This window comes from Rhinoraja longicauda, chromosome 13, assembly GCF_053455715.1.
Source record: "Rhinoraja longicauda isolate Sanriku21f chromosome 13, sRhiLon1.1, whole genome shotgun sequence".
NCBI classification, from domain to species: Eukaryota; Metazoa; Chordata; class Chondrichthyes; order Rajiformes; family Arhynchobatidae; genus Rhinoraja; species Rhinoraja longicauda.
In genome coordinates this window covers 21,977,356-22,049,444 of record NC_135965.1, presented here as the reverse complement: position 1 = coordinate 22,049,444, position 72,089 = coordinate 21,977,356, and the positions used below count along the sequence as shown (strand labels likewise).

General features: G+C 48.0%; 2 protein-coding genes across 3 annotated transcripts in view; one reads left to right on the top strand and one right to left on the bottom strand.

Annotated features, from left to right (window-relative positions):
* The window catches only part of LOC144599169 (interleukin-1 receptor accessory protein-like), a 20,308-nt gene extending 8,207 nt beyond the window's left edge, over positions 1-12,101 (top strand). For both annotated transcript variants that reach the window (XM_078409906.1, XM_078409905.1), the window contains 7 exons: positions 1,073-1,241; positions 2,336-2,407; positions 3,198-3,324; positions 4,281-4,429; positions 5,843-5,986; positions 7,324-7,467; positions 9,652-12,101. In XM_078409906.1, coding sequence (XP_078266032.1) covers positions 1,073-1,241; positions 2,336-2,407; positions 3,198-3,324; positions 4,281-4,429; positions 5,843-5,986; positions 7,324-7,467; positions 9,652-10,130 — 1,284 coding nt within the window. In that variant the 3' untranslated portion in view covers positions 10,131-12,101. The remainder of the gene's footprint in view (positions 1-1,072; positions 1,242-2,335; positions 2,408-3,197; positions 3,325-4,280; positions 4,430-5,842; positions 5,987-7,323; positions 7,468-9,651) is intronic.
* A 45,222-nt stretch (positions 12,102-57,323) lies between these two features.
* On the bottom strand, positions 57,324-66,516 carry gmnc (geminin coiled-coil domain containing). The gene is made up of 5 exons (XM_078410543.1): positions 66,443-66,516; positions 63,454-63,619; positions 62,171-62,256; positions 60,823-60,939; positions 57,324-60,188 (listed from the first exon to the last, which is right to left on the bottom strand). Exons 1-5 carry the CDS (start codon positions 66,446-66,448, stop codon positions 59,598-59,600), a joined length of 966 nt encoding a protein of 321 aa, XP_078266669.1. The 5' UTR covers positions 66,449-66,516; the 3' UTR covers positions 57,324-59,597.
* Positions 66,517-72,089: the final 5,573 nt, after the last annotated feature.

Genomic DNA, 72,089 nt, shown 5'->3' with positions numbered 1-72,089 from the left:
ATATCTGCACATTGGGAAAAATAGGTTCTGACAGTCTACTGTATCTATTTCTCCTAATTCTATATGCTTCTATCAGGTCTCCTCCCCTCAATCTCTGGCATTGCAGACAAAACAATACAATTCTGTCCAAGATAGACACAAAATGCTGGGGCAACTCATCGGATCAGGCAGCATCTCTGGAGAAAAAGAATAGGTGACGTTTCGGGTCGGAGCCCTTCTTCAGACTGAAACCTGAAACTGAAGTTTGAAGTGTGAAGAAGGGTCTCGACCCGGAACATCACCCGTTCCTTCTCTCCAGAGATGCTGCCTGTCCCGCTGAGTTACTCCAGCATTTTGTGTCTACCTTCGATTTAAACCAGCAACTGCAGTTCTTTTCTATGAAACCTGAAACTTTCAGCCTGAAGAAGGGTTCCGACCTGAAATGTCACCTATCCATGTTCTTCAGAGATGCTGTCTGACCCCCTGAATTACTCCAGCATTTGGTGTCTATGTTTGGTATAAGCCAGCAACTGCAGTTCCTTCCTACACACCAAGTCTGTCAAACCCCTCCTTACAGCTAATACCCTCCAATCCTGGCAGCAAACGAGGGTCTTAGTTTAGTTTAGTTTAAGAGTTGCAGCATGGAAACAGACCCTGTGGCCCACTGAGTCCGTGACGACCAGCGATCCCCGTACACTAGCATTATCCAACACATAAGGGACAATTTTTACCGAAGCCAATTAACCTACAAACCTGTAAGTCTACAGAATGTGGGAGGAAACCGGAGCACCCAGAGAAAACCCATGCGGTCACAGAGAAAACGTACAAACTCCATACAGACAGCATCCGTATTCAGGATCGTACCCGGCGTGGCGTGCGAGGCAGCAACTCTACCGCTGCACCACTGTGCCGCCCCAAAGTACAGAGCTACAAAATCAGAAAGCGGTCATTTAAAATCGAGACGTGTAGACATTTTTTCTCAGTAGATAAAGAAGTGGCGCAGAAGAGATGTTGAGGTCAGATTACATCGACCATGATCGACCACTGCCTGTCCCTGCTGAAATTTGTTGTGACTTCTTTCTGTTCCTCCCAGGGCTGCAACAAAATTGGGAGTAGCGACATTCTGATAGATGTTATTGAGGGAAGGTTGAAGTTCAACATCGCCAGAGAACAATACGCAGGGAGCTACACTTGCGTCGTGAACCTGGCTCGAAGAGGCCAGAATTTCACCCTGACCAGGACCTTCCGTGTCACCATCACTGGTAAAACAGGGATGTAGTGCTAAGGCTTTATAGTTGGTCAGAACACATTTGGAGTATTGTGCTGTTTTGGGCCCCATACCTGAGGAGGGATGTGCTGGCATTGGAGAGGGTCCAGAGGAGGTTTAGGGGAACGATCCCAAGCATGATTGGGTTAACATATGATGAGCGTTTGACAGGACTGGGCCTGTACTCGCTGGAGTTTAGAAGGGTGAGGGGGGACCTCATTGAAACTTCCCAAATAGTGAAAGGCCTGGATAGAGAGGAATAGACCGGGTAGACTGAGTCACATGCCCAGAGTGGGGGAATCGAAAAACATAGGTTTAAGGTGTGAGGGAAATGCATAAAATGGAGAGATATGGATCAAGTGCAGGCAGAGGAGATTAGTTTACCTTGGCATTATATTCAGGATGTAGACTGGGTCGAAGGGCCTGTTCCTGTGCTGAACTGTTCTGTGTTCTGTGATGGGATTGCAATGGGTTGAAACCTGTAGGCAGGTTGTCAGTCAGCTGGAAAGCATGCATGGAACACCGAGGATGTTGCCAGGACTCGAGGGCCTGAGGTACAGGGAAAGATTCGGCAAGCTTGGATTTTATTCCTTGGAGTGCATGAGGGTGAGGAGTGATCTTATAGAGTTGTAGAAAATCATGAGGGGGATAGATAAGGTAAATGCACACATTTTTGACCCAGGGTAGAGAAATCAAGAGTCAGGGGACAATAGCTTTAAGGTGAGAGGGGAAAGATTTAATAGGAATTTGAGGAGCAACTTTTTCACTAAGAGTGTTGTGATTATATGGAACGAGCTGCCTGAGGAGGTAGTTGAAGCAGGTAATATCACAACACTTAAAAAGGTACAGGGATAGGAAAGGTTTAGAGGGATATTGGCCAAACGCAGGCAATTGGGACTAGGTAAGAGGGGGGCATCTTGGCCAGCACGGACTGTTTGGCCAAAGGGCCTGTTTCCGAAGCTAGCAAGTTTATGTCTCGATGTTCTGCTGGGACCCCGCATGGATTTGATGGGCTGAATGGCCTCCTGTCTTGTGACGGGTCAGATAAATGGCTGTGGATTCCTGAAGAGTAATTTTCTTTCCCTGCAGCTAACCAACTGATGCCAAACCCACCGGTTTTAGTGCAGCCCACAGCAGACCTCCAGGTGGAAGTGGAATATGGTGAGTGCCTTCATCTGTCCATTGAACCGTCATCTGTCTTTAACCAGCACTCCAAGGAATAAAGTTTAGTTTAGTTTATTATCGTATACCAAGTTACAGTGAAAAGCTTTTTTATTCCGTGCAGCCAGTCAGCAGAAAGACTGAACGTGATTACAATCAAGATGTCCACAGTGTATAGATACAGGATAATGTTTAGTTTAGTTTAGTTTGATTGTCACGTGTACCGAGGTGCAGTGAAAAGCTTTTGTTCCATGCTAACCTGTCAGCAGAAATACAATACAGGATTACAAAAGATCTGTCCACAGTGAACAGAGACAGGGGAAAACCTGAATAACTTGTAGCGCAAGATGAAGTCCAGGAAAGTCCGATTAAAGATAATCCGAGGATCTCCAATGAGGTAGATAGCAGGTGAGGACTGCTCTCTAGTTGGTGAGAGAACGGTTCAGTTGCCTGGGAAGAAACTATCCTATGATCTGGAATCTATGCATTTTCATATTTCTGTACCACTTGCCTGATGGGAGAGTGGAGAGGAGGGAGTGACCGGGGTGAAACTGGTCCTTGATTATGCTGGTGGCCTTGCTGAGGTAGCGTGAAGTGTCTCTAAGGTCACCTCTCAGCATCCTACCCTTCAAAAGATCCCCACTGCGTCAGTTCACCAATGTTATCCATTTGCGATCTCATTCGTCAGTCCTTCAGGGATTCTTTCCTGGTTTTGTTGGATATATTTTTGTACATTACCTCTGATTGTGACTGCAAGTATGTTAACATTTGATGTTTGAAACCTCTTCAGGTCAAGACGTTAATATAACCTGCAAGGCATTCTTCCACTATATCATTGGGTCCACCACAAATGTTTGGTGGGTTATCGATGGGAGACGGGCTCAGGAATTTGCCCCAACAATCCAAGAGTTTAGCAGGTATTCATTATTGATGTTTTTGGCCTCTACCTTTAAAGGGGACTCTTGCGTAGGTGTTCTTAGTTTGCTGGATGGTGTAAAGTCAGGCTAATCACCATAAGTTTAGTTTAGGGAAACAGCTGCCTGCCAACCAGCGATCCCAGCACACTCACGCTATCCTACACACTAGGAACAGTTTACAATTATACCAAGCCAATTAGCCTAAAAACCTGTACATCTTTGGAATGTGGGAGGAAACAATAACTCCCGGGAAAAAAACCCACACAGGTCACGGAGAGAATGTATAAACTTCATACAGACATTAGTCGTAGTCAGGATTGAACCTGGATCTCTGGTGCTGTGAGGCAGCAACTCTACCACTGCGCCACTCTGCCGCCTGCAGATCTGCCGTAAACCAGCATCTGCGGTTCCTTGCGTCCATCTATCACTTGCTAGACTTTCGCCCACGCCCGCCTCTCTTTTCCAGCTCTCACCTTCCTTGGCGGCACAGTAGTGCAGTAGTAGAGTGGCTGCCTCACAGTGCCAGAGACCCGGGTTCGATCCTGACTGCGGGTGCTGCCTGTACGGAGTTTGTACGCTCTCCTTGTGACCGCGTGGGTTTTCTCCGGGTGCTCCGGTTTCCTCCCACATTACAAAGACGTGCGGTTTTGTAGATTAATTGGCTTCTGTAAATTGTCCCTAGAGTGTAGGATCGAACGTGTGATCGCTGGTCGGCATAGACTCGTTGGGCCGAAGGGCCCATTTCCACGCTGTATCTCTAAACTAAAAACCACAAAAAAAAGTTCCATATCTTTGATTCGTTGTCCAAAATGAAAATCAGTCACTGATTTTAACCAGTGCATCGTGCGTGAGGGCAGGTGTGATGGGTGGCAGTGGCTTGCAGTCAGTATCGAGCTGCGTTTGTGGCAGCCGGGGGTGAAGGTCAGGATGTCAGTAATCGCCTCTCCTTCCCTTAGTGAAGAACAGATGAATCTCAGGGACAAGAGTATCACAAGCGTGCTGAATATCAAAGCAGTCTCTGCTGCTGACCTCCACAGGAATTACAGCTGCTCGGCCCAAAACAGTGAAGGACTACGAACTGCCCAGGTGGTCTTGGTGAAGAAAGGTATCTACACTTTATTTCATCCTGAGGGGACCCGGCCCTTCGACTCTCTTTCATCTCATTCACTCTCTCAGGATCCAGTCCAGTAGAAAGAGGTGGGAGTCCGGATAGGGCACAGGGGTCAGGGGGTAAGATTAGGGCGGTGTGGGGTAGAAAGGGTTTAAATTGGTAGATTCACTACCTCTCAGCACCAGAGACCCGGGTTCAATACTTACACCGGGTGCTGTCTGTGGAGTTTGCACGTTCTCCCTGTAACCGCGGGTGCACCAGTTTCCTCCCATATATCTGCCTCCACCACCACCCCTGGCAGCCCTTTCCAGGCACTCGCCACCCTCTGTGTGTTGAAAAAAACTTGCCCCACACACCCCCTTTAAACTTTGCCCCTCACACCTTAAAGCTACGTCCTCTAGTATTTGACATTTCCATCCTGGGGAAAAAGGTTCTGACTATCTACCCTATCTATGCCTCTCCGAACGTATCAGCTCTCCCCACCACATCCGGCGTTCCAGAGAAAGCAATCCAAGTCTGTCCAACCTCTCCCTGTAGCTGAAACCCTCTCATCCAGGCATCACTCTGCTAATACTCCTCTGCACCCCTCCCAAAGCCTCCACGTCCTTCCTGCACGCAACACTCCAACTGCATCGAACTACGGAACAAAAGCTTTTCACTGTACCTCGGCACACATGACAATAAACTAAACTAAACTTATAAAGTTGCATCATGACTTCCTGACTCTTATACTCAATGCCCTGACAATGAAGGCAAGCATACCACATGCCTTGTTTACCACTCTATCTACTTGTGTTGCTACTTTCAGGGAGTTATGGGCTTGCCCCCCAAGATCCGTCCTATAAAGCTGCATCGTGATATAATTATTTTTATCGAGTATAGGAGTCAGGAAGTCATGATGCATGATATTCTTCTGACGGTGTCCAGAGATGTTGGACAGCACGGTGGCACAGCGGTAGAGTCGCTGCCTCACAGCGCCAGGGACCTGGGTTTGATCCTGACAACGGGTGCTGTCTGTATGGAGTTTGTATGTTCTCCCTGTGACCGCGCACGTTTTCTCCAGGTGCCCCGGTTTCCTCGCACACTCCAATGACGTGCAGGTTTGTTGGTTAATTGGCTTTGGTAAAATTCTAAATTTTTCCTCGTGTGTAGGACAGTGATACTGAATGTGGTGATCGCTGGTCGGCGTGGACTCGGTGGGCTGGAGGGCCTGTTTGCGCGCTGTATCTCTAAAGTCTATGGTCTAAAGATGCTGCCTGACCCGTTGAGTTACTCCAGCACTTTGTGTATGAAATTCTTTGTAATTTTCAGTTTGTGTACCATGTGCTTTATGACTTGTTTCCTGGTCTCTCTGCCCCAGCTCCTGGTTATGCCGTTGAACTTGTTCCCTGGTCTCTCTGCCCCCAGCTCCTGGTTATGCCGTTGAACTTGGCAGTGGGTTGGGAGTTGCACTGCTGATAGTTCTCGTGTCTGTCACCGTGTCCTACGTCTGGAGGTTTGAGATCATTCTCTTCTACCGGCTGCACTTTGGGTCGGATGAGACCCTCGGCGGTGAGTTACCCATTTCCACGAGCAATTGTCCGGGTGTCGGCTTCGAACTGCCCTCCCTCGCCCTTCAGATTCCACCCCAGATTCAGCCATGATCATATTGAATGACGGTGCAGGCTCGAAGGGCCGAATGGCCTCCTCCTGCACCTATTTTCTATGTTTCTATGTTATCTGATTCCACCCCCTCCTCTGGCAGTGTGTTCCAGATCTCAACCACACTCAGTGTAAAACAGATAACCTTTCCCTCAAAAGCAAATGGGACCAGCTCGGCTAAGCACAGATGATTTGGGCCCGAAGGGCCAGATTCCATGCTGCACAACTCTGACTCTCAAGGTTGGAGAGGCAGATGGAAATAAAGAGAGGGGTAATGGGACTGGTCTTCTGGGAGCTAGCATGGACCCAATGGGCTGAATGGCCTGTCATTGTCAGTTATGAATGTTAAAGGAAGCTCTGCTGCATTACATGCGCTGCTGGAAGATCTAATTGCCTTCCTGATTCCTCCAGCAATCATTTCATGATGTATATTCACCAGTTTGCCATCTCTAACATTATTTGACTGCAACATAAAACTCAAAGACACCCTGCTCAACATGAAATCAATAAACCGCACAGGGCAAAAAATGCTGATTATGCATAACCCGCTTTGGGCCAGTTAAACTCCAAAAATCACTTTAATCATTGAACGAGCTGTAAAACAGATGAGAATTTACATGCTCTCAACGAGGGCAGTGAAGTTGTCACTTGTTCTGCAATATTCCTCGGGCAATAAAATTCTAATCAATTTGCAATTAATTTATCAAGGAATGAGTGAAAGAGGCCGTGGTTCACTGATACGTTTACTCTGCATGTTTGTGCTGGGTAATGTTCAGGTGTGTGTCTGAGACAGATGCATCTGCATACAATTTACCTGCGGGAGTGACTGAGACTGGTTGATCAGAACAGCGGCTTCCAGCAAAAGTTACTGCAGCACTTTGTGTCTTCTTGTGGAAACCAGCATCTGCAGTTTCTTGCTTCTACATTATCCTTTACTCAATACCCAGACTGATGAAGGTCAATGTGTAGAAAGGAACTGCAGATGTTGGTTTACATCGAAAATAGACATAAAGTGCTGGAGTAGCTCAGCGGGATTGGCAGCATCTCTAGAGAGAAGGAATGGGTGACGTTTCGGGTCGAGACACTTCTAACGTCACCTATTCCTTTTCTAAGCCAGCCTGGCCCGATGAGTTACTTCAGCTCTTTGATGAAGGCCAATGTACCGCAAGCTCACTTGACCACCCTCTCTACCTGTGTCGCCACTCTGAAGGATATTGAGCAGCAGAACATTGTGTGTCTTTGTACAGATGGGAAGGAGTACGATGCCTATGTGTCGTACGCGAGGAGTGCCGAAGAGGAAGAGTTTGTGCTGACCACTCTTCAATCCGTTCTGGAGAATGAGTACGGATACAAAGTCTGTATCTTTGACCGGGACAGCTTACCTGGTGGAGGTAGGTGTGTACTCGTCAAACCCCCACCCCCCCCACCCCACCCCACCTCTTCATCTTCCTCCCTCCGTCACCCCTCCCATCAGAAGACGTCTATTCCAGCTCGTCAGTCAAAGTCAGTGAAGCGCTTTGTTAGGTGTGACCACACTTTGTAACCTCTGCCTCTCTACTTCCAGGGTACTTAAGGAGGTGGCTCTAGAAATTGTGGACGCATTGGTGATCATTTTCCAATGTTCTATAGATTCAGGATCAGTTCCTGTTGGATTGGAGGGTAGCTAATGTTATCCCTCTTTTTAAGAAAGGAGGGAGAGAGAAAACCGGGAATTAAAAACCAGTTAGCCTGACATCGATGGTGGGAAGATGCTGGAGTCAATTATGAAAGATGAAATGGGAAACATTTGGATAGCAGTAATAGGGTCGGTCCAAGTCAGCGTGGATTTACGAAGGGGAAATCATGCTTGACTAATCTTTTGGAATTTTTTGAGGATGTAACTAGGAAAATGGACAAGGGAGAGCCAGTGGATGCAGTATACCTGGACATTCAGAAAGCCTTTGATAAGGTCCCATATTGATTGGTTGGCAAAATTAGAACACAAGGTATTGGGGGTAGGGTACTGACATGGAAAGAAAATTGGTTGGCAGACAGGAAACAAAGAGTAGGGATTAACGGGTCCCTTTCAGAATGGCAGGCAGTGACTAGTGACCTATTACATCCAGTTTGCTGTTACTTCCAAAGTCGTAGAGTCATACAGCGTGGAAACAGGCCCTTCAGCCAACATGTCCATGCCGACCAACATGCCCCATCTACACAAGTCCCACCTGCCTGTGTTTGGCACATATCCGTCTAAACATATCCTCTCCTTGTACCTGTCCAAGTGTCTTTTAAACGTTATGATAGTACTTGCCTCAACTACCTCTCCAACAGCTCGTTCCATACACCCACCACCCACTGTGTAAAAATAGTTGCCCCTCAAAATATAGGCTAAAGGTAAGGGGGAAAGATTTAATTGGAACCTCAAGGGCAACTTTTTTACACAAAGGGTGGTGGGTGTATGGAAAGAGCTGCTTGTGGTGATAGTTGAGACAGGGACTATGCCAACATTTAAATAACATTTGGACAGATCCATAGATGGGATAGGTTTAGAGGGATATGGACCCAAATGCAGTTAGGCGGGACTAGTGTAGATAGGGCATGTTGGTCGGTATGGGCTAGTTGGGCTGAAGGGCCTGTTTCCGTGCTCTATGACTCTGCGACTCTATGACAATGACCTACCTCCTCATCACTTGTGCGTGCTCTTTGGGAGGTACATCACACCCACTAAGGTGGCGCAATGGGTAGAGCTGCTCTCTCACAGTGCCGGAGACCCAAGTTCCATCCTGACCTCGAGTGCTGTTTGTGTGGAGTTTCTCCCAGTGACTGCATGGTGATCTGAGTTTTGTTTAGTGTAGGTTAGTTTAGTTTAGTTTATTGTCACGTGTAGCGCGATACAGTGAAAAGCTTCTTTGATGCGTGCTATCCAGTCAATGGAACGACGATACATGATTACAATCAAGCTGTTCAGTTTACAGATACAGGATAAAGGGAATAACTTTCAGTGCAAGGCGAAGTCCGATGAAAGATAGTCCCAGGGTCTTCAATGGGGTAGATGGTAGGATGGGACCACTCTCTGGTTGGTGATAGGATGGTTCAGTTGCAGCAACTGTACCACTGCGCCGCTGAACCGCCCCCACGCCCCGCTGTACCGCCCCGCTGTGTGGCCCCCGCGCTGCTGTACCATCCCCTGTGCTACTGGGCTGCCCCTTGTACTGCCCCATGTGCCACTCTGCCACCCCGTGCCACTGTGCCGCCCCCTGTACCACTGGGCTGCCCCTTGTACCGCCCTCTGTGCTTTCCCCTGTGCCACTGCGCTGCCCCCTGTGCCACTGGGCTGCCCCTTGTACCGCCTCATGTGCCACTCTGCCGCCCCGTGCCGCCCACTCTGCTGCAGAGAGTCGCAGTGTCTGCTGCCCCCGTGCTGCCCCCTGCGCCACTGCACTGCCCCCTGTGCCACTGCACTGCCCACTGAGCTGCCCCCTGTGCCACTGCGCTGCCCCCTGTGCTGCCCCCTGCGCCACTCTGCCCCCGCTGCGCAGTGTTGTCCGTCGATGCCCACTTCCTCCCCTGACGTGTCCACGTTTCATCCCCAGTCATCACAGATGAGACACTGTCGTGCATCTGGAAGAGCCGTCGCCTGGTAGTGGTGCTGAGCCCCAACTACATGGTCCAGGGCACCCAGGCTCTGCTGGAGCTGAAGGCGGGCACGGAGCGCATGGTGAACAGCGGGCAATTCCGGGTCATCCTGGTGGAGTTGCAGCCGGTGAGGAATGCTGGCCGAGTGGCCGAGCTAAAGCGGCTGAAGGCGGTCATGACCACCATCAAGTGGAAGGGTGAGAAGTCTCGGGATCCCAGGAGCCGCTTCTGGAAGCAGCTGAGAGTCTCGCTGCCCACCAGAGGGCAAGGCCAGATCACCAGGCCACCCAACACCAGGCTGGTCTACAGACCACTCGACTTAGACCAGCCCAGCCCTTCAGCTGCCACCAACCATGTCAACACCCATGAAGGACCTGGCACCATCGTTGTCAGTCCCGTGGAGTCCAGGGTAGCTGAACCCTCAATACTGTGCTGAACATGATGGAAAAGGGTCCCGATCTAAAACATCACCTCCCCATGTTCTCCTGAGATGCTGCCCGAGCCGCTGAGTTTACTTTAGTTTTACTTTAGAGATGCTGCGTGGAAACAGGCCCTTCGGCCCACCGAGTCCACACTGACCATCGATCACCCGTTCACACTAGTTCCATGTTATCCCACTTCCACATCCACTCCCTGCACACTGGGGGCAATTTATCGGCCTCTTTGTAACGGATTTGGTTTACAGCGGACTTTTGCCGCCAGGCTAGGCTGCCGATGACATTCCGGCCCATTCGTTTCAAGTCTGAGGGGGGGGGGGTCCTAACCTGAAACGTCACCAATCCATGGTCTCCAGAGATGCTGCCTGACCCGCTGAGTTACACCAGCACTTTGTAGAGGCTGATTGGCCTGTTCCTGCTTCTTACGTTAAGGTTTGACACGGAACTGTACAGCGAAAGAACAGGCCCTTCGGCACACAATGTCCGGGCAGCACATGATGCCAAGATAAACTAATCTCGTCTGCCTTCACGTGATCCATATCACTCCATTCCCTGCGTATCAATGCGCCTATCAAAATCTGTCTTTATCGCCACTATCATCTGCTTCCACCACCACCCCTGGCAGCGCGTTCCAAGAACTCACCGCCCTTGTGTAAAGAAACTGCAAGAGTCAAGAGTCTTTTTATTGTCATACTGGACCAAGTGGACCTGTTGGGCCCAAACCTCTCCTGCATTGGTGCTCCCCCTTCCCCCCCCCTTTCCACTCCCCCCTCCCTCACGCCTCCCCCCTTCTCCCTCGCCTCCACCTCCCTTCTCCCCTCTCCCTCCTTCCCTCCAGTCCCCTCAACCCCCTTAACTTCCTCCCGCTGGTCCGCAGAGGGGCACATCTGTTAAAGCTCTAATTGGTTAAAGTCAGGCCTCCCACCCCTCCCCCTCCTTCCTCATTGGTCGACACTCGTGCGGGTCCCATTGTGATGTCATATGCTCAAGATCGTAGTGAAATCGGATTAATAGGTCATTTTTAAACTTTAAAATCTCTCTAACTTTAAAAATTAAACCCCAATTTGAATGAAATTTGTTATAAATGGTCGCCAGGACAATGGTGATTAAGGTGGTGCTCAAATTGTGGCGCAATCATTTACCTTTTTGGCTGTATTTCCATAACCAAATCTCAGATACACAAATATCTTGTGTATATATATCTATATCTATACACAAGATGCGCTCCTCCCCCCCCCCCCCCCCCAGTTGGGCCCACTCCTCGTAGACGGGGTCAGGGAAGGGGAGAGGGTGCCACTCACCTCTGCCCCGTGGCGCCAACGCTGCAGCCAGAGCAAGCCATGGACCTTGTATTGGTCGAGGACCCTTACCCACCCCCCCACTCAATTGCTCCTTATCCCCCCCACCCCCACTCTCCTCCCCACCCATCACTCAACCCCCCCCACCCCTCTCCCTTCCACCGCTCCCCCCCCCGCCTCCCCCTCCCCCCGCCCCTTCTCCCCTCCCCCACCCCCTCCCCCCAACTCTCCCCACCCCACTCAACTCCCCTCCCTCAACCCAGGCATCAGTCAGACCCCCCACATCCCTCTCCCCTGCAAGAGATTAATATATATTGAAAGATATAGAAAATAACATTTTACATTATATTTTAAGTACTATTAAATCAGATTATTATTATTACCCTGTGTTTGTGTGTGCGGTGGGGATGTAGTCCGGTGATTGTCCGGTGCGCTGGGACCACACCTCCCAGCGGGCAGAGCGACGGCGGGAGGCGCGCACAAGATGGCGGAGCGGGAGGAGGAGAAGGAGAGCAGCCACCATTTTTGTGGTGTCGTCAACGACGCCGTCGGTTAAAGCGAGCGCTGGAGGAGACGCTGGAGGAGAAGGAGAAGAAGCTGCCCACTGGGGTTTGTAGCCCGGTGATGGTGCGGGGCGATGGGTTAACAGTCACAAGGACAATGGTGATTAAAGTGGTGCTAAAATTGGGCGCTATCGTTTACTGTTTTGGCTGTAGGTCCACAACCAAATCACAGGCATATATACATACATACATATATACACACAAGATCTGAGTTTTAGTAATATAGTAATATATATATATATATATTAGACCAAGTTGACCTGTTGGGCCCGTTCCTTGTAGAGGGGGGACAGGGAAGGGGCGTGGGTGCCACTCACCTTGGCCCCATGGTGCCAGCGCTGCAGCCAGAGCGAGCCATGGACCCAAAGCCTCTCCTGTATTGGTCTAGCACCCTCCCCCTCCTCCTCCCCCCACTGACCCACTACATCCCCCACCCCTCACCCCCACTCTCCCCTCTCCCACCCCCTTTCCCCCCCCACCCGCACTCTCGTCTCCTCACCCCACTCTCCCCCACACCCCACTTTCCCCCCACTCCCACTTGGTCCCCACGCCCACTCCGTAGGTTGACGTAGGTAGTCGCTAATGGAATTCACTGACGTCAGCACCGGCGACAACCCACGACAGCACCTACATCAGGAGATGTCAAGCTACGCTCATTGGCATCAAACCCACTGTCGCCTAAATTTTTTCATCATTCTGAAAATGCAGCGGCGACCAGAAAGACGCTACAACTCTTTGGAGATGACTCACGACCATACAGGCAACACCCCGGCGACCGTGTGGCGACAGCCTAGTCGCCTAAAAAATCGCTTAAGTGGGACAGGGGTTTAATCGCACTCCTCAGTGAATGGGCATTGTGGGCTGAAGGGCCAGTCACTGTGCTGTGCTGTTCTATGTTCTTATGGAAGGAGGAAAATAACTTGCCCCGCGCACATCTCCTTTAAACTTTGCCCCTCTCACCTTAAAGTTATGCCCTTGAGTCTTTGACATTTCCCTCCAGGGGGATAAAAGGTTTTGACTGTCTACCCTATCTGTGCCTCTCATAATTTTATATGCTTCTGTCAGTCTCCCCTCAACCCCCGGCGCTCCAGAGAAAAGAATCCAAGTCTGTCCACCAGTCTGAAGAAAGATCCCGACCTGAAACGTCACCTATCCATGTTCTCCAGAGATGCTGCCTGACCCGCTGAGTTACTCCAGCATTGTGTCTTTTTTATCCGTCTATCCAACCTCTCTTTATGGGTAATATCCTCTAATCCAAGCAGCATCCTGGTAAAGCTTCACTGGGACCTCAGTGGTGTTCAAGACTCCATGACATTCGCAGCCGGAGAACAGGAAATGTAGATAATCAGGACTTTTCCTAAGTAGGTCCTTCGGGCAACGCAGTGGCACAGCGGTAGAGTTGCTGCCTTCTAGCGCCAGAGACCCTGACTACGGGCGCTGTCCGTACAGAGTTTGTACGTTCTCCCTGTGACTGCATGGGTTTTCTCTGGGTGCCGCAGTTTCCTCCCACACTCAAACGACGTGCAGGTTTGTCTGAAGAAGGGTTCGGACACAAAATGTCACCTATTCCTTTTCTCAAAAGAAAATGCCTGACCCACTGAGTTACTCCTGCATTTTGTGTTTATCATTGGTGTAAACCAGCATCTGCAGTTCCTTCCTACACAGGTTTGTAGGTTAATTGGCTAGTGTAAATTGTAAATGGGGGTAGGATTAAATAAATTCACACTTCTTCCTACTCCTTTTCAAACATGTAAAGATGTTAAGTAATGGATGAAATTCTTTGTATTCTGTTTTTTTGTTTATTTTGTTTTTTAATTGATGTCTTTTAACATGTACGAAATAAAATGATAGAAAAAAAAAATTATCCCTCGTCTGTAGGATAGTGATAATGTATGGGGTGATCGCAGGTCGGCATGGACACGGTGGGCGGAAGGGCCTGTTTCCACACTGTATCTCTAAAGTTTAATGTCTAGGTGGTAATCTATGCCGACATGGAGGCAGTCATCTTGTGGACAATGGACCATGCCTGACATCTGGTGGTCACATCGGTAATTGCACCTGAACCATTCCCATGTTAACACCACAGACAGCTGATGTTGGTGTCTACACAGAGAGAAGCTTCACACTGCCATCTTTAGCACTCTTCCCAAAATGTTCACTGGCATGCCATGCTCTTAATAATGTATGAGCACAACAGAGTAGGTCATTCGGCCCTTCAAAACACCTACTGTGCCATCAATACTATCATGATTGACATGGTTATAATCTGACCTCTGCCTCCCTACCCATCCTCTGCAACCTTTAACCCCCTTGCTACTCGAAACTGCCTTCAAATTATTTAAAGAAAGGATGGCAAGGGAGCAGAGAAGATTTACGAGGATGTTGCCAGGACTCGATGGCCTAAGCTGCAGGGAGAGGTTGAGCAGCCAAGGTCTCTATTCCCTGGAGCGCAGGATGATGGGGGGTGATCTTATTGAAGTGAACAAAATCGTGAGAAAAATAGATCGCATAGATGGATAGAGTCTCTTGCCCAGATTAGGGGAATGGAGAACCAGAGGACAGAGGTTTAAGATGAAGGGGGAAAGGTTTAATAGGAACCTGATGGGTAACCTTTCCACACAAAGGGTGGTCGGTGTATGGAACGAGCTGCTGGAGGAGGTAGTTAAAGTGGATACTATTGCAACATTCAAGAAACATTTGGACGGGAATATAGATAGGACAGCTTTGGAGGTATAGGGGCCAAACGCGGGCAGGTGGGAACAGTGTACATGGGACACGTTGGTCGGTGTGGGCAAGTTGGGCTGAAGGGCCTGTTTCCACACTGTATCACTCTCTCTGTTTCCACCTCTCTGAGAATGAGAGTTGCAAACTTCTTGGATATGAAAGGTTTAGAGGGATATGGGCCAAGCGCGGGCAAATGGGATTAGCGTATGAGGGGCATCTTGGTCGACATGGATGGGTTGGGCTGAAGGGCCTGTTTCTGTGCAATGTGACTGTAACTCTATAAAGAAAACTAGATGCCCCTCTCTGTTATAGGGATGTCTTGCCCTTAAGCAGCACTTCATTGCAACAGACGGATATGGAGGCCAAGTTATTGAGAGTTTTTTGGGCGGAGATTGACAGGTTCTTGATTCAGAAGGGTGTCAAAGGTTATGGGGAGAAGGCAGAAGAATGGGATTGAGAGGGAAAGACAGATCAGCCGTGATTGAATGGCGGAGTAAACTCGGTGGGCCAAATGGCCTAATCCTGCTCCTATGTCTTATGGTCTAATGGACCCCTTAGTTCAAGGTTCTCCACAGGACTTCAGACTTTAGAGATATAACGCGGAAACAGGCCCTTCAACTCACCGAGTCCATGCCAACCGTGCAGTCAGAGGGTGGTGAATCTGTGGGAATCTTTGCCACAGAAGGCTGCGGAGGCCAAGATATTTTTATAAGGCTTGATTAGTACAGGTGTCAGCGGTTATGGAGAGAAGGCAGGAGAATGGGGTTAGGAGTGAGAGATAGATCACCCATGATAGAATGGCAGAGTAGACTTGATGGGCCGAATGGCCTAATTCTACTATTCCTTCTGACATTATAACCATTGATCACACGTACGTACACTAGCACTATCCTACACACCAGGGACAATTTACAATTTTACAGAAGCCAATTAACCTACAAACCTGCACATCTTTAGGATGTGGAAGGAAACCAGAGCACCTGGAAAAAACCCACGCAGTTGCAGGGAGAACATGCAAACTCCGTACAGACAGCACCCGTAGTCAGTCTGGGGAGAATGCAACCGAACAGGTGATTTCTGACTGCAGGGACAATTTCTTCCCAGCTCAGTCAACTAGAGAGTGGTCCTGACCTCCCATCTACCTCAATGGAGACCCTCGAACTTAATCAGACTTAATTGGACTTTATATCTTGCACTAAACGTTATTCCCGTTATTCTGTATCTGTACACTGTGGATGTCTTGATTGTAATCATGTATTTTATTTTTGATGACTGGATAGCACGCAACAAAAAAGCTTTTCATTGTACCTCGGTACACGTGACAATAATAAACGAAACTAAACTAAACTAAACTAACTCAACTAAACAAATGAACAAAATATATACAATGTGCTGGAGTAACATAGCGGGTCAGGCAGCATCTCTGGAGAAAAAGGATAGGTGATGTTTCGGGACGGGACCCTTCTTCAACTGAAAGTGGGCATCACCTTTCCATGTTCTCCCGAGAAGCTGCCTGACCCATTGAGTAACTCCAGCACTTTGTGTCTATCTTTGTTACAAACCAGCTTCGATAGTTCTTTGTTTCTACATTCTAAGTCCTGAAGGTTTGAAGATGCAAAGGCCCATTTGGTATTTGAAAAGATACAATTTACTGTAGGAGGACATCCGCCTTTGTACAACACCGAGGAGTAGCCAGAGTATCGGCTCCATCTGATGCAGTCACTCCGATGACGACTTCTGGTCTTCAAGGTTATCCAGCTTTGACTCGTGCCACTTAATGTTCTCCTGTAGACGTTGGATCTCCTTCTGCTGAGCTGTGATCTCCTCCTCGTGGTGAGTCTTCAACGTGTCGATCAACTCCTTTTCCTTTTTCTTGAAGTACATTTCTTCCAGAGCCTCCTCCCGCTTGGAGAAGCCGCCCCCTCCCTGCCGGACTGCTCCATTGGACATCTTCCTTGCCCCTGTTCCCAGCAGCTGGAGATGGCTGACCTTGAGGTATCTCGAGGCCTTGTTGGGAAGGATGCTCCTCAGAAGGCAGCCCAAACCCATGGACATTTTGGCGTGATTGAGCGGATCTTAGACCGTCACCATGGTGAACTGGGCGTGATTGTGATGTTGGAGGTCATTCGATTGACCTTTGGGGGTGGAGGGGGTTGTTCCCATGGCGTTGATCACATAACCTCAAACAAGATCCAAACCTGTAACAGGCCAACCCCCCACCCCTCCCCCACCCTTTATTTACCCTCCTTTCTTACACTTTACACATCCATTTCTCCCACTATCCTGACCCCCCCCCCCCCCTTTCCCTTCCCCCCATCCCCTACCACCCGCATCCCTTCCTCTGGCTTCACAATTCATGTCTCTCCTCTCCTTATCTCACAACCTTTATTTCTCCTTTTTATTTCTGGCTTTTGTCCACTCTTCTGCTAATCAACCCCCCCCCCCCCCCACTCTATCCACCTATCACTCACCAGGCTTTATTCCACTCTCACCTCTCTTCCAGCTTTCTCCCCTTTCCCGCTACAATCATTCCAAAGAAGGATCCTGAGCCGAGACGTGTCCTTCAGAGATGCTGTCTGACCCATTCCATCCAGCACAGTGTCTTTTTTGTTCAAGATTCAAAGCAACATTCCCAGCACCAATAACAAGGGATGCTGCACTGTCTAGTTTGGTTTACTTTGGAGATACAGTGTGGAAATAGGCCCTTCGGCCCACAAAGTCCACGCCAACCAACGATCGCCCATACACTAGTAATATCCTACACACATGGGACAATTTACAGAAGCCAATTAACCTACAAACTGGTGTAGGAAGGAACAGCAGATGCTGGTTTACAAAGAAAAGGAATAGATGACTTTTCAGGTTGAGATCCTTCTTCAGACTCTCAGGAACAGGCAGAAACAATGGGGGGTTTTGGCAATCTGCTCTCCACAGCCTCCAACCTGAGTCTGACAAAGGGTCCCGACCCGAAACGTCACCTGTTACTTTTCTCCAGAGATGCTGCCTGACGCACTGAGTTACACCAGCATTTGGTGTCTAATCTACAGACCTGCACATCTTTGGAGTGTGGGAGGAAACCGGAGAAAACCCATGCGGTCACATGGAGGATGTACAAACTCTGTGCAGATAGCAACCGTGGTCAAGATCAAACCCGGGTCACTGGTGCTGTAAGGCAGCAACTCTACTGCCGCGCCACTGTTCCACCCCTGTCATAGGCGTTGTATTTTAGATGTTTAATTCAAGGTCTTGTTGATCATCTTAGCAGGGCATGGTAGACCAGTTTCTTTCCAGCTGTTAGCAACTGAACCGTCCTCTCACCAACTAGAGTGGTCCTGACATCCCATCTGCCTCATTGGAGACCCTTGGACTACCTTTAATCAGACTTGACTGGACTTCATCTTGTACTAAATATAATTCCCTTTATCCTGTACCTGTTCACTGTGAATGGCTTGATTGTCATCTTGTATGGTCCTTCTGCCGTGGATAGCATGCAACAAAAAGGTTTTCACTGTACCTCGGTACATTTGACAATAATAAACTAAGCCAGGATAAAAGACAGTTAGAGCAGCTGTCTCACAATGCCAGAGACCCAGGTTCAATCCTGACCTCGGGTGCTGTCTGTGTGGAGTTTGCACATTCTCCCTGTGATCATGTGGGTGCTCTGATTTCCTCCCACATCCCAAAGACGTGCAGATTTGAAGGTTAATTCGTCCTCTGTAAATTGCCCCTAGTGTGTAGGGAGTGTAATATCATAGAACTAGTGTGAATAGGTGATCAATGGTTGGTGTAGCCTCATTGGGCTGAAGGGCCTGTATGCATGCTGTATCAAACTTTACAACTCTTCCCCCTTCTGTCGTGGGGTAGACTGAGACTGACTCCCCTCCCCCCCCCCCCCCCCCCCCCCCACAATCTTTGCACATCCCCCAAGCCTTTCCACTCGTTAATCTATACTGATTTTACTTTCATGTTTCATGTATTTTGTGTTTTTATGACTGTTGGCAGATCAATTTCCCTCCTGGAATAAATATAGTTCTATCGTATCGTATCATATCATATCGTACCTCGAAATTAAACTAAAATAGTTTGGATCAATTTTTAGACAAGTCTTTGATTACGTTGGTTGCTTTTCCGAGGCAACGTGAAGTGTAGATGGAGTCATTGGTGGGGAGTCTGGTCTGTGTGATGGACTGGGCTACATCCACCACTCTGCAATTTCTTGTGCAGAGCTGTTTCAAAACCAGGCTGTGATGCAGCTGCCAGCTTGCTTTCTATGGTGCTCAATTAGATGTGCAATCATCCCCCCTGCCCCTCCTTTATTAGCTGCAGTTCAGCCTTATAGAGCCGGACAGCACGGAAACAGGCATCTCGGCCCAACTTCCATGCCAACCAAGATGCCCATCTAAGCTAGTCCCATTTGCCCGCATTTGGCCCAATTCCCCAGAGCCGTCTTAACACATGGGCCTGATGGGCACTTGCCCGGGGGCCCACGAGCATAGGGGCCCCATGCTGATCTGTGTATGTTAAGTGACTTGCAATAAATAAATACTACTTTAAAAATGTAGGTTCAATAAGTGCTTTTTTCGCAACATTTTCCATCCCTAAGTGCTTCTCACAGCATCTGAAAGTGCTTTTCGCAACAATGTAGCACCCTAAGTCCATCGCTAAGTGCTTTTCGGTAAGTGCTTTTCGTCGGCACGACAGGGGGGGGCTGGTAGGGAAAGGGGGGTGGGGGAGAGTAACGGTAGGGGCCCCAGTACACTGCTTTGCCCGGGGGCCCATAATGCTGTAAAAACGGCCCTGCAATTCTCTCTAAACTTTTTCAATGCGTGTACCTGTCGAAGTGTTTTTTAAATGTTGTTATAATATCTGCCTCAACTACTTCCTCTGGCAGCTCCTTCCATATGCCCACCACACTCTGTGTGAAATCTTGCCCCTCAGGTTCCTATTAAATCTTTCCCCTCTCACCTTAAACCTGGTTCTGGATTCCTCAGCTTGGAGAGAAAAAAAACCTGTGTGCGTTCACCCTATCGATCCCTTGACAAGTTGCGTTGAACAACTCATTATAAGTGTAGCAAGCACCTTCTAACAATAGGGCTTTTATCCAGCTTCATTGCAAACCTGCTGAGTCAAAGTGAAAGTGTGTAGATGTTAGAGCTGCACAGAATGCAGTCCTTGCCATGGTCTCAACACTGTCACAGAGTCACACAGTACGGAACAGATCCTTCAACCCAACTTGCCCGACATGCCCATCTACACTAGTCCCACCTGCCTACGTTTGGCCCATAACTATCTAAACCTTTCCTATCCATGTACCTGTCCCAATGCCTTTTAAACTTTATGATTGTACCTGCTTCAACTACCTCCTCCGGCAGCTTGTTCCATATACACTTTGTGTAAAAAAGCTGCCCCTCGACTTCTTATTAAATCTTTCCCTCCATCACCTTAAATCTATGCCCTCCGGTTCTTGATTCCACTATTCCAGATGAAAGACTTCTTAATCCATCTGTGCACTTACTCTATCTATCCCCTTCATGATCTATGCTCCTCTGTACACATCACCCCTTCATTCACCTGCGCTCCAAGGAATAAAGTCCTAGACTGCCCAACCTCTCCCTATAGCTCAAGCCCTTGAGTCCTGGCAACATCCTCATAAAACATCCACTGCCCCATTAACTAGTGTAATTGGAGATCCACTACACTCATTAACTACTGTAGTGTATTACTACACTATTCATACACCATTACAGGAAGGATGTGGTGGCTTTGGAAAGATGTCGAGGAAGTTTACCAGAATGATGCCTGGATTAGAGGGTGTGAGCTACAGGGAGAGGTTAGACAGACTTGGATTGTTTTCACTGGAACTCTAGAGGTTGAGGGGACACCAGATAGAAGTATGTAAAATGATGAGCGGCATAGATAGGGTAGACAGATGGAACCTTTTTTCCAGGATGGAAAAATCAAATACTAGAGGGCATAGTTTTAAGGTGAGAGGGGCAAAGTTTAAAGGACATTTGTGGGGCAAGTTCTTTACTGAGGGTGGTGGTTGCTGCATTGTGCTGCCGGGATGGTGATGAAGGCAGATATGATAGTGGTGCTTTGGACAACCACATGGATATGCAGGGAATGGAGGGATATGGATGATGTGCAGGCAGATGAGTCGGTCTTGGCATCATGTTCGGCACAGACATTGTGGGCCAAAGGACACTGTTCTGTGCCCTGTGTTGACATTCGTTTGATCAGTCCTGGCAGCTGAAATAACAGAACCGGTTTCCAAACAGTTTAACTCCCCCTCGCACTCCCATTCCCACACCAACCTTTCTGTCTTGGGCCTCCTCCACTGTCAGAGTGAGGCCACACACAAATTGGATGAACAGCACCTCATATTTTGCTTGGGCAGCTTACAAGCCAGCGGATAAAGCAGGGCTGGCACCAGATGACCAGGGAAGGGTGGAGCCCGTAATGGCCCATTGTTGGCTGGGGAAGAGGCGATTGTGCAGGGATACAAGGATGCGGACAGTGGCACTAGTAGGATGACTGGGTGGGGGAAGGACGGACGTTGATTTCTCTAATTTCCAGTAATCCTGGCACTCCCTCTCTCTCCGTCCCTCCCCCACCCTAGTCATCCCACTAGTTCCACAGTTCCACATCCTTGTATCCCTGCACAATCGCCTCTTCCCCAGCCAACAATGGGCCGTTACGAGCTCCACCCTTCCTTGGTCATCTGTTACCGGCCTTGCTTTGCTCTGGCCTTTCCTCGCCTCCAGTTCACCTTGAGTCTGAAGGGAGGGTCCCGGCCCGAAACGTCACCCAGTCCTTTTTCTCCAGAGATGCTGCCTGACATCGCTGAGTTACTCCAGCACTCTGTGTCTATCTTCAGCTGAAATGACAGGTTGGGGCTAGGCAGTGATTGTAGTAATGACATGTTGGGATGATGTAGGAACCGCACCTGTTTTAGAGGTGACAATTAACTGCTGCAAAGTACGCTGGGCGTGCTGACGGGCACACGACAGGTAATTCCATCCTCACGGGGGGTCCAGCGCAGTGGCACGGTGTATCAGTCATCCACAGCTTAGACCTGAGTAGCGGTAGAGCTGTTGCCACACAACGCCAGAGACCCGGGTTCCATCCTGACTATGGGAACTGACTGCAGGGAGTTTGTACGTTCTACCTGTGACCTCGTGAATTTCTTCCGGCTTCCTCCCACATTCCAAAGACGTGCAGGTTTGTAGGTTAACTGGCATCGATAAATTGTGTGTGGGATTGAACTAGTGCATGGGCAATCCCTAGTCAGCACAGACTCGGTGGGCCGAAGGGCCTATTTCCACGCTGCATCTCTAAAATTAAAACTTAAAAGAATTATGCCTCTCCATCCGACAATACATAAGCATCAGAACACCCATCCCATGTTCTGAAATTGTGACTTGCCTTCATCAGTCGAGTATAGAACTGGACAAATCCTGGATAAAACTTGGGCTGGTATGAAGGGTCGTGCAGATCTGGCTGACCCATTACAGGAGGCTTTGGAGAGGGTGCAGAAGAGGTTTACCAGAACGCTGCCTGGTTTAGAGGGTATTAGCTGTAAGAAGAGGGTGGCATAGAGACTCAGGTTCGATCCGAGCAGTTCTACCAGCTGCACCACTGCGAACTAATGTGAACGATGGTCAGCTTGGTCTCGGAGGGCCGAAGGACCTGTTTCCATGCTGCATCTCTAAAAAAAATTGTATATCTAAAAAAAACAACAACAAATTTAATTGTTGGATTTTAAATTCCATGGTCTCAGTGATATAATTCATAACTCTTGTCTTAAAAGAAAACCCTGGTCTTAATACCCTTGCACCCCCTCCTCACAAAGACACACAGGAGCAGGCATCGAGTGGCACAGTGGCACAGTTGTAGAGTTCCTGCCTTACAGCACCAGAGACCTGGGTTTGATCCTGACCTTGGGTGAACGAGCACACCACATGCCCTCTTTACCACTCTTTCTTTACCATTACTTGTGGTGCTACTTTCAGGGAGTTATGGACTTCGCCCACAAGATCCAAGCCCTACAAAGCTGCATCATAATATAATTATTTTATTGAGTATAAGAGTGAGGAAGTCATGATGCATGGTGTTCCTCTCATGTTGTCCAGAGATGTAGGTCAGTATGGTGGCACAGCGGTAGAGTTGCTGCCTTACAGCGCCAGAGAACCAGGTTCGATCCTGACTATGGGTGCTGTCTGTACGGAGTTTGTACATTCTCCCAGTGACCATGTGGGTTATCTTGGGTTTCCTCCCACACTCCAAAGACATACAGGTTTGTGGGTCAATTGGCTTCTTGTAAATTGTAAGATTGTAAATTGTCCCTCGAGTGTGGGATAGTACGATAGTGCTGGTGTGCAGGGTGACTGATGGACAGTGTGGACTCGGTGGGCCGAAGGGCCTGTTTCCATGCTGCATCTCTCAAGTCTAAAGTCTAAAGATGACACAACCGGCAGTGTTGTGCCAATCAGCGAGGTGCAGACTGATTGTGACCTGTCTCTGTTCCTTCACTTTATATCCCTTCATTCCTTTGGTCGATGATGTGCATCAATCTCAGACCTTAAATTAACAATTGGCACCAGCCATCAATTGCAACACGTTCTCCATGTCCCCCTCAGTTCACTAATTACATAGAGACACGCAGACTGCTTGAGGCCAATCATTATGTTACCTGAGGCAACCTGAAAGTGGAGAAAAGTGGGAGGTTTTTTAAGATGAACATTGAGGTACCGATGGAACTCACAATGTTAAAGGACAGGTTCGACACTTGTGTTCGGTCTGCTGGATCTCCCAGTTTAGACTCTAGACTGGAGTTGCGTTTATTTATTGTCACATGCACCGAGGTACAGTGGAAAGATGTTGTTGCGTGCTAACCAGCCAATAGAAAGACTATACATGCTCACAGTGTACAGATACAGGATAAAGGGAATAACATGAATAATGTTTAGTGCAAGATAAAGTCCAGTAAAGTCCTGTTAAAGATAGTCCGAGGGTCACCAATGAGGTAAATAGTAGCTCAGGGCTGCTCTCTACTAGTTGGTGGGATGGTGCAGTTGCCTGATAACAGCTGGAAAGAAACCGTCGCTGAAATTGCATTGAATTGTGGACACACCCAGACCATCACACAAAGCAAACTCCCTTCCATTGACTCCATCTACACTTCACGCTGACTCGGCAAGGTCACCAGCATAATCAAGGACCAGTCTCCCTTCTCCCTTCTCCCATTAGGCAAGAGGTACAGAACTGTGAAAATGCACAACTCCAGATTCAGTTTCTTCCGAGCTGTCATCAGGCTACTGAACCGTCCTCTCACCAACTACAGAGCAGTCCTGAGCTACCATTTACCTCGTTGGAGACCCTAGGGCTATATTTAATCGGACTGTACTGGACTTTATCTTGCACTAAACATTACCCCCTTTATCCTGTATCTGTACACTGTGGACAGCTTGATTGTAATCATGGATAGTCTTTCCACTGACCGGATAGCACGCAACGAAGTGCTAGTGTATGGGTGATTGCTGGTCAGTGCAGACTTGGTGGGCCGAAGGGCCTGTTCCCAAGCTGCATCTCTAAAGTCTGAAGTAAAGGAATAACAGGTATAACAGATAACAGAGCTTTATTTGTCATTCGGTACCGAAGTACCGAACGAAACTACATAGCAGTCATAGAAAAAAAAAAAAGAACACAAGACACATGACCCCAACACAAACGTGCATCACAGTGACTCCAAACACCCCCTCACTGTGATGGAGGCAACAAAACTTCCACTCTCTTCCCCACGCCCACGGACAGGCAGCTCGTCCCCGACCGACCCGCACAGTCCCCGCACCGGGCGCTGAAACGTCTCGCGGCTGAACCGGGCGATGAAAGGCCCGCGACCAAGCCTTGCGCAGCTAAGTCCCGTGGTCGAACCGCACCGGGCGATGTCAAGTCCGCAGCCGAGCCGCACCAGCGATGAAAAGCCCCGCAGCCGAGCTGCACCGGGCGATGTTAAGCCCCGCAGCCGAGCTGCACCGGGCGATGTTAAGCCCCGCAGCCGAGCTGCACCGGGCACTGTTAAGTCCAGCGGCCAAGCCGCACCGGGATGTAAAGTCCAGCGGCCAAGCCGCAGCGGGCGATGTTAGGCCCCGCAGCCGAGCCGCACCCCGCACCGTGAGGAAGAGAAAAGTCCCCCCCCCCCCCCACACCCACCCACCCACACCACCACCCCCTCCCACACATACACAACCAAAAAAAAATATATAAAAACCATCCCAACACCGACACACAACAAGAAAAGGGGAAAAAAAGACGGACAGACTGCTAGTCAGCCGCTGCCGTTAGGCGCCGCCATCGGCATGGGTGAGAATGGATTTCCCTAGACTGAGGTAACGAGAACTACAAAGGAGCATTTTGCTCTCTCTTCCTCTCGGCCAGTTTACAGAGACAGTTTTTGTGGCACAGTGGTGCAGCGGTAGAGTTGCTGCCTCACAGCGCCAGAGACCCCGGGTTTCATTCTGACCTCTGGTGTCGTCTGTACAGAGATCGCACATTATCCCCATGACCACGTGGCTTTCCTCGGGTGCTCCGGTTTGCTACCACTCTCCAAAGACGTGCGGATTTGTAGGTTAACTGGCCCTCCGTGAAAAAAACAATGCTTGAAGTAACTTTTAAACCGTGAGCAATTGAGAGGTGCTGGCATTCAGAGGAGGCTGGGTTTCTTCGTACGTCAGTTAATGAATGCTGACCTCCAGGTAGAGCAAAGAATTAGGAAATATCAGAGTCACAAAGTCATGATGCAGCTCTGGAGGACTTGGTTAGAGAGTCAAGGGAGTCAAGAGTGTTTTATTGTCATATGTCCTGAAACGGAATAATGAAAATCTTACTTTCAGCAGCACAACAGATAAGTAAACATTTGGCCACAATTTGAGTATTGCTTGCAGTTTTGGTCTCCCCATTACAAGTAGGGTTAGGACGGTTTGGAATAGGTGCAGAGGAGGTATACAAGAATGATGCCTGGATTAGAGGATATTAGCTACAGGGAGAGGTTGGACAGACGTGGATTGGTTTGGTTTCTCTAGAATGCCGGATGTTAAGGAGAGATCTGACAGAAATAGATAAAATTATGGGAGGAGTAGTTAAGGGCCTGTCCTACTTAGGCGATTTTAAGGCGACTGCCGGTGACTAGGCTGTCGCCGAACGTTCGCCGGGGTGTCGCGGGCATGATCGTGAGGAGTCTTCAATGAATCGTAGCGGATCTCCAGATAAAAATTTCTCGGCGACAGCTGGCTTGTCGCCAGGTATCATAGCTTATTGCGGGCGCTGTCGCATGCTGTCCCCAGGTTTGCTAGGTTGTCGCAGATGCATTTAGACGCACGTAATATTAAATTAAGAAAAGGCATTTGAAGATACCAGAAGATAGTTTTGTTTGACCAATTTATTTACCATCAGGACATTTGACAGGTAGATTGGAGGCGACAGTTTGACGGTCAGGTAAGCGTGGGAATTTTGCGATGTTTCCGAAGACGGTGTAATCTCTTAGCCAGGTGCTAGTTTCACTAAAAAAGTAACTTGTATCGACCTGACTCGGCATTGTCGTGGTCATTGTCGTAGGGTAAAAGAAACTTTCGGCGATCAGCTACAACTTTGACAGTCGCCGGCAGTCGCCTTAAAAATGGCGTAACTGGGACAGGCCCTTAAGGCTGGACAGTTGGAATCTTTTCCCAGGGTGGAAAAATCAAATACTACAGGAAATAGCTTTAAGGTACTTTAAGGGGGGGAAAGTTTATTGGAGATGGGTTTTTCCGTAATGTATTAATGTGTTGTCTCATAACACTAGAAATTCAGATTCGATCCTGCCCTTGGTTGCTGCCTGTGTAGAGTTTGCACGCTCTCCCAGTGACCAAATCCAAAAGATGTGCGTGTTTGCAGGTGAATTATCCCTCTGTAAAATTGCCCCTAACGTGTAGGAAATGGATGCCAAAGTGGTATAACACAGAACTAGTGTGAACGTGATATCACTGGTCGGTGTGGACTCGGTGTGCTGAAGGGCCTGTTTCCACACTGTATCTCTAAAAAATTTTTTTAATTTAATGTGCAGGGCAAGATTTTTACACCGAGGTTGGTGGATGCCTGGAACACGCTGCCAGGGGTGGTGGTGGAGGCAGATACGATAGTGGCATTTAAAAGGCTTTTGGATAGGCACATGGATATGCAGGTAATGAAGTAATATGGATCACATGCAGGCAGATAAGAGTTGGTCTTGCCATCATGAGTAGGAACTGCCGATGCTAGTTTACACCAAAGATAGACACAAAATGTTGGAGTAAGTCAGTGGGTCAAACAGCATCTTTGGAAAAATAAATGGGTGACATTTCGGGTCAAGACCCTTCTTCAGACTTGACCCGAAACATCACCTATTCCTTTTCTACAGAGATGCTGCCCGACCCGTTGAGTTACTTCAGCATTTTGTGCCTATCTCTGATCATGGCAACATGTTTGGCACAAACATTGTGGGCCAAAGGGCCTGTTCCTGTGCTGTGCTGTTCCATGGCATGAGTGCAAGGATAAGACCAGGAAGCAGTGGATGGATGATGGATGGCACTTTCAACCCCGGGAGTAGCTCGTGCTAACCCAGGCCTCTTTCCCTTTGTGTTCCTGGCTCTTTGAAGTGTGAATATTGTATGGGGGCTGGCAGGGGTCCAACTTGGCGTGTGTCTCGCATTGTTCATGGGGAATAGGAACATTCTGTGCGAGGTCAGACACACTCCTCTCTACATCCCCTCTGTAAAAAAACTCTGCTCACTTACACATCACATATTTCTCCAAAGGGTAGAGCGACCTTATATTATCTCCCCCCATTTGTTCACTCAGTCATATCGCTCTCCACTTCAATTACCTCCAATAAAAGTCAACCTTTTCAACAGAATCCCATATTTTAAGAAGCAGGTAAACAACTTTGAGATAATTTATGTTTGCAATTGTGTTACAATCTCAGGTGAAGAATTTAAGGTCTGATGGAGTGAAGTGCGCTAATCCCATTAGTTATCTGGCGTGTGTGGGCTCGGAGCGGGGGGGGGCAGAGAGTGCGGCACACCATCACCGTGCCGACACAGTGGGTCACAGTCTCCCCTGTGGTCCCACTCCCCGGGGCCTGTCACCCACCCTGTCAGGACCATGACCCTCCACACACTGTCTACCCTTAGTGTCCTCACACACACACACACACACACACACACACACACACACACACACACACACACACACACACACACACACACACACACACACACACACACACACACACACACACACACACACACACACACACACACACACACACACACACTTACACACTCACACACACACACACACGCTCACACACTCACACTCACACTCACACAACACACACTCTCTCTCTCACACACACACACACACACACACACACACACACACACACACACACACATACACATACTCACCCATACATACACTCACACACACACACACACACACACGCACTCTCACACACACACTCACACACAACACACTCACACTCACACTCACACACACACTCACACACAACACACACTCTCACACACTCACACACACACACACCCATACATACACTCACACACACACACACACACGCACACACATACGCACACTCACACTCTCGCGCTCGCACACTCACATTCACACACACTCACACACGCACTTACACACACATGCGCACACAGTCACACATACACACACACATACAGACACACACACACAAACACATACAGATACACACATACATATACAGCCAAGCAGACACAAACACATACAGACACACACACATACAGAAACATACAGACACACACATACAGACACATACGCATCCACATACACAGATAGACAAACCTATACACACAGACACACCTACCTACACATATGTGCAAAATACACACAGACATGCACACACACACACTCCCAAACTCTCACACACGCACACACTCACACACACACAGACACACACACACTCATACACACACACTCATACACGCACACACTCACACACACACGCAGACACACACACACACTCATACACACACACTCATACACGCACACACAGACATACACACACACACAGAGATGCACACACGCATACACACAGGCACACACATATATAGGATCCTTGTCCTCACCTTCCACCCCATCAGCTGCCGCATGCAGCATAATAATCCTCCATCACTTTCGCCACCTCCAATGGGATCCCACCACTGGCAACATCTTCCCATCTCCACCTCTTTCTGCTTTCTGCAGAGACCATTCCCTCTGCAACTCCCTGGTCGACTCGTCCCTTCCCACCCAAACCACCCGCTCCCCAGGTACTTTCCCCTGCAACCGCAGGAGATGCAACACCTGTCCCTTTACCTCTCACCCTCAACTCCATCCAAGGACCCCGACAATCCTTCCAGGTGAGAAAGAGGTTCCTCCAACCTCATCTATTGTGTCCGCTGTTCCAGGTGTCAACTTCTGTACATCGGCGAGACCAAGCACAGGCTCGGCGATCGTTTCGCTGAACACCTCCGCTCAGTCCGCCTTAACCTACCTGATCTCCCGGTTGCTCAGCACTTTAACTCCCGCTCCCATTCCTGATCTGACCTTTCTGTCCTGGGCCTCCTCCATTGTCAGAGTAAGGCCCGGTGCAAATTGGAGGAACAGCACCACATATTTCGCTTGGGCAGCTTACATCCCAGCGGTATGAACATTGACTTCTCTAACTTCAAGTAGTCCTTCTATCTCTATCTCCATCCCCTCCCCCTTCCCAGTTCTCCCACCAGTCTTACTGTCTCTGACTACATTCTATCTCTGTCCCACCCAGTCTGAAGAAGGGTGTCGACCCGAAACATCACCCATTCCTTCTCACCAGAGATGCTGCCTGTCCCACTGAGTTACTCCAGCATTTTGTGTCTACCACACATATACACATATGCATACATAGACAGAATACACAGGAAAACACACACACACACTCATAAACACACATACACACAGACATACACACGCACAGATACACAAACATAGATACACAGACTTAAATGCATACACATACGTACAAAACACACACACACACACACACAGACATATAGAGAGAGACACACACACAATCACACATACACACACAGGCACACATGGACATGGATATATACACACATATACACAAAGACATATACACACATTCATACATATATGTGCAAACACACTCAGAGGCCTGCACCCAGACTCCATGAGTGTATTCCTCCATTCCCTGCATGTCCATGTGCCCATCCAAAAGGCTCTTGAGGACAATCTCTGGCTTTGCTTGAGCCTTGCAGGTGAGGGTGTATTGTGCTTGTGGCTGGACCATCAATGCATGGCCGGAGGACACCGGCGAACAATGAACAAGCGCGGGGACTGGTGCACTATGCGGGGAATGCCACCGTTCTGCCCGAGCGCAGACGAGACACTCCAGCTCTTGTTCCTCCAACCTGCCGGGACCTGGCGTCTTTCCAGCGTGACCCAAGACTCAGGAGTCTCTGCCACGAGTAAAAGTACTGGCGGTACACCATAGCTCCTCGCAACTTCACAGACCCGAGCGTTGGGAACAGGTGTCTCCCCTTGGATACAAGTGCCAATTGCTTCAGGCTATTTTTGTAAACCATTTCACAGCGGGGCCCTGTTCCTTGTCGAATGAAAGCACAGGGTCAATGAAAGTCCATGCCAGACATTTCAAAAGGTTCCTGCAGATGGAACCACTGGCGTTGAATTGGCTTGGAACACCAGAGAGATGTTGGAGTAATTTTGTTCATGGTTCCAGCGTTTGCAAACTCTTCATAATTTCAAATCGGAAGAGCAGAATTAGACCTTTCGGCCCAACGAGTCCATTCAATGATGGCTGATCTATCTTTCCCTCTCAACCCCATTCTCCTGCCGTCTCCACATAACCTTTGACACAACTTGTGTCTCCATTTTACTGTTCCATTGTGAATTCTCCTCAATGTCTGGCTGCTCTATCAGTCTGAAGAAGGGTCCCGACCTGCAACGTCATCTCTCAATGACCTACTGAGTTACTCCAGCACTTTGAGTCCTTTTGCAACTCTTCAGACCTGTCTCACACCTTCTGCTTTTATTTCTGGCCTTTGTCTCAACCATCTGCCGAAGAAAAAACCCTCACCTGTATCCACCTATCACTCACCAGACTTTGTCCTGCCTCTACTCTCTTCCAGCTTTCTCCCCCCCCCCCCCCACTACTGCAAACAGTCTGAAGGATCATGACCCGGAACGTTGCCTATCTGTGTTCTCCAGAGGTGCTGCCTGACCTGCTGAGTTACTCCAGCACTTTGTGCCCTTTTTTTCCATATCTAGCATGAGGTAAGCAGTTGGGAATCCAAATACGTTTACTATGATCTAATTACCCTCCCTAAACACTCCCTTGCAAATTCCATCACTAATATAAATTACGTGACATTGGCCATGCCTCTGCCAGCTTGTTTCATTGTTTCTGCTGCAGTTTAATGTCCCTCGATGGTGGGGGAGTGTTTCCCAAGCACGACCCATGAGAGGAATAGATTGGGTGGATGCACAGAGTCCTTTACCCAGAGTAGGGGAATCGAGGACCAGAGGACATAGGTTCAAGGTGAAGGGGAAAAGATTTAATAGTAATCTGAGGGGTAACTTTTTCACACAGAGGGTGGTGGATGTATGGAACAAGCTGCCAGAGGAGGTAGTTGAGGCTGGGACTAACCCATCATTTAAGAAACAGTTGGACAGGTACATGGATAGGACAGGTTTGGAGGGTTATGGACCAAGCGCAGGCAAGTGGGACTACGGTAGCTGAGACATTTTTGGCCAGTGTGGGTGAGTTGGGCCAAAGGGCCTGTTTTCACACTGTATCATTCTATGGCTCTATGACCATGGTCCTCGTGTGATTGCTGTTCAGTGGTTGGATTGCATTTAACCCCTTCACTGGGCGACGCTCCGTATAGACATTTCCCTGGGGTGCGTTTTCTCATTCCCCCTCCTCACCTGGACGGCCAGAGTGATTGTCCTTTCCCCTTGCCTGGACAGTGTGTGTGTGGGTGGACATTGGCCAATGATCCGGTCTTGGACTCACTTGGAACTTAGACCGGCACAGTGGCACAGTTGTAGAGTTTCTGCCTTACAGTGGCAGAGACCCGGAATCTCATGGTTTTTTACACCTCTATAAGATCATCCCTCATCCTCCTGCGCTCCAAGGAATAGAGTCCTAGCCTGCCCAACCTCTCCCTACGCCCACCACCTTTGTGTAAACCAGTTACCCTAAAAAGTTCCTATTAAATCTTTTCCCCCCTCATCTTAAGCCTATATCCTCTGGTTCTTGATTCCCCAACTCTGGGCAAAGGACCCAATCTATTCCTCTCATGATCTTGTATACCCCTATAACGTCACCCCTCATCCTCTTACGCTCCAAGGGATAAAGTCCTAGCCTGCTCAACCTCTCCCTATAGCTCAGGCCCTCTAGTCCTGGCAACATCCTCATAAATCCTCTCTGTACCCTTTCCAGCTGAACAACATCTTTCATATAACACAATGACCAAAACTGAACACAATACTCTAAATGCGGCCACACTAACGTCTTATATAACAGCAACATGACCCCCCAACTTCCAACCTCTATACTCTGACTGATGAAGGCCAATGTGCCAAAAGCCTTTTTAGCCACCCTATCTTCCCGTGACTCCACTTTCAAGGAACTATGTACCTGCATTCCTAGACCCCTCTGATCTCCAGCACTCCCCAGAGCACTGCGATTCACAGTGTAAATCCTCCAGCCTCATAAACCACCCTCTACCACCACCCTCTGTCTCCTACTTTCACGCCAGTTTTATATTCAATTAGCCAGCTCACTGGACCCCGTGACCAACCTACCATGAGATATGTGTGTCTGAGTGTGCATTGTGTGTGTGTGTATTGTGGGTGTGTGTATTGCGGGTGTGTGTCTGTGTGTGCATAGTGTGTGTGTGAGTGTGCATTGTGGGTGTGTGTCTGTGTGTGCATAGTGTGTGTGTGAGTGCGTGTGTGAGCCTATGAGTCTGTGTGTGAGGGTATGCATAGTCTGTGCGTGTGCGTAACTGTGTGTGCATGTATGTGTGTCTGTGTGTGTGTGTGAGTCTGAGTGTGACTGCTTGTGTGCGTGAGTGTGTGAGAGCAGGTGTGTGTGTGTGTGTGTATGTGTGAGTGACTGAGTGTGTGATTGAGTCTGCATGTGTGTGTGTGAGTGAGTGAATGTGTGAGAGTGTGTGTGAGAGCGTCTGTGCATGTGTCGTGTGTGTGTGGTGTGTGTGTGTGTGTGTGTGTGTGTGTGAGAGAGCTTGTGTGTGTGTGTGTGTGTGAGAGCTTGTGTGTGTGTGTGTGTGTGTGTGTGAGTGTGTGTGTGTGTGTGTGTGTGCGTGCGTGTGTGGTGTTTGTGTGTGTATGTGTGCACGTGTGTGTGGTGTGTGTGTTTGCAGCTGCCTATCCCTCTGGTTACTGATACACCCAAGTTTACGGTCTGGGTCACCAGCAGTCACTGACCACGAGCCCAGCACACACCATTAAACATTAAACCCGTGCCATTGCCAGCACTCGCTTTACCTCTCCACGCCTCCTGCAGGCTGTGGCATCTGTGCGTGTGTCTATTTTACGGGCGTTTGGAGCCTGCTTGTGTCTGTCATGCTGTCTGAACGCTGCCAGGGTTACAGATTCACAGCAATCTTGCAGAGGACGGCAATCATTTATTTACCCCGTGTGGAAGGGTCACTGCGTTATTCCTCCTCAGTGTTTGACTGGGAGGAGCTTGATCTTGCACCACACAGGAGGCAGTCAGACAATAGTCCTGCACAGACTCTGTCCAAGAACTCCCCCCTGCTCAAGTATGTGAGCTGTTGCCATGACAAGACTGCCTGAAAATTGTCCGTTGTTTAACATCTCCTCGAGAAGCCAGCATCCTCAACAGCACAAGGATAGTCTAGCGCACACCGCAAATGGTCCTTCAGCCCACTAAATCCCTGCTGGGCCATTTACACCAATCCCATTTTCCTCTCCCCTACATTCCCATCTTTAGACTTTAGAGATACAGCGCGCAAATAGGCCCTTCAGCCCACTGAGTCCGCGCCTCCCAGCGATCTCCTGGCATTATCCTCAACACTAGGGACAATTTACAATTGGCGCTATGAGGAAGCAACTCTACCGCTGTGCCACTGTGCTGCCCCTAAGATCTATTCGACCACTCAGGTGTACAAGTTGGCACCTAAAACATGGCGACTCTTGTGTATGGAATCAATGTGGTCGAAAGTATTACACTCTTGTACTTAGTGGGCCTAAGTACAAGATTGTCACTGAAATGTATGAGAAAGAATTTCATTGTACTTGGGTACATGACAATAAAGTACTGTTTAGCGTTTTTGTTTCTAGTTTGAGCAGCAACGTCATTGAGGCAACAACAGTGCAGGCGAGGCCATAAATCAGCGTTTAATGAATTATGTTTTAACTTGCCCTCACTCAAGCATCAAACCACAGGTCGCTGGTCTTTTGTCAGTTGCGAACGAGGCTTCTTGCATGACTGGGATGCTATAATATTTTACAACCTTCCTCATTGGATAAATTATCTGTTTATAAATAAAATCTTTGGGTGTTTATACCATCCTGATCACTGCTGGCAAAAATATCTCAAAGGTATTTCATGGCTGGCATCAAGTGGGTTGCTGGTGTGAACAAACTTTACATGGCAAGATCTCACAGACAATAATCTGTGGACGGGTTGATGGATAGGAAAGGTTTGTAAGGATATGGGCCAAACACAGGTAGTGGGACTAGTAGAGATGGTGCCAAGTCGGGCTGAATGGCCTGTTTCCCAGCACTTTCCACAGTGCTGTATGACTCTAAGACTTCATGATTCTATTAATCAGGTAAATGGACACAAAATGCTGGAGTAAATTAGCGGTTCAGGCAACATCTCTGGAGAACATGAATAGAACCATCCACGTTCTCCAGGGATGCTGCTTCCCACTACCTGTGTTCACCCGCTGAGTTACTCCAGCACTTTGTGTCTTTCATCTGCAGCTCCTTCTTTTTACAATCAAGTAAATGGATCAGGTGTTCTGTTACACTAGTACTGGTTCTTCACAGCTCTCGAGACCAGGGTTCGATTCTGACCTCGGGTGCTGTTTGTGTGGAGTTTGCATGTTCTTCTTGTTGGTTGCTTCAGCTTCCTTCCACATCTCATAAGCATCCAATGCAGTTTGGTAAGTTAGTGCCTCCTGTAAGCTACCCGTATTGCAGGTGGCTGGCTGGTAAAGCTGCTGCCTCATATCGCCAGAGACCTGGGTTCAATCCTGACTTCGGATGCTATCTGTGTGGAGTTTGCATGTTCTCCCTGTCACCGTGTGGGTTTTCTCCGGGAGCTCCAGTTTGCTCCCACATCCCAAAGATGTGCGGGTTTGCTGGTTAATTTGCCTTCGAAAAAATTGCCCTTACAGTTGGGAGTAAAACTAGCATGAACGGGTGATTAATGATCGGATCAAACCTGGGTGTCTGGCGCTGTGAGGCAGCAACTCAACCAGTTGCACCTCCATGCTACATTGTTACAGCACCTGCCTCAACTACCTCCTCTGGCTCCTCATTCCATATACCCTCCACCCAGTGTGAAAAATTGCCCACCAGGTTCCTATTAAATCTTGTCCCTCTCATCTTAAACCTATGTCCTCTGGTTCTCAATTCCCCTATTTTGACAAAAGACCTCCTGCATTTTGTGTTCCTCTCATGATTCCAGCATCTGCAGTCCCTCGTGTTGCTGGTAAAAAAGACTGTCTGCATTCACCCTATCTATTCCCCTCATGATTTTATACACCTCCATAAGATCACCCCTCAGCCTCCTGTGCTCCGAGGAACAAAGTCCTAGCCTGTTCAGCTTCCCTTTATAGTTCAGGGCCTCAAGTCCTGAAAACATCCTCATAAATCTTCTCTGCACTCTTTCCAGTTTAACGACATCCTTCCCAAAGACAGTTTCTTCCCAGCTGTTGTCAGGCAATTGAACCATCCTCTCATCAACCAGAGAACGAACCTGACCTCCCATCTACCTCATTGGAGACCCTCGGATTATCTTTAATCAGGCTCTACTGGACCTTGCACTAAACGCTGTTCCCTTTATCCTGTATCTACACTGGCTTGATTGTACTCAGGTATAGTCTTTTCACTAAAGATAGACACAAAACGCTGGAGTAACTCAAGGGGTCAGGCAGCATCTATGAAGAAAAGGAATAGGTGACAGTTTGGTCGAAACCCTTCTGGGTCTACGAGCTTTTCACTGTAACCTGGTACATGTGACAACAAATAAACTAAACTGAAAGGGTGACCAAAACTGAATACAGTTCCTGATTAATATGGGTGTTAGGGGCTATGGGAAGAAGGCAGGAGAATGCGATCGAGAGAGAAAGATAGATCAGCCATGATTGAATTGACGAGTAGACTTAATGGGCCGAATGCTGTCACTAACGAACTTATGAATACTCCGTGTGGACAAGTGGGATGGGGTGTAGATGGGCATAAAGGGCAGCATGGGCATGGTGGGCCGAAGGGCCTGGTTCTGAGCTGAGATGGGGGCTTGGTCCTCAACATCATTGCTGAGCTATCAGGCTCCTGAGCTCAGGTTCGGAACCAGGCTGGAGGAAGTAAGGTGAGGTGTTGGCTACGAAACAACTCCCTTCATTACACGTTTGATAAACTGCTGGTTCAAAAGCCTTCCTGGAACTTCTAGCCCATTTGCACAATCAAGGTTGTCAGAAGTAAAATACAATTGCTGTCAGAGTGGAGAGATTTTTCACCGGTGCCCCGGGGTCACGTGAGAGGAGAGGTCTGGTAAATGATCCCACAAGGTGATCCAAACATGAGCCCTGGCGTACAGAAAGCACAGCTAACAATGCAAGGCTTGCTTGATCTGAGTACAAGAAAGAAATGGCGTTTGCCAACCGATTCAACGATGCTGCTACAGTGCCATTAACCTGGGCTTAGAGAGGAGGGGAGGGGGGGTGTGGAGAGGGGGCCAAGGACCCATGTCGGTTTCTCGTGGCATCGGGTGGAGGGTACAAAGCAGCATGGACTTCCTCAAGCCAACTGGCCGCTGGCAGTGATGCCCAGCTGACAATGGGCCTGTCAGGTCACGCTGACCAGCACAGGAGCAGGTAGCAAGAAAGGTTCAAAGTATAAGTGGCTTTACATCAGTTGGAACTTCTGGGACCAAGCCAACGTTTGCCTCAGTGCAGGAAGCAACAGCAGGTTGTATTTTTGTGTTTTAAATCATCAGAGGAATAGATCGGGTAAACGCACAGAATCTCTTGGTCATAGTAGAGGAATAGTGGAGTAGACCTGAGCTATAGGAAGAGGTTGAGCAGGCTAGGACTTTATTCCTTGGAGCGCAGGAAGCTGAGGGGTGATCTTATAGAGGCGTATAAAATCATAAGAATAGATCAGGTAAACACACAGTCTCTTGCCCAGAGTAGGGGAATCAAGAACCAGAGGACATTGGTTTAAGGTGAGGGGGAAAGATTTAATAGGAACCTGAGGTGTACTTTTGTTTACACAAAGGGTAGTGGGTGTATGGAACGAGTTGCCAGAGGAGGAAGTTGAAGCAAGTACTATCGCAACGTTTAAGAAACATTCAGACAGGTGGATGGATAGGATAGGTTTTGAGAGATATGGGCCAAACATTGGCAGATGAGACGAGTATAGGTGGGACATGTTGGTCAGTATGGGCAAGTTGGGCTGAAGGGCCTGTTTCCACACTCTGTGACTCTATGAATCTATAACAACCTTTCAACGACCTGCAACTGATGCCATTAAATGATCCCAAACTAACTCACGGGGGTAATTGTAGAAACAAAGAACTGCAGATGCTGGTTTACTAATAAAGGCACAAAGCGCTGGAGTAACTCAGCGCGTCAGGCAGCCTCCCTAGAGACCATGGATAGGTGACATTTTGAGTCAGGACCTTTCTTCAGTTTGACTCGAAACGTCACCTATCCATGTTCTCCAGAGATGCTGCCTGACCCGCCGAGTTACTCCTGCACTTTGTGTCTTTTTTTTGCACAGGAGTAATTATCACTGGAGGAGAATGCTGGCCAAAAGTTTGTTTAATGAGGAAGGTTCCAAAGAGGGGAGTAGAGTCACAGAGTCATACAGTAGGAAAACAGGCCCTTTGGCCCAATTCATCCATGCCAACCAAGATATAGAGAGAGGTGTAGGGAGAGACTGGGCAGGCTAGTACTTTATTCCTTGGAGCACAAAAGGATGAGAGGTGATCTTATAAAGGTGTATAAGATCGTGAGGGGAATGGATAGGGTGAATGCACAGTCTTTTAACCAGGGCATGGGAATCAAGAACCAGGTTTAAAGTGAGAGTAGAAACATTTAATAGGAACCTGAGGGTCAACTCTTTCATACAGAGGGTGATGGGTGTATGGGATGAGCTGCCAGAGGAGGTAGTTGAGGCAGAAACAATAACAGCATTTAAAGACCACTTGACGGGTTATTGGATAGGAAAGGTTTAGTTCATTTTATTGATTGTCACGTGCACTGAGGTACAATGCAAAGCGTTTTTGTTGCTTGCTAACCAGTCAGCAGAAACACTAAACATGATTACAATGAAGCCATCCACAGTGTGCAGGATAAAGGGAATAATGTATTGTGCAAGATAAGGTTCAGTAAAGTCCAATTAAAGATCGTCCGGGGGTCTTCAACGAGGTAGATGGGAGGTCAGGACACCTCACACTAGTTGTTTATAGGACGGTTCAGTTGCCTGATAACAGCTGGGAAGAAACTGTCTCTGAATCTGGAGGTGTTCATTTTCACACTTCTGCACCTCTTGCCCAATGGGAGAGGGGAGAAGAGGGAGTGAACGAGGTGAGACTGGTCCTTGATTATGCTGCCGGCCTTGCCGAGGCAGCGTGATGTGTAGATGGAGTCGCTAGAAGGGAGTGTGATTTGTGTGATGGGATGGTGTTGAAGGATATGGGCCAAATATGAGCAAATGGGTCCAACTTAGATTGGGTATTTTGGTTGGCATTGGGTGAGTTGGGCCTGTTTCCGTACTATATGACTCTATGACTCCATGACTCTGTTCCCAGCGGTGGGTTCCGAAACATCACTCCTGACAGCATCACTGAGAAGATGGGAAGTTGGGTCCAAGACTGGAGCTTCAGGAACGCCAGGGGCAGTCAGGCGGCACCCAAACAACAAAAGATTCGCAGTTTTAAAAGGGCATACATTCCGAAAATAAACAACAGTTCCATCAGCTCTTAAAAGCGGAGGAAACGAAAATCAGTAGACCTTCGAGAGATGCAATTTATTAGTTGTTTCATTAAGGGTGGTTAGATGAGGCAAAGTCTAACTGTTATTTACAATGTCTGTGAGCATCTTTAGCATTCTTGAAAGGTCCTGAGATTTGTAGGTTAATTGGCTTCCATACATTGCCCTTAGTGTGCAGGGAGTGGATGCGAAACTAGGATAACAGAACTAATGTGGATGGGTGATCAATAGTCAGCGTGGACTCGTGGTCAGGTGGGCAGAAGGGCCTGTTTCCAAGCTGTATCTTTAAAATAAACTAAATCAAACCTCAATGTGAATTTCTGATCTAAACTGTTTGGTTGGAATGGAGGAGATTCAGTACGTCAACGAATATTCTCTTGAACTTCTACAGGTGTTTGGTAGAGAGTGCATCAAGGCCTGGTTCAGTAACTCGAACACCCAGGAACGAAGGAGGTTACTAGGAGTGATTGATGAACACCACCCAGGCCATCGCAGGTCCTGACCTCCCCATCATCAAAGGAATCTACAGGAATCACTGCATCAAAAAGGCAGCCAGCATCATCAGAGACCCACATCACCCTGGCCACGCTCTCATTTCACTCCTGCCATTGGGAAGAAGGTACAGGAGCCTGAAAACCATGATCTCCAGGTTCAGGAACAGCTTCTTCCCAACAACTATCAGGCTCTTTAACGCCACAAACACCAACTAAACTTCACACTACGAACAGGGCGGCACAGTGGTGCAGTTGTTAGAGCCGCTGCCTCACAGCGCCAGAGATCCAGGTTCAATCCTGACATCGGGTGCTGTCTGTGGCCTGTTTCCATGCTGTATCACTAAACTAAAAACTAAACTGCCTTGGTTGCACTGTGGACTCTGGGCTATAGCTTTGCTGATATTGGTTTTTTTAAATTTATGGAACTTGCTTTTATTTATTATGTTATCTATGAGTACTGTGTTTACAAGCCTGTCATGGTGCTGCAAGTAAGGATTTTGATGTTCTGTTTTTGGTGCTGATGACTTGAGCCTTGACTCTCTACGTGGGTCCCCCTCAGAGTGCGAGGGCAAGTGAGGGGAGGTGGCGAGGGTCCCTGGTACCCACTCCACCCTCCCCTTCTGCCCCCAGCACTCCCTGGTTCAGACAGGGGCTGGTGGAGATCACAGAGCAGCCAGCTGATCGGGGAGCTGCTGCGAGCGCGTTTGTTTTGCATTCCTGTGATCACTGGTTTGAGCCAGAGGGCAGCGTGACACAGGCGAGGAGTTCCAGTCCTTCCACACAGGGTGGCTGCCAGTCCTCCGATGCAGAGGGGAGCAGACCTGCGGATGGAGGACCAACAAGCCCCAGGGCCAGGAGCCCAGGACCCTCAGAGACCCTGGTAGCCTGGCGCCGACTAACGCCATCTACCCGCCCAGCCGACAGCAAGGTAATGCCAAGGCCAGACAGGCAGTGGTTGTAGAGCAGATGACTGACTGAGGCAGCTGCAGAGGGGAAATGCATAGAGCGAGCTGCATGGATAGGAAAGGTTTTGAGGGACATGGGCCAAACGCTGGCAAATTGATTGATTGCAAGATAACAGCATGTTTGCAGGTCCTTCGGCCCATTGAGTCCATGCCGACCAGCAATCACCCGTATACTAATCCTATGCCTCACACGAGGAGCAATTTACAGAGGCCAATTAATTCTCAAACCTGTAGGTCTTTGGAATGCGGGATGTAACCGGAGCACCCGGAGAAAACCCATGCGGTCACAGAGAGAATGTACAAACTCGTACAGGCAGTACCTGTAGTCAGCATCGAACCCGGGTCTCTAGTGCTGTGAGGCAGAAATTCTACCGTTGTGCCACCGTGCCGCCCTAGTGAGGAAATGCACAGAGCAAGGTACTTGGACAGGAAATGTTTCGAGGGATATGGGCCAAACGTGGGCAAATTGATTGAATGTTACTTTTCATTGAATCATTGAAAGACACACTGTGGAAACAGGCCCTTCGGCCTACCGAGTCCACACCGACCATCGATCACGCATTCACATTGGTTCTATGTTAATCCACTTTCTCATCCACTCCCTACCCACTAGGAACAATTTACAGAAAGCCAATTAGCCTACAAACCCACTCGTCTTTGGGATGTGGGAGGAAACTGGAGCACCTGGAGAAAACCCACACAGTCACGGGGAGAAGGTGAAAACTACACACTTGCTTAGATGGAGCATCTTAGTCAGCATGAGCAAGATGGGCATAATGGCATGTTTCTGTGTCGCATGACTCTATGAAAAAGTAGGGCAAGTCCAGATCGTGAGAGGGGAGAGATTGAAGAGGGACCACGGGCAATCTTTTCACTCAGAGGGTAGTCCGTCTCAGGAACGGGCTGCCTGAGGAAGCTATAGAACCAAGTAGAATGACATCTTTCAAAAGTCATTTGGACAGATATATGGAGAGGAAGGGTTTGGAGGGATATGAACCAAATGTACGGATTAGCACTCAATGTCAACTTGGTCCTCCGGGTGCTCCGGTTTCCTCCCACATCCCAAAGACTTGCGGGTCTGTAGGTTGATTGGCGCCTCTGTAAATTTCTCCTGGTGTGTTGGGAGTGGATGCGAAAGTGGGATCACATAGAACGAGTGTGAATGGGTGATGGATGGTCGGCTTGATCTCGGTGGACTGAAGCGTCTGTTTCCATGCTGTACAGCTCTATGGCTCTATGTCAGAACTGTTCCACTCGTGGCCTAGTGGGTAGCATGCATGCCTCTGAATGGGAAGGTCTCAGTAGACAATAGACAATAGGCGAGGACGAGGCCATTCAGCCCTTTGAGCCAGCACCGCCATTCACTGTGATCATGGATGATACTAAGTCCTGATACTGCAGTTGCTGGGTGTTGCTGAGGAAGAGTGCCATCTTCCACATTAGGTGTTGTATCCCTCTCTGCCTTCTCGGTGGGAATGAGGAGGGAGGGGTGGGTTAGATTAGGGGGGGGGTGAGAAAGATATGTCCCTGTTTCCCCCAGGGATGTTGGGGTGCTAAATAAATCCAGGTTCTTTGTCTCTAAACAATGGGAGTGGCATGTTTGGGACTGTGGGCAGGAAGGGCTTCACCCGGGTATTAATCACATACACAACGGCTTTGGGGTAAGATGAAAGGGGTGAACACCCTAGAATCACTAAAAATGTGTTTGGGACCTGTATCAATTCCTTACCAGTATCATGTCGATATGATATTGATATACTATAGATATTGTATAGGTATAGTTTAGATTAATTTACAATATATGTATAAAATACTTGAGTCATGGTATATTCACTTTTTTAAATATAATATTACACACATACATACACTTGGTGAATATATATATATATGTATATGTGTATATATAACATTTTATATTATAGAGGTAAATATGTGAATATAATAGTGTGTGTATATGTTATATAGTAATATGTAATAATATTATATCATACTACTATAGTAATATATAATGTGTCTCTGCACATGTTTAAATATTGCACATGTCTATGTATAAATTATATAATGATTTAATGTATATATATTCAGGAACAAGAAAGATGAAATCTTGCAAAACACAGGGTTCTGGAGGAACTCAGTGGGTCGGGCAGCGACTTTGGAGGGAATGGACTGTGGACACTGGAAATCACCTGTCTATTCCTTCCACAGATGCTGCCTGAGCCATTTAGTTCCTCCAGCAGTTTTATTTTTTTGCCAAGTGTATTTACCTGTATTAATCAGTGTACATATGGATGTTTCTTCATACCGTGTCCATTTTCCGCTGATGTTTACTGTGTGTACTGTGTAGTGTCTATCACTAAATATGTATGCATGTGGATCAATACCTGTATGTACATGCTCACCTCTTCAAGCACGTTTTGCTCTGGGTGTAGAGAAGTCCGGGTTCGATCCCGACTACGGGTGCTGTCTGTATGGAGTTTGTACGTGACCTGCGTGGGTTTTCTCCGAGATCTTCGGTTTCCTCCCACACTCCAAAGACGTACAGGTTTGTAGGTTAATTGGTTTGGTTAATTGGTTAATTGGTTAATTGGTTTGGTCGATGTAAAAATTGTCCCTCGTGGGTGTAGGATAGTGTTTATGTGCGGGGATCGCTGGTCGACGCGGACCCAGTTAGCCGAAAGGGCCTGTTTCCGTGCTGTATCTCTAAACTAAACTAAACTAAAAAGTCCATTTAGGCCATTGAATCTGGCCAGGCTCCTTGTAAAGCACCCATTCACCCCCCTAATCTAACCCTCCCACTCCTTTCTCCCATTTACTATCCCTGCAGCCCTGTTTCTTCCACCACGGATAATAGGTTACTGAGCAAGGTCAGAAAAGCCCTTCACAAGTTTATTAATCATAGGAACAGAATGATGCCATTCGGCCCATAGAGTTTACTCCGCCATTCAATCATGCCTGCTCTCTCTTCCCCTCTCAACCATTCTCCCCCCTTCTCCCCATAATCTTTGATACCCTTACTAATCAATAACCTGCCATTCGCTGCTTTACAAATACCCAATGACACGTGCCCTCCATTGCTGTCTGTGGCAATGAATTCCACAGATACACCATGCTTTGGCTAAACAAATTCCTGCTTTCTCAAGGTACATCCTTTTATTCTAAGGCTATGGCCTCTGGTCCTAGACTCTCCCACTAGTGGAATCATCCTCTCCACATCCACTCTATCCAGGCCTTTCACTATTTGGAAACTTTCATTCAGACCCTGCTCATCCTTCTAAACTCTATCCTCAAGTTCCCCTTTGTACCTTATTCTCCCATTTTTAAATCTGCATCCCCCATACTGACATCACCCTCTGGGTATATCCATGTGCCCATCTAAAAGCCTCTTAAACACTGCTGTCATCTCTGGCTCCACCCCCACCCCTGGCAGTGTGTCCCATGCTCATTGCAAAAAACTTGCCCACACATCTCCATTAAACTTTCCCCCTCTCACCTTATAGCTACGCCCTCTAGTGTTGGTCATTCCCACTGAGAGAAAAAGGTTCTGACTGTCTACACTATCTATGCCTCTCATTATCTTATATACTTCTATCAAGTTTCCCCTCAAACTCTGACGTTCTGGAGAAAACAACCTAAATCTATCCAACCTCTTCCTATATCTGACACCCTCAAATCCAAGCAGCATTCTGGTAAAGATAGACACAAAGTGCTGGAGTAACTCAGCACGTCAGGCAGCATCTCTGGAGGTAAAGAATGGGTGACATTTCGATTCGGGAACCCCCCCCCCGTCCTGAAACATCACCCAACTTTTTTCCCCAGAGATGCTGCCTGACCCGCTGAGTTACTCCAGCACTTTGTGTTTATCTTTCATATAAACCAACCTCTGCAGTTCTTTGTTTCTACATTCTAGCATTCTGGTAAATTTCTACAGCACCCTCTCTAAAGCTCCCACATCCTTCCTATAATGGGGTGACTAGAACTGTTCGTAGTTAGGGGAAGATAGACACAAAAAGCTGGAGTAACTCAGCAGGACTGGCAGCGTCTCTGGAGAGAAGGAATGGGTGATGTTTCGGGTCAAGACCCTTCTGTGCAGTTAGGGGAGTCCACTTCCACTACCGTCTCAGGCATTGAGTTCCAGATTTATGGATGCCTTTCCCACCCATCGGATGAGTCGTGATGGATTGTAGTGTACGTACACTGCCATTAAGTGACCACATTCCACCACAGAGACTATATCAGCCAGCAGCAGGTGCGGAGTTACTGATAAACCACTTCAATAAGACAAGTAAGTTAATCAACAATAGACCATGATTATGGCTTTATTCAGACGTAACTTATTGGGTGCAGTGTAGTGAAGTCTTAAGACAGAAACACTTACCCCCACATATGCTGTTTTCTGTGCGGCAAAGATTAAATAACAAAGATCGGTGGTACTTACAAGCCTTATGGAGTCGTAGAATCGTGCAGCATGGAAACAGGCTGTTCAGTCTTTAGACTTTAGAGATGCAGCACGGAAACAGGCCCTTCGTCCAAAGCAAGTCCAAGCCGACCAGCGATCACACACCATACACGAGCACTATCCTGCACACAACATTTACAATTTTTACCAAAGCCAATCAACCTACTGGTCTGCATGTCTTTGGAGTGTGGGAGGAAATCAGAGCACCCGGTGAAAACCCACATGGTCACAGGGAGAAGGTACAAACTCTATACAGACAGCACATGCAGTCAGGATCGAGCCCGGGTCGCTGGCGCTGTAAGGCAGCAGCTCTACCGCTGCGCCACCATGCTGCCACGATCCTCTAGGTCCCAGCTGACCATTCAGCACCCATCTACACTATTCCCATTTTCCCATTCGTCTAATCACAATAGATACCTCTTAGAAGTTAAGAGAACCTGCCTCCATCAGCCACTCATGCAATGTGGTCCAGATTACAGCCACCCTCAGAAAACATTCTTGCTCACATTGCCTGCAATCCAGGGCAGCACAGTGGTGCATTAATAGAGTTGCTGCCTTACAGTGCTGGTGACCAGGGTTCAATACTGCCTACGGGTGCTGGCTGTACGGAGATTGTATATTCTCCCTGTGACCGCATGGGGGTTTTCTGGGTTTCCTCCCTACTCCAAAGATGTAGGTTTGTAGGTTAATTGGCTTTGTTAAATGTTGTAAATTGTCCCTATGTGTAGGATAGTGCTAGTGTATGGAGATTTCTGGTCAGCGCGGACTCAGTGGGCCGAAGGGCCTGTTTCTGCACTGTATTTCTGAATGAAACTAAACTGATTCCTTACGTTACCTTTGGAATTTGTACACCTAAACCCAGCTGGGACTGAACAGGGCGATACAGTGGCACTGTGGTAAACAATAACAGTGCAAAGACAAAAAGAATGACCCCAAGTCTATGTAGTTCTGAGCTTATTTGGAGGTTGTAGTGTTTAATAGCCTTGTTGGGAAGAAGTTGCTTCTGAACCTGGAAGTCACAGCATTCAGACTTCTTCCTGTGGTGGCAGGAGTGAAATGAGAGTGTGGCCAGGGTAGTGTGGGTCTCTGATGATTGCAGAATGGTGCAGAAATCCCTGCAGATACCTTTGATGTTGGGGAGGTCAGTACCTGCGATAGACCGGGCAGTGTCCACCACGTTTTGTGATCTTCGTTCCTGTGCAGGCAATGTGAGTTGCTGAACCAGGCCGTGATGCCACCAGTCAGCAGGCTCTCTACTGCACACCTGTAGAGATTCAAGAGGGTATTCATTGACATGCCAAATCTCCTCAGTCTTTTAAGGAAGTACAGGCGCACAAGTTAGGAATGGCGGTAATCATTTGAAGCAGAACCATTTACCCTGCCTCTGAACTTGGCGTAAGCAACAACGAGGAAAGTTAAGGACAAAGAACTAAACTTAAATTCTGGACATTGGTTGGGGACATGGAGTCCCACCAAAAGGTTATCTGATGGGCAAGATATTGATACATGTCTAACAAATAATCCCATTGTGGTATTATAACCACTTTGTGCCAGGCTATCACAGAAGTATATTTTGTACCATAGCCCGGTAACATCTTATCGTATCACTCAGAAATATCACAAAACTTCAGTGAATAACTTCAAACACAATGCCTTTATTTTTGTAACAAGCCATTTTGCGTGGAGAAAGTTCCAACGAGCAGAAATGAGATGCAGGTGGGTGGCGTGAGTTTTCAACTCTCCGCCCTCACCTTCACCCCCCTCAGTTGCCCAGCTCCCTCCTGCCCCTCCCTGAACCCCGCACACCTTTCTTTCCACTCCCCCATCCCTCATCATCCAGTTCCCTTCCCCTCCTCCATCCACACAACACCCAACCCACCCCACTCTAGGTCCCCCATTTTTCTCCCCTCCACAATTCCTCTCCGCCCACCACTCCTCCTCCTGGTTCTACATTTCAATCCCCGCCTTGCTTTCTCGTTATCAGTTTCCACCATCAGCACCATTTTGTCTTCTGCACTCCACCCTCGCCTCGGTCACGACCTCTACTCTTCTCTCCCGCATCTGATTCGTCTGTTAATCAACCCAATATCATTGGCATAGACAGGGTAGACAGTCAGAACCATTTCCCCAGGGTGGAAATGACCCACACCAGAAGACATAGCTATAAGGTGAGAGGGGGAGAGTTTAAAGGCGATTTAAAGATTTTAAAGGGGCGGCAAAGTGGCACAGTGGTGGAGCTGCTGCATTACAGCGCCAGAGACCCAGGTTCGACCCTGACTACGGGTGCTGCTTGTATGGACTTTGTACGTTCTTCCTGTGACCGTGTGGGTTTTCTCCAGGTGCTCCGGTTTTCTTCCACATTGCAAAGACTTGCGAGTTTGTAAGTTAATTGGCTTCGGTAAAATTGTTAAATGCCCTTATGCGTAGGATGGTTTTACTGTACAGGGTGGCTGCTGGTCGGCGCGGACTCAATAGGCTGATGGGCCTGTTTCTAGTTTAGTTTAGTTTATTGTCACGTGTACTAAGGTACAGTGGAAAACTTTTGTTGCATGCTAACTAGTCAGTGGAAAGACTATACATCCAAAGTACAGTCTAAAGTAAAGTAAAGTCTAAAGAGATATGCAAGGGGCAAGTTTTTACACATTGGGTGGTGGATGCCTGAAACATGCTGCCAGGGGTGGCGGTGGAGGGAGATATGATGGTGGCATTTAGGAGGTTTTCAAAGAGGCCATGTGAAAGTGCAAGGAATGGTGGGATGTTGTTATGTTCAGTCAGATAAAATCAGTTTAACTTGGTGTCATGTTCGGCACAAACACTGTGGGCCGAATGGCCTGTTCCTGTGCTGTATCACTCTATGTATCACATATCATATGCCAGCTCTTGCCCCACCCCTTCCCCCCATCTCTCCCCACTAGCTATCTCCTTTCCACCAGTCCGAAGAAAGGTCATGACCCAAAACGTCGTCTGTCCGTTCCCCTCCACGGATGCTGACTGACCCGCTGTGTTCCTCCAGCAGTCTGTTTTTTTGCACTAAGACGTAGAACCAGTTAGTGTGCTAATACCGATCATAAAATAAGAGGGCATGGATGTAGGCAAGAGGCTTTGAGGAAATCTGAGGAAGAACCTATTGCCCGAGAGGTTGGCTGAATCTGGAACACACTGCGTCAGGAGGTGAGGGAGGCAGAGACTCTCCTGAGTATCAAGATGAGCACTTGCAACACCAAGACATGGAAGATCACGGCCCAAGTCTTTGAGGTGGCATAGTGGTGCAACGGTAGAGTTGCTGCCTTACAGCACCAGACACCCAGCTTTGATCCTGACTACGGGTGCTGTCTGTGCAGAGTTTGTACGTTCTTCCTGTGACCGCATGGGATTTCCCTGGGTACTCTGGTTTCTTCCCACATTCCAAAGATGCACAGGTTTGTAGGTTAATTGACCTCTGAAGATTTTTCCTTGTGTGTCGGATAGAACTGGTGTACGGGGGTGATCACTGGTCAGCGCAGACTCAGTGGGCTGAAGGGCCTGTTTCCACGCTGTATCTCTAAACTAAATTAAGTGCTGGTCAATACTTGTTTTTTATTCCAAGCATTTACGTATCTTCCTTATGACAATGTTTTATGGTAATTCAATATCTGAATTCCAATGGGATATTCATCTATTTATATCTATCTATCTATCTATCTATCTATCTATCTATCTATCTATCTATCTATCTATCTATCTATCTATCTATCTATCTATCTATCTATCTATCTATCTATCTATCTATCTATCTATCTATCTATCTGTCTATCTGTCTATCTGTCTATCTGTCTATCTGTCTATCTGTCTATCTGTCTATCTGTCTATCTGTCTATCTGTCTATCTGTCTGTCTGTCTGTCTGTCTGTCTGTCCGCCCATGTCTGTCTCGGTTGCTGAGTTTCATCAGTTAGCCCTCTCTGTAGCAATCACTTTGCCTCATTTACTTCCCTTGAGCCACATCTTTTGACCCCCTCCCCCCTCCCTCATCCATGATAAAAGTGCCACAGAAATGCACCTTTACTGTTGCTACCTCAGTGTGCCAGTCTGTAAAGCATCTGTGAACTGGATTGGTGTAGAATGTGACAGACTGGGCCTTTTACTTTCCAACTGCTCAAATGCACTGGGCTGGTGCATTAAATAGTCTGAGCCCCTGGGGAACAGTTACAAACCAATAATGGGTAACAATTGTTCTGTGGTTAGTAGCTCCTCTCCACAATTCAGTCCCAACGCACCTTCCTTGTTAATGATAATAAGTCTACATCTGTCGTCAGTGTTCAGTGTGTGTAGCCCGGTGCCCTGTGAATGCATGAGGTGTACATTGCCAAAGTAGGCATGGAAAGTCTAGGCACCAGCTTCTATGAGCCACTAATCTCCAGGGGTGGAGTTATGTGTGAATGAATGAGATGGCAACGATGGCTGAGGTTAACGCCGCGCTGGATTCCTTCCCAGTGTGGGTTTCCAGATCCTTGTCAATGATGCTGGTAATCTTATCATTTACAACAAAGCGGCAATAATCTGCTACTAATCCCCTGTACAGTTCATCCCCAACCCTCCCCCAATTGCGAATACACAGGGGCAATTTACACCTGTGTTCTCGATGGATGAATGGAAGTTATACGTGGAATTTTGTTACTACATTTGCAGATTGCTCATCCTCCTCAAATCAAAGCAGAGATTTAAAAAAATATTAAGGTTTTAAGGCGGCGTGGCAGTAGAATGACTGCCTCACAGCGCCAGACACCCAGGTTTAATCCTGACGATGGGTCCTGTCTGTATGGAGTTAGAACGTTCCTCCCATGACCGTGTGGGGTTTTCTCCGGGTTCCCTCCCACACGCCAAAGACGTGCAGGTTTGTAGGTTAATTGGCTTCAGTAAAACCTGTAACCTGTCCCTACAGTGCAGGATAGTGTTAGTGTACAGAGTGGACGTTGGTTGGAACAGACTTGTTAGGCTGAAGGGCCTACTTCCGCACTGTATTTCTAAACTAAACTACTAAACTAAAGATGTAGGTTTAAGGTGAAAGGGGGATGATTTAATAGGAAACCAAGGCGCAATTTTTTCACACAAAGGGTGGTGGATCAATGGAACAGGTTGCCAGAGGAGGCATTTGAGGCAGGTAGTGTAACAAAGTTTAGTTTAGTTTCGTTTCGTTTAGAGATGCAGCGTGGAATCACGCCCTTCGGCCCACTGAGTCTGCGTTTTTCATTGAACACCAGCACACTAGTTCCATCTTATCCCACTTTTGCATCCTACATACTAGGGTAATTTACAGAAGCCAATTAACCTACAAACCTGCATGTGTTTGGAATGCGGGAGGAGACTGAAGCACCCGGAGAAAACCCATGTGATCACAGGGAGAACGTACAAACTGCACGCAGACATCACCCGTAGTCAGGATCGGACCTGGATCTCTGGCACTGTGAGGCAGCAGCTCTACCACCCTTAAAAGACACTTGGACAGGTACATGGATAGGAAAGGTTTAGATGGATATGGGTCAAAAGCAGGCAGGTGGAACTAGTGTAGATGGGGCATCTTCATTGGCATTGGCAAGTTGGGACAAAGGGCTTATTTCTGTGCTTTTGACTCTATGACTCAATTTTAGGTAACATGTTGTAATGCTTGGAAAGGGTGGGAAAGATAATTCAAATGCAACCTAAAAATACGGGTTAGATAAATATTAAACAGCAATATTTAACTTGAACTAATATTTAGTTGAACTATTTGGATGATTCTTACAAAGAGCCAGCAGAGGCATGATGGGTCCAATGGCCTCCTTGGTTCTGATGGGATATCTAAGATGCCCCATCCTAGCTTAGATGGGGCATCTTGTTCGACAGGGAAGAGTTGGGTCGAAGAGCCTGTTTCCTTGCGCCATGACTCTATGACACTTTCTCAACCACTCCTTATACACTAGGAGCAATTTGCAGAGGCCAATTAACCTACAAACATGCACGTCTTTGAAAGATATCAATGCTCCCCCTCTCTGAGAACATAGCCTTATCTTCTTTCGAAAAGGTAAATTGCCTGAATTCATAACAAGGGAGCAGAAAGTAAACATTTCAGTCTGAACTTCATTTAGACGTTGCCATGACAACCGATGAGTGACTACAAGGTGTGCCCATTTGTTATGAAGTCCAGCTTCTGAATCCAGGTTGTTGCTGAGTAATACGGGGCCCAGATATCCATTACTGATATTCATCTTTCAAACTAGGGTCAATGTGCAAGTTGCTGTCTTGGTTGCTGGCAGTTGACCTTTCCAGCGAGCATGTTACTGGGTGCGTGATGAGTTGCATACTTAACATCCATTAGGAACTATCCTCTGGAGGAAAAGACCCCTTCTGACCTGTCTTTGGACTGTTTCAACCCAACTTCTGGTTGGCATCACCTCAAAGTAAATGCCTGCGATTGTCCTGGCTCAAACGATGTTGCACAGCTGCTAGGTGACATGGATACCAGGAGTAAAGATGTAACAGGTAAATGGAAATGTTAATAATAGAGTCATCGTCATACTGTGTGGAAACAGGCCCTTCGGCCCAACTTGCCCATGCCGACCAACATGCCCCATCTACACTAGTCGCATCTGCCAGCGCTTGGCCCATATCCCTCCAAACCTATGTACCTATATTTATTAATCGGATTCAAATGTTCAATGGTTTAATTGTTCTTTATTGTCACGTATGCACAACATGTGAAATTCTTTTGCACAACCCATAAATGCTCAGTCGCCATATTTTGTGGAGATTGTTCGCAATGCTGGTATTAAATTAGGGGCGGCAAGGTGGCGCAGCGGTAGAGTTGCTGCCTCACAGAGCCAGTGACTCCAGTTCAATCCTGACTACAAGTGCTGTCTGTATGGACTTTGTACGTTCTCCCTGTGACCGCGTGGGTTTTCTCCGGGTGCTCCAGTTTCCTCTCAGACCCCAGACGTGCAGGTTTGTAGGTTAATTGGCTTCTGTAAATTGTCCATTATGTGTAGGATAGAACTAATGGATGGGTGATTGCTAGTCGGCATGGACTCGGTGGGTGGAAGGGCCTGTTTGCACTCCGTATCACTAAACTAAACTAAAATAAAGAGCCTGATGGATGTTGGGAAAAGACACAAAAGACTGCAGATGATGAAATCTTGAGCAAAACTCAAAGCGCTGGAGGAATACATCAGGTCAGGATTTGTGGAGGGAAATGGACGGGTGATGTTTCAGGTCAGGACCCTTCTTCAGAGACTGATTGGGCTGGTTTGTGTGGTGGACTGGGCTACATCCACAATTCTCCGCACTGTCTTGCAATCTTGGGCAGATCAGTTGCCAAACTAAGCTGCTATTCATTCTGGAGATACAAGGAATACCAAATTATGTTTTTTAAAAAAAACAAGGTGCCGGATTAACTCAACGGATCAGCCAGCGCCTCTGGAGAACATGGATAAGTGACGATTTGTGTCGAGACCCTTCTCCAGTCTGCAGAAGGGTTCCGACCCAAAACATCACATATCCATGTTCTCCAGAGGCGCTGCTCCAGCACTTTGTAAGTTCCTCAAGATGCATTTGAATGGGATGCTTTTCACGGTACATCTGTAGGTAAGAATTGTTGGAGACAGGTCGAATTTCCTTGGTCTGCTGAGGAAGAAGGGCCACTGATAAACTTTCTTGGTCATGGCGTCACTGTGGTTGGACCAGGAAGTTATTGGTTGTTTGGAGCAGGTTGTTTAGAGTAGTGGGGAGTGAGCTTCATCCTCAATATAACCCCAATAACCCCAGAGTATTCAATCTGAAAACGTTGGAAGGGTTGCTGCAGAGACAGTTCTATTTAGTATTAAACTATTATTACACCTGAGCTCCATCTACACTTCACGTTGCCTTGGGAAAGCATTCAACATAACGAAGATCCTCTCACACTAGTCATTCTTTCTTCTCCCCTCTCCCATCGGGCAGAAGGTATAATAAGTTGAAAGCATATTCCGCCAATTCAATTTTTGATATTAGCATTTTTATAAATAATGTGTGCTGCCCCTGTCATGGGACTGTTTGATGGGAGTGTGAGCAGGGAGGTTTAGTTTAATTTAGTTTAGTTTATTATTGTCACATGTTCTGAGGTACAGTCAAAGCGTTGTTTGCATGATATCTAGTCAAAGAAAAATATACGTAAACACTCTCAAGCCGTCCGCAGTGCACAGATAAAGGATAAAGGGTACAACATTCAGTGCATGAAATAACATTGATGTCCAGTGAAGTTTGATTAATGATAGTTTGAGGGTCTCCAATGAGATGGATGGGAGGTCAGGACCGCTCTCTAGTTGCTGATTGGGCACTTCAGTTGCCTGATAACAGCTGGGAAGAAACTGTCCCTGAATCTGGAGGTGTACATTTTCAAACTTCTGGACCTCTTGCCTGATGGGAGAGGGGAGAAGAGAGAGTGATTGGGGCGAGACTCGTCCTTCATAATGCTGGTGGCCTTGCCAAGGCACCGTGAAATGTAGATGGAGTTGATGAAAGGGAGGTTGGTTTGTGTGATTGTCTGGGCTTTATCCACAATTCTCTGCAATTTGGACCTGTTCCCAAACCAGCATCTTATTGCGACAGTGATGCATTGCGAGAAGATGCTTTCTGTAGAAGCTAGTGAGGTTTGTTGGGGACATGCCAAATTTCCTAAGCCTTCCAAGGAAGTAGAGGTGTTGGTGTGCTTTCTTGGCCATAGCTTTGATGTAGCTGGTCCAGGACAAATCTCTGATGATATTTATTCCTAGGAACTTTTGGCCATCTCTACTTTGATGCCATCAATGTAGACTAGGATGTGTTACTTCCTGAAGTCAATCACTGTCTCCTTTATCTTGCTGACATTGAGGGAGGGGTTTTTGTCAAACCCATTCTCTCCCTGTCCAGGATCTGTGGTAGGACAGTGTTACAGACATTTACTCTGCATCTCATCTCGTCTATTACTGGCCTTAATGTTGCAGAAGGGACAGTGTGGTGGGACCTTTACTCTATATCTAAACTTGCCCCTGATGGGCAATGCACGGATATTATTTTTGTGCACCTCCCCTCTCCCCAACATACTTCCTCCACCCAGCTGAGAGAAGCAACCCGCACCCACGTAAGGCATTGGGGAAAGATTGTGCAACTTCCCAATGACAACCCCTTCATCAGCTACAGATGTTCCAGATATGAGTGAAATTTCAACGTTTCCAAAACATGTTAGCGTGCAGGGATCGCCGGTCGACACAGACTCAATGGGCCGAAGAGCATGTTTCCACGCTGTATCTCTAAACTAAACTAAACTGAAGCAGATTGCTTCCAACCTTGGCAGCATATTTATTGAATTAATTTATTGATTTGTTGTTTAGTATTTAGAGCGAGATCTAAAGACTTTAGAAGGATACAGCGTGGAAACAGGCCATTCGGCCCAATGAGACCGTGCCGACCAGTGATCACCCCATACACTAGCCCTATCCTACACACTTGGGACAATTTACAATTTTACCGAAGCCAAGTAACCTACAAACCTGTACATCTTTGGAGTGTGGGAGGAAACCAGAGCACCAGGAGAAAACCCACATGATCACAGAAAGAACTTGCAAAGTTTGTACAGACAGCACACGTAGTCAGGATCGAACCCGGTTCTCTGGCACTGTAAGGCAGCAGCTCTACCACTGCGCCACAGTGCCATATATTATCTAACTGTATTGTGTTTACAGGCCCCAGTTCTGCATTATCCCCCTTTCTCATCAACTCCCTACACACTGGGGACCATTTACAGAGTCCAATTAACCTAGAAACCCTCACATGTTTGGGTTGTGGTAAGAAACCGGAGCACCCGGAGGAAACCCACGCAGTTACAGGGAGAACATAGAACGTGGTTTATTGTTAGTTAGTGGATCAAAGGTGTAGGTTAAAGGTTCAGCAACAACTTGAAGGGGCTTTTCTTGTATCTGGTCTTGTTAGATTTGATTCTTTATTTAGAATTAATATCCTAAAAACAAAACACAATTAGTCTTTTTCATTTTCTTTAGGTTTTAGACAAAACAAGACTGAATGACATTGTTCAAAACAAAATTATATCCAACTACAGTTAAACTGTCACAAATATTGGCACAAGCAGTAAAAAAACAGTGTTAATTCTCAGCAAAATGTTAAAACCTGTACAAAATCCACAATTATATACAATCGTTAGTTTCTACATTAGAATTCCTATTTCTTCAACCTCCTCTGTGGCTGTGGCACAGAGATTATGGGCAGAGGGTTAAGTTTGGGTTTATTATTTTCACGTGTACCGAGGTACAGTGAAAAGGCTTGTTTTGCATGCTATCTAAAACAGATCAGATAATACTATACATATATACGATCAAGTCAAACTCAAGTACATTAGGCAGAGCAAAGGGGAAGTTACAGAGTGCGGGATATAGTTCTCAGCATTGTAGCACATCAGTTCCATATAACCATATAACCATATAATAACCATATAACAACTACAGCACGGAAACAGGCCCGTTCGGCCCTACCAGTCCACGCCGACCACTCTCCCTGACCTAGTCTCATCTACCTGCACTCAGACCATAACCCTCTAATCCCCTCTTATCCATATACCTATCCAATTTACTCTTAAATAATAAAATCGAGCCTGCCTCCACCGCTTCCACCGGAAGCCCATTCCATACAGCCACCACCCTCTGAGTAAAGAAGTTACCCCTCATGTTACCCCTAAACTTTTGTCCCTCAATTCTGAAGCTATGTCCCCTTGTTGGAATCTTCCCCACTCTCAAAGGGAAAAGCCTACCCACGTCAGCTCTGTCCGTCCCTCTCAAAATTTTAAAAACCTCTATCAAGTCCCCCCTCAACCTTCTACGCTCCAAAGAATAAAGACCCAACCTGTTCAACCTCTCTCTGTAGCTTAAGTGCTGAAACCCAGGCAACATTCTAGTAAATCTCCTCTGTACCCTCTCCATTTTGTCGACATCCTTCCTATAATTTGGCGACCAGAACTGCACACCATACTCCAGATTGGGCCCATCCAATGCCCTGTACAATTTTAACATTACATCCCAACTTCCATAGACAAAGTCCAATGTCCGCAGTGGGGTAAAGGTGAATCGGACAGTACTCTGGCTTATGGAAGGGCCGTTCAGAAGCCTGATAACAGAGGGGAAGAAACTGTTCCTGAGTCTGGTGGGGCACGCTTTTAAGCTTCTGTACCTTCTGCCCGACGGGAGCAGGGAGAAGAAAGAATGACTGGAGTGGGACAGAGACAAGTCTTTGATTACGTTGGCTGCTTTTCACGAGGCAGTGTGGTGAACATGGAGTCGATGGTGGGGGGGTCTGGTCTGTTTGATGGACTGGGCTACATCTGCAACTCTGCATGTTCTTGCGGTCTTGGGCGGAGGGTTAGGTTGATGGGACGGCACTGCTGGTGATGAGGGGCAGGTGAAATGGCTCCAACAAGCAGGGCAGAGTCGAACCTGTCCCACATATCCCACCTGTTCCCATCCCGGAGAAGGCCATTGGTGGCGAGGAAATTTGGGAGATGGGGGGAGGGGAGAGTCACGTTACATTTACAGAGCACATATACCACTGGTTTAGTTTAGTTTAGTTCAGAGATACAGCATGGTATTCAGCAGAGTGAATGCACAGAGTCTTTTACTCAGAGTATGGGAATGAAGAACCAGAGGACATAGGTTTAAGGTGAGGGAATAGATTTAATAGGAACCTGAGGGGCAACTTTTTCACACAGAGGGTGGTGGGTGTATGGAACAAGGTGCCAGAGGAGGTAGTTGAGGCAGGTACTAAACAACATTTAAAAAACATATTGTCAGGTACCTGAATAGGATAGGTTTAGAGGGATATGGACCAAATGTGGGCAGGTGGAACTAGTGTGGATGGGTCATATTGGTCGGCATGGGCATGTTGGGCTGAAGGGCCTGTTTCCATGCCCTATGACTCTACGACTATAGAAACAGGCCCTTCAGCCCACTGAGTCCATGCCGCCCATCGATCACCCTTTCACACTAGTTCCACGTGATCCACTTTCTCATCCACTCTCTACACACTCGGGGGAATTGTACAGAGGACAATTAACCGACAAACCTGCACGTCTTTGGGAAGTGCAAGAAAACCGGGGCACCATGTCACAGGGAGCACGGGAGGACAAAGTGAGTTGGGAGGTGGTTATGCACTGAACAATTGACCCACAACTGTTTAATGTCCTAGTACTTGTCACCCATTGGCCTTTGCCAGGGGTGCAACTGGCATTCGGGGCCCAGGTTAACTGTGACGCCTTCCAGAGCTGAATGTCCACCGGTGTCTGTTGAACTGGCAGGGGTTTTGGTCGGTGAACTTTCAAACCAAGGAGAGACAGTCACAGTGGCGCAGCTGGTAGAGATGCTGCCTCATAGCGCCAGAGACCCAGGTTCGATCCTGACCACGGGTGCTGACTGTGTGGAGTATGCACATTCTCTGTTTGGACTGGATGGATGCGGGCAGAGTTCGAGCTCCTATCTGCCGTATTCCTGACTTTGGAGCTCAGTAGCTGGACAAAGTGGACCAGTGAGCTAGGCAATCGCCCCTCTCCATTCCACATCAGGTTCCGATACCAATCTCTGATACCTCTCTGCTTTCTAACCTCCAATATCCCTCTGCTTTCAAACTGCTCGCTTTCAAAGTCCTGGCACTGAACTCCATTAACGGCATCCGTTTACACACAGAACATTGATTTTCAGGAGACCTTTAAAACACTTTGTTAATCTTTTTAGGAAGCATTAGTTTCAGAATTTAATCACACATAATGAGCCATCAATGCACCATTCATTGCAACGTCGAGGCAGTGAACACAATAATGCACTCTATGGATACAGTAATGCAACGTAGATGCAGCAAATGCAAGATAGGACTTGCTTCTGGAGAAGTTATATCAACAATGGATGGGTGATATTTGCTGGCATTACCAATAACACCCAAATCCTTATTAATACATTTCTAAAAGTATTTTTTAAAGACATTTGGACAGGTGCATAGTTTAGAGAGATATGGGCCAAAAGTGAGCAAATGGGGCAAGCATGGATGGGGCATCTGGGTTGGCATGGACGAGTTGGGCCGAAGGGCCTGTTTCCATGCCGTATTACTCTATGACTCTGTTAATGTACACAGCAATGGTCTCCAAATCATAAAAGCTTATATATGCACTGAAGAAGCTTCAGAAAACATACAAAACCGATAGTAGAAAGAGAGGTTGATGCTATCAGGAAAGTCTGAAGAAGCTGGGGATTTTTTTGTGGGAAATTCCTAAAAGATGATGGAACATCCTTATAACAATGAAGGATTTTGACAGGTCATCAATTTTTCCCATATCCATGAGAGTCCTGTCAGTACGGAGTTTGTACATTCTCCCCATGACCACATGGGTTTTCTCTGGGTGCTCCGGTTTCCTCCCACACTCCAAAGACATGCAGGTCTGTAGGTTAATTAGGTTTGGCAAAAATTGTCCCTCGTGTATAGGATAGTGCTAGGATACAGGATTATCACTGGTCAGCACGGACTCAGTGGGCCGAAGGGCCTGTTTCCACGATGTATCTCTAAACTAAGTGAGGGCCATTATTATTTGATTGGTATCAGTATATGTTGAAAAGAGGTTAAGAGAAGCAACTTTATCTAGAGAGTGGTGGGAATGGACAGAACTGGTTTAAGAGGAAGGGAGGAAATGGGAGGAAAGCGGAACACCCAGAGGAAACTAACACAGTCACTGTGAGAACGTATAAACTCCACACCTTCTGTACCCAAGGCCAGGATCAAACCTGGGTCACTGAGATGGCAGCACCAACAGCTGTGATGCGTCTTGAATTCAAACCAAACCATCAAAATACATTCCCACCAGTCAAACGTGGCTGTACTTTACAGAGTAAAACATCTGGATCATCATTCATCTGAGCATCAACATCAAGGCAGTTGTGAGGAAAAAAAATGACTCAGAGTAAAAAACAGTTGTATTGACTGCAGAGTACAAATGTTTTACTGGAAGCACGATTGTAATCACCGTGATCTCGTGTTTCTTTTTTGCCTGCATGTTGGTTGACCGCTTTCTCCAGGAGGAAGGTCTCCTGGACCAAGGCTCCATCTGCCAATGTCACGGCTGCAAGGACAGGAGACAAGTCTGCGTCGCTCCATCTCGCAGTCCATGAGGTAATCCGCTCGCGTTGCATGCTCAGAAAGCCCAGCGATGTCACACCTGCCCCATCAGATGTCCATGGACATGAGAAGCCACCATTGCTAATTATCCCTCCTGTATTCCAAGGTGTCACTTGAGGGCAAGGTCCCTCTCCCTTCTGTAGATCTGCTAATTGGGCCAATTAGGACCATGAGCAGAAACGCTCAGTGTTCTACACCTCTGCTTGGTTGCATCCCCAATGTCTTGAGGGTCTTGAGTTCTTTCCAACTAACCCAGAGAACGTTTTAACACTATCTTAATATTGAAATGGATACTTCATGGGTTCATAGGAAGCTACAATTCCAGTTCTTCACGCTATTCCGTTGAGCCTGGCTGGTCTTTGAGTTTGGAGCTGATGGCATCTTGCGTGTAAACAGCGAGGATTTGTGGCAAGGGGGGGCGGGGCGGGGGTCATCATTCAGTTGGTCTGGCTGGGGACCCAGGTGAACCTCCAGCCTCCTCCCCCGTCCCGCTGCACAAAGGCCTGGCCTTGGCAGAAGGTGTGCGTCTTCACGTTGCGATGGGGGCTGAGATAGGTCGAGAAGGCCACGCAGGCTTTGCCTGGGTGGAACGGGACGGGCGGAGGCGGGAGCAGGAAGGGTGAAGAGGGGCACTCCGGCAGGCAGGGGTTGGCATGGAAATCCATGGAAGGGGCGATGAGATCATGGTGTGGAGCTGGGCGATCCGAGCAGTAGTTGGGTTCCCCATTGTATCCGGGGCTGGTCTCGATGTTAATGGCACTGTAGTTAGCTGAACAACTGTCATCAATGGTGTTGGCATCTTTTAACCCCAAAGTCTTCAGAACCCAGGTATCAAGGCACGGGGAGCAGTGTTCCTCCCGGGCAGTGTCGGGGCCGCTCTCGTTGCTGCAACCCAAATTTCTCCTAAATCTCTTGGAAAAGTTGCTGGGGGCTGTGGAGTAAATGTCACCATCTTCCTGCCCCTCGAATAGTCGCTTCTTAACTTTAAAGATCCCTCTTTCCTTCTGTCCGTTGTGCGTCAACAGTTTCTGTTAAAAGAAAAACAATCGTAAGGCAAGTCAATAAAAAAAGCCTTAATCTATGACTTTTTTTCCACCCATCTGATAATCCAGACAGACAGCACCCGTAGTCAGGATCAAACCTGGTTTTCTGGCACTGGTGCCTCCACCAACACCCCTGGAAGGACATTCTAGTCACCTACCACTCTCTGAGTGAATGACTGAATGAATGAATGAATGAATGAATGAATGAATGAAAGAATGAATGAATGAAAGAATGAAAGAATGAAAGAATGAAAGAATGAATTATCCTTTATTGTCACGTGTACCTAGGTACAATGAAAAGCTTTGCTTTGCATACAACCCCGTAAAATTATACAGCAGGTTGTGGATAAGGCTGTTCGGTACTTCAGTAACTTTGTTGGCACCAGACAAGTGTCCTGCCTGGGTGAGCACCTAGGCAGTACACAAGTGTCACCACGTGTCTGGTGCCAACAAAGTTACTGAACTAGCGAACAGCCTTATCCACTGCCTGCTGCCCATTGTCTGTGTAGATAGGAGCTCCATCACCCTAGTGCACTAATGTCCTGTGATGTGTATCTGAGGTGCGTTGTTGCAAATGGGACCAGAGGTCCTGTACCTACAGGTTTGAATGGCCACTTACCCTCGCCTTGTCCTTCAGAGATTTGACATAGGTGGAGCTCAGATATTCCCTCAACTTGTTGTTCTCCTCATGGAGCCGAGCAAGTTCTTCCTCCTTCTGTTCCAGACTTTCCTGGAGCTGTGGGAATAATCATGGAAGACCATTATTTCAGTATCTATGTTGGCTATTCCAGATGGGCTACTCCAGATTCAGGGATAGTTTCTTCCCAGCTGTTATCAGGAACATAAACCATCCCATCGCCAACTAGAGAGTGATCCGGACCTCCCATCTACCTCATTTGAGACCCTCAGACTATCTTTAATCGGACTTTATCGTGCACTGAATGTTATTCTCTTTATCCTGTATCTGTACACTGTGGATGGCTTGATTACAATCATGCATAGTCTTTTTGCTGCCTAGACAGCGCGCAACAAAAAAGATTTCCACTGTATTTCGGTAACACGTGACAATATCCTAAACTAACTAACTATTGAAATATAACCTCCCAAAATCCTGGGCCTTCAGAAGCATAGAACAGCACAATGTGAAGAAGGGTCCCGACCCGAAACGTCACCTACACGTGTTCTCCAGAGATGCTGCTTGACCCACTGAGTTACTCCAGCATTTTGTGGCTATCTTTGGTACAACCCAGCATCTGCAATTCCTTTTTATTACAACATAAACTCAATACCCTGGCTGATGAAGACCAAGCCTCTTGACAACCCTGCTCTTAGCTTAGAGATGCTAGATAAAATGAGGCCACCCTGACTTCCGTGTCTCTTGTGCGGGTATTGCTGCAGCCACATTAACATCACAGCATGGTTTGTGTGCAGCTCCATCCAAGACCACCAGAAATTGCAGAGAATTGTGGACGTAGCCCAGACCATCACACAAACCAACCTCCCTTCCGTCAACTCCAGCTACACCTCACACTACCTCAGCAATGTCACTAGCATAGTCAAAGATGAGTCTCACTACAGTCACTCCCGCTTCTCCCCTCTCGCATCAGGCAAGAGGTACAGGTGTGTGAAATCGCACACCTCCAGATTCAGGGACAGATTCTTCCCAGCTGTTATGAACCATCCTACAGCAACTAGAGAGCGATCCTGAGCTACCATCCACCTCATTAGAGACCCTCAAACTACCTTTAATCGGACTTTACTTTGCACGAAACATTATTCCCTTTATCCTGTACCTTTTCACTGTGGACGGCTCTATTATAATCATGTATAGTCTTTCCACTGACTGGATAGCATGCAGAAAAAGCTTTTTACTGTACCTCGGTACATGTGAGAATAAACTAAACCAAACTAAACTAAAACTAAACCATGCAGGAAACTCGAGGACAATAATCCCAGCGTTACATTACCTGCTTGTTTTGATGGAGCTGAGATGATAAGTGTGCGGTCCACCTGAGATCATCCTGAGCTGTGGTGTCGAGGCTGGAGAAGTATTCTGGTGGGGAATGGAAGCAAGTTATCAGGCCGTGAGTAACACATACAATATCCTATCACCGTCACAACACAAAGTACTGGAGGAATTCAGCGGGTCAGGCAGCATCTGTGGAGGGAATGGACAGGTGATGTTTTGGGTCGGGGCTCTTCTTCAGGCTGATCACTTGTCCGTCCATTACCCCCCACATGTGCATCCTGACCCACTAAGTTCCTCCTGCGCTTTGTCGTTTTTCTCAAGATTCCAACATCTGCAGGCTCTTGCGTCTCCTGACATTGTGTATTTCGGTTTATCCCACGTCAAATGTAGACTTGATGGGCCGAACGGCTTATCTGTGCTCCTATGTCATTGGGGGGGGGGTCATGTTTAGCCCGGGGTTATTGGTGGGCGGCTCTCGGGCGGAAGGAGTCAAAGGCCGGGTAGCGGAGAAAATAAATGATAGTAAAGAGAGGGAAGTGAGTGCTGGCGTTGAAATCCCTCCACCGGGGGGAGGGGAGGGGAGGGGAAGGTAAGGGGGGGGTACGGATAGGGGGCTGGGGTGTCCCGGCACCGAGGCGGGGAGTGGGGTGGCTGGAGCCCGGCTCCCCTCTGCCCCGGCCACCCCCGCCCGCTGCCCGGAGCCGCTGTGTCGCTGCTCTGAGCCGCTGCCCTGCGCCGCTGTCGCTGCCCTGAGCCGCTGTGCCGCTGTGTCGCTGCTCTGTGCGGCTGCTCTGTGTCGCTGCTCTGTGCGGATGCTCTGTGCCGCTGTGCCGCTGTGTCGCTGCTCTGAGCCGCTGCTCTGTGCGGATGCTCTGTGCCGCTGTGTTGCGCGGCTGCTCTGTGCCGCTGTGTTGCGCGGCTGCTCTGTGTCGCTGCTCTGCGCGGATGCTCTGTGTCGCTGCTCTGTGCGGATGTTCTGTGCCGCTGTGTCGCTGCTCTGTGCGGCTGCTCTGTGTCGCTGCTCTGTGCGGATGCTCTGTGCCGCTGTGTCGCTGCTCTGAGCCGCTACTCTGTGCGGATGCTCTGTGCCGCTGTGTCGCTGCTCTGTGCGGATGCTCTGTGCCGCTGTGTCGCTGCTCTGAGCCGCTACTCTGTGCGGATGCTCTGTGCCGCTGTGTTGCGCGGCTGCTCTGTGCGGCTGCTCTGTGCCGCTGTGTTGCGCGGCTGCTCTGTGTCGCTGCTCTGCGCGGATGCTCTGTGTCGCTGCCCTGCGCCGCTTACCTTGCGGCCGCGCTGCGAGAGCGCTGTTGTCCAGGATACCGTCCGGCCACTGGGAGTACCACGTCTCCATGGAAACGTCAACACTGGCTGAGCTCGGGAGCGAGGGAGAGCGCCCATAGTTCTGGTCCCCGATAAAGAACTGGTCCTGGCTGGAGAGGAGGGTGCTCTGTGGGGAGAGAGCGAGGGGGGAGAGGGGGAGAGAGCGGAGAGAGTGAGGGAGAGGATAGATTGATAAAGAGATGGAGGGGGAAGAGAGCGAAGGAAGAGGGGGAGATGGAGTGGAGAGAGAAAGGCGAAGGATAAAGATTAAGGGGAGGACGGAGGGAGGGAGGGAGGGATTGAGCGAGAGGGGAGGATAGAGTGGACAGGGTGAGAGGTATGGGAAGGGACGGAGAGAGGGAGGGAAAAGAGTCCGGGAATGCGAGAGGGGAGGCGGAGGATAGAGAAGGGTGAAGGGGGAGAGCCGGATAGGAGAGGAAGAGGGGAACAGAGCAGGGAATTAAATGAGGATTGAGGGAGGACGGGAGGAAGATGATTACACACTCGCACACGCACACAACATGACAGATAATGAGAGAAGTTATACAAAGACTGCGAAGTGTTTTCGCGGGTTGGAATCGCGCCATTCCCTGAGCTGGCGTGCGATCCCCTCTGGTTCTCTCTCTCTCTCTCTCTCTCTCTCTCTCTCTCCCCCTCCCCTTCCCCCTCTCCTTCCCTCCCCACCTCTCTCCCTCTTCCCCCTTCTCTCCCCCCTCCTCTCTCTCCCCTCCTCTCTCCCCTCCCCCCGCTCCTCCCTCCCCCCCCCCTCTTCCCCGTAACCTCCCCCGCACCCCTCCCTCTCTCTCTCTCTCTCCCTCCCTGCCTCTTTCATTTGCTGGCTTTTGACAGGACTTCCTCATTACTACAGTGTTTACAGCTCATGTCAATTTCTGAGCGAGATTTGGTTTCCCGACACTGTAATGGTGAGATCGCGGGAAGGATATTTGGCCACAAATAATTCCTTCTCACACTCTGGTGGCCCCGTCCCAATGTCGCTCCGCCCCCGGCCCCTTCCTCCGCCCCCTCCGGCTCCGCTTTACAAGACTCAAAACTTTTACAAGTTGGCGCATGGAATAACTGAGACCATCGGCGCTTGGAGGGAGGGGAGGGATGGAGGGAGAGAGGGAGAATGGGAGGAACGGGTGGGGCAGAAAGACAGATTGAAGATGGGGAGGGGTGGAGAGAGTGCGGGAGAGGGGGAGAGGGAGAGGGGGGGGGGAATGGGTGGGGCAGAAAGACTGAAGATGGGGGGTGGAGAGTGTAGAACGGAACAATCTAAAGGATACCTCAGATTGGGAGATGGGGGGGGGGGGCAGAATAGATACAAATTCCGAGATTGACGGGAAGGAACATACGGGTTGAGGCGGGGAGTTGAGCAACTGAGGGAGGAGGAAGATAATGAAGGGGGGGGGTGTGGAGGGGATGTAAGCAGGAATGGGAAGACAGAGCATGAAATGGTAGAGTCATATAGAAGCGCGGAAGGGGAGGGGCAACTGATGGAGAGAGAATTGGAAAGGGTGGGGCGTATAAACATACATAGGGAGAACACAGGGGGTGGGATGGGTCAGTGCGGAGAAAGGGTGGTTGAGGGAAGGGGGAAAGTGTAAATTTAAAGGATAAAGGGGCAGAGATAGGGAGAATAGAGAGAGAGAGAGAGAGAGAGTGAATAAGGAGGAAGAGAGAGTACAAAGTGAGAGAATAGAGAGTAGAGAGAAAGGATAGAAAATGAGCTGAGGGTGAGAGGGTAGAGAGAGGGGAAAGAGGGAGGGAGAGGGAAAATAGAAAGCGACAGGGAGTAGAGGGAGAGAGAAGAGGAAGAGAAATTGAATGGGGAGAGAAAGAGAGAGAGAGAGAGACCCAGGTAATTTATTGAAACACAATCCCAGTTATTCCAGCGTTAGTTTCGAGGCTCCACACACACACGCAATGAACAGAAAGATCTGCCCTTTCGCCCACACACTATAAACAATACAGCCACAACAATCCGATTATAATGCAGGAAATATTCCATTCTAAGTGCACAGCCCTAAAACCGCACACTGAATACCTCCTCCTGTAACCGCACGAAGTGGTAAGAAGTTTTGAAAACATGTTGAGGCTTTCGCTTGGGCTCAGCCGTTGGGCTGAGGAGGCTCTACACTCAGGGCTTGACTCTGAGCTCAAAAATGCCGAGCTCTCAGTCCCATTGAACTCATCTCATCCCGCAGAAACGCACTCTCCGCCCAGTCAGATCTGCCCAGTGTTATTGCGCTGACAAGCCTCGCCTGCGCTCCCCGCAACTCTGAGCCGGAGAGGCTTCAGTAACAGAGAAAACTACAAGGCGAGTGGACTTGGAGATCACACACTTGGTGAAATGAACCCCTCGCTGCGCGCAGAGATTCCCACAAAAAAACCCACCCAGACCAAAGTGCAGCTTTTACACTTCAGGGCTTCGTCTAGAGAAACTAAATACATCTGAAGGGAGCGCCAGACATTTGTTTTTTCTTTCTTTACTCGTATGTGTGCGTGTGTGTGTGTGTGTGTGTGTGTGTGTATGTGGTGTGTGTGTGTTTGGAGCGCCTGTGAACTGCAGCCGGCAGCTTCTCAGTGTGTTACAACCTCCTGCTTTCCTCTCTGCCAGCTCGCTCTCCTCTCCCCTCACACAGCCTCCCAGGGTGAGAGATTGTGCCCAAGGACTGACTGGGATGAACACAGATTTCTTTCAGTTGCTGAGGTTAGAAGCTGAGGGATTTCAGCACTTGAGAGGCAGAAACCGAAAAGTCTACTTTTGTGACTCTTTACAACAGATTGTTTTTACAACTTGCTGAGAGTTTGCCTGGCGCATTCAGGTGCATCGTGTCTCTGAACTTGGTTGTTTTGAAAGACTATCCATTGATGTTGGGGTTTTTTTTTAAAACAATTTAAACGCACCCCTCCCTCCACTGTTGGTCGGCAGTGCAGATTCACTTACCATCATGAAGAGTGGGTGTGAGAAGGCAGGAGAGACGTGCAGTCTTGGAGTCAGGCGCACACGTTCGGTATAAAACTCCACAGCCCTTTAAACCGACTTCAGAGTGTGGCCCCAGGGTGGTGTTGAGTTCTAATCTAAATCAGTGACGCCTCCCGGACTAGCTGAACGAGCGATCTGATTTGGTGTAAAAAGCTGTCAACCTTGTGACGTGAAATGGGCAGCAAACGTACTGAAATAAAAGTCAAAGGCAAGCAGGCAAATAAGGCTGAAGAAAACCCTCTGATTTGCCAGCGAGCCGCCGGTTCTCTGGGCGACGCTTGTTCCCTTGCACAGTAGAATCAGCTCTCGAGGATACAAGAGTGGGACTCCCACTAAAAAGATACACCTTGCAGACCACTGCACGCACTGTTGTGGTTGGGAGTGTGTGCTGGGCGCGGGTTTATCTCAGGCTGTGTGCTTGAATGGCGAGTTTACAATCCCCCAAACCTAGAACTCCATGTATCTTGGTACAGCTGGGGTTCTCGGGCGTACAGTGGGCAGGGGAGGGGTGGGGTGATCTCAATTAGAGGGTTGTCTCCAAGAGAGCGTTGTTAATAACCTGCTGTCAGAGAAGGAGAGAAACAGGTAACTTGACCCCCGCCCCTCTCCTCTGCCAAACCGTAAAATCAACCCCAAGGGTGTGTGAAACTCTCATGGAAAAAAATACACCGACATATGGAAAGTTGACATTTCATTCTACCCTGGAGAGCGTTTCATTAAGTTACCCCATTAGACATTTTACTGAATAGGGAGGGGAGAAATTTTTGCCCATTAGCAGTGTCACAACACGATTTATCCACGCTGCTAACATGTGTTAAGATGAATTACCAACGCACATCCCGTCTTCCATTGGAAGGAAGGACTGCAAATTACCGGATTTGTTGCGGATTATCCTGGAGGAGATTAATTCTCTGGTCGAATTAAACAGTGAAATTAATACTTAAATATTTAGATTATGGACCGAATAGAGAGAGGCTTTCAAATCAGGACAAAATGGAATAATGCAATCTATGTTATTGCTGTGTTAGGAATATTGACTTCTTCTGGTACCTGCCCAGAGTATGTAATAATACTCGCGTCTGCTAATATTTCATCGACTTTAAGACCAGGATTTGAAAAATCAACGCACACGCGTGGGTAAACTCGATATCTGCCTTGAACCATCGGCACCTTTTGAACTAGTGCTGACTGGTTCATTGAAAAAATAATAATCAAAACCTGTCTTAAACATCAAATTATAATTGTACGGCAGATTTTTAATTGACTTCAAGTGTTATCAGAAACTACCCAGATGCAAATACGTCAATGTGGATGTGTCAATGAATGACGATGGGGTTTTAAATTATTTATGTGATTTGATTAATATTTTGTTTTAATGCATTATTTTTCTCTTTTTTTGCATTAAGTGGATTGAGGCAGCCGGGCTGTGCTGCTTCGTGCCTGGGTTGCAGTGGAGGGATGTGAGTAGTGGATGGATGCTGGATGTCTCTCTCACTGCAATACAACCTGGATCCCTGTGGGACCTTAACTCACGCCGGCTCCGGGCCAGATCCTGGCAAATAACTCCACACAACCACAATTTCAGCGGCCAGGAGCGGAGAGGAGTAGAGAGGAGCAACGTAGCAATCGACCTGGTGACTTTTCCTACTCTGGGGAGCCTTCCCCTTTGCACAATCCCAGCAAATTGCCCCCAATATCGGCCTAAAACTCATCGAGACTGCCGCCATGTTGAAGAGTTGAAAGGTTAAAGCCTGGCTGGGCTTGACGTCATCACTTTGCGTCCACTTCCACTCCAAACTTTTTGCAAAACTTTCTCAAAGTTTGCTATAATTCATATTGCCCATCCCCCACTCTCAACTTCATCTCCAGAGTGTTCCCCATCAAAATTTGCACTTATAAAAATTCTGTGCAAAGCTGATTTGCTACAATTTCTCTCTCAAAGTGGTTGCAAACGGATCACAATCCAACCTGGTCCAAGATCCATCAGATTATATCTATTTTATTCCTTTTTGGTTTCCAGCCAGCAAATTATCATTGTATTCGATACCATTTGGACACATTCCGTTCATTTCAATTTTTCTTTACATATTCATGCGATGAAAAGCAAACAAGTAAGTTTTTTCCAGGTCAAAAAATACACTTGTTTATAATTATTTAAGAAATATGACAAAACATGCTGTTCCTGTTATATAATTCGTTTGACTACATCAATTAGCAAGCATGTTACGATTTTTGCAAGATTGTGTAACTACTTGGATCAACTTTAAGACCATAGTTCGTACATTTTTCAATGATTTCCAGTTATTTTATTTACATTGGCGCAATATATTCAAATATGCTGCAAATTGCTATAATTCGATACCACGTGAATATAAACAATCGTATTATTCCAAACACTTTCCTTCTTGTTGCATTTGCCACCTTCAGAATGCAACAACAAAAAACATTTACTTGGGAAAACTGTTGAATTTATCTGAAATATTTCAGTATAGTGATGAATGAGGGGGAATTGTGGCTTTTATTTTGTATATTTCAGACACTGCCCCCTAACGGTGCGGGGAGCTGACTTGGCAACTTGTCCATCCGCAGGGGAGACGGATGCACTGGTACATATCCCGCAATGGTTAGTTAAGGATCTTGAGACTGACTTCACGGATGCTTCGCAGGCTCCTTTGGCTTTACGGAGTTGGTGGATAGAAAAGTCCCCGGAGACTTAGAAGACCCAAAGTATTAGCGAGGATGGGACAGGACGCCAGGAACTCTCTAAACTATCTCCAAAGTAAACTAAAGTAAACTCGCCCACAACGTCCCGATACTGAGCTTCAGCGTGGTGGGTCGGAGGAAGACGGCTCGGCAGAAGAGTTGATCCGTACGAAGAAGCGACCTGAAGCAACAGCTTCATGTAGAATGGGGATTGGATTCAACTTGTTCTTTCCGATGCCAGAGAGCAGGGAGAGCGCTCGCTAGAGTGATGTCCAGTGTCCGAGCGTTACTAACGTGTCTCGAGTAAAACACAAAGTGCCGGAGGAACTCAGCGGGTCAGGCAGCATCTGTGGAGGGAATGGACAGCCGACCTTTCTTCAGACTGTTTGGAATAGGGAGAAGAAACCTGGAAAAGAGAGGTATTTGAAGAAGTGAGGGCGGGGGGGCGGGGGGGGGGTGGAATTTGTCTTGCACTAAACGTTATACCCTTTATCCTTTATCTGTACACTGTGGGCGGCTTGATTGTAATCATGCATAGTCTTTTCGTTGACTGGATAGCACGCAACAAAATGTTTTCACCGTACCTCCGTACACGTGGCAATATTAGACTAAATAAACTAATCCCAACCCGAGGCGTCACCTATCCCTTTTTCTCCAAAACTGCTGCCCGACCCGCTGAGTCACACCAGGATTTTGTATCTAACTTTGGTATAAACCAGCATCTGCGGTTCTTTGTTTCCACATCCAAACTAAACTACTGTCCTTTTCACTTCTATCCCATTGCGGACATTGGACTTTGTCTCTGGAACTGATGCGCTGCAATGCTGAGAACTATATTCTGCACTCTGTACCTTCCAGGGAGTTGTGAATCTGTGGAATCTGCCACAGAAGGCAGTGGAGGCCAATTCACTGAATGTTTTCAAGAGAGAGTTAGATTTAGCTCTTACGGCTAAAGGAATCGAGGGATATGGGGGGAAAAGCAGGAACGGGGTTTTAGATGATCAGCCACGATTATATTGAATGGCGGTGCTGGCCCCAAGGGCCGAATGACCTACTGCATCTATTTTACTATGTTTCTCCTCTTCTCCACCTATTGTACTTGCGCTTGGCTTGATTGTACATGTGCATAGTATTATTTGATCTTATTGGATAGCACGCAAAATAAAGCTTTTCGCTGTACCTCGGCACACGTAACAACAATAAACCTGAATCGAAACTTAACGAATAAACGTGGACCCCGTATTCAATCGACCCCAAAACCGGACCAATTGAGCCATTAGTCTGAAGAAGGGTCCCGACCCCAAAGGTCACCTATCCATGTTCTCCAGAGATGCAGCCTGACCCACTGAGTTACTCCAGCATTCTTGCGTCTTTTTGTGTAAACCAGCACCCGCATTTCTTTGCTTCCTCAATGCGAAGAAGGGTCCCGACCCGAAACGTCGTCTGTCCATTCCCTCCACAGATGCTGCCTGACCCGCTGAGTTCCTCCGGCACTTTGTGTTTTGCTCAAGATTCCAGCATTTGCAGTTCCTTGAATCTCCAAATGATCGGTTGCTGTGCCTAAGAGCTAGCAGCTAGGCGATGGGCCGAATGGACTTTCCCTTGATCCCTTGACTTATTCTTGCGTACAGCGTTTCAGGAGGGCAGTTCCTTTTATATCCGGCGCCGACCTGGTTGCCTCCCCTATATCTCCCCTTTACCCAGATCGGAACCAAAGGGCGACCAGTGTGATTTCATGCCGGGGTTGAGTGCCTAGAATCGAGGGATCGTGACTCCCCGGCCGGGCGAGCCGTCGGAATCACCCCCCATCTCCGTGACCGTGCGCCCGAACCTCTTCGCAACTAATTCCCACCTCTAAACGCAGGAGATTATTAACGGCAAACAACCCCACAAAAATGCCGGAGGAACTCAGCGGGTCAGGCAGCGTCTGTGGAGGGAATGGACAGGCGATCTTTCGGGTCGACACCTGATTGGGGATCCAGACATTGGATTGGGAGGGCGGGGGGGGGGGGGGGGGGGGTGGTGCGGACAAGAAACCCTTCTTGAAGAAGGGTCCCGACACAAAACGTCACCTATCCATGTTCTCCAGAGATGCTGCCTGACCCGCTGAGTTACTCCAGCACTACTTTTTTTAACCAGCGTCTGCAGTCCAGCGTCTGCAGTTCCTTGTTTAGTTTCTCCAATTTTTTTGTGATGTTGAAAGACACAGCATGGACACAAGCCTTTCGCAGATCGCCGATTGCCCCGTTCCCACTTTCTCATCCTGCATAGGATGCAATTAACCTACGGGATGTGGGAGAAAACCGGAGCACCGTGAGAAGAGTTCACAGGGAGAACGTACAAACTCCACACAGACAGCACCCGAGGTCAGGATCGAACCCGGAATCTCTGGCTCTGTGAGGCATCGGCTCTACCCGCTGCGCCATGGTGCCGCTCTAATAAGAGAGCTCTTAATAATGATTCCCTTATTAAAACGCATTATTATAGACGTGTGCATTCAGCTTATCAATTGCCGTTTGCGATTTGTTTTTGATCGTTAATTGAAGTTATGCACTTTCTAGTTTAAAACTTCAAGACAAAAATATAAGGCATGAATTCGTCCCGTTTTATATTCAGAGACGGATTCTGGACTGCGGTATTTATTCCGGACTGGGGGGGAGATAGGCTTGTATCACGGGTGTTGCCCGCAGTTGTGTTAGTCCTCGTCCACTGTAAGCAGTCTCCGCCGCTGGGTTTCCGCTTGAGTTCATTGATGCAGCGTAATCTGCCCACTGAAATTAGTCACTTTCGCCTAGGCACCGGGGAACTGCAGATGCTGGATCCCGGAGCGAAGCACAAAGTGCTGGAGGAACTCATCGAGCCAGGCAGCATTTGTGGAGGGAATGGACGTTTTGGGATCGGGACC

Coding starts and splice junctions, on each gene's coding strand:
- gmnc (XM_078410543.1), bottom strand. Junction 62,257..63,453: donor TCTCGCAGCGCGGCCGCAAG/GTAAGCGGCGCA, acceptor ATTCCCCACCAG/AATACTTCTCCAGCCTCGAC. Junction 60,940..62,170: donor AGCTCCATCAAAACAAGCAG/GTAATGTAACGC, acceptor TTATTCCCACAG/CTCCAGGAAAGTCTGGAACA.